Consider the following 68320-nt stretch of genomic DNA (forward strand, 5'->3'; position numbering starts at 1 on the left):
TAGTAGACGTATTCCTGATCCTCCATATATATGGCTCTAAGCTCTCTCCTTCTGCCTCCAGGAGGACATCTTGCTGTTGTCCGACCGAAAATGCAACACCAGGATTTTCCACAGGAACTGGGAAGTCAAAGAGTTGTCGGTAAGAAAAATCCCAGCCAAGGGGTAGAAGTTCCCATGGTAGCAGACGCCGCTTTCGTAATGTATCTCCTTTTCTGTCTGATACTGATCTCACTGAGCCCTCGTACTAATCTGACATGTGGCTCCCTGACCTCGGCCTTCCGGCAGGTCACTCGAAAGTCACTGATCTACCCAGGATCGTGTCAGAGCCGACTGTGGCTCTAACTAAGGGTCACCCCTCCTTTTCAATCCTGGTGTCTTTTCACTGGCTATGAACTGGTGTCAAGACAGAGGTGGGGAGATGAAGCCGTGTTCAGCCAGCAGTGATTTACTGACCAATCAAAGCCCTGAGTGGCTTTGGAAAATCACCTCTTTCAAACTGGTTTACCAATCTACGCCTGAGACTTTCTAGTCCGGGATCTGCCCAGCTGCTTAGCGTTCTCTCACGCACGTGGTCTTACCTACAAGTGTGTCTCCCCAGGTGCACGACAGGGTGATCCTGGTAGAGAAGGAGCTGGACTTCACCATTAACACGTTGGAGGATGTTGAGGACCCCAGTCTATCCAAGCTGCTGCCAAGGCCACTGGAAATCCTGTCGCAGATCAGAGAGGACTTGAGACGCTGCGTGAGTATTCGGTGCTAGATTTCTCTTTCCCTACCAGATTCGACTCCCTTCAAGGGGAACCCACGTGCAGCTGCTTGTTCTTGTCCCGTGTTGCTCTTGCTTTGGGCCCATCCTTACATAGGACACTGAAAGCAAGGGGAATGGGTATGAAATGCACAAGGGTGCCCTCTAGACTGTGTCAAGGCACGAATTGCTCTGTGCCTAGAGAGAAGGGGCTTTTGTTGATTGTCTGCTGAAATCTCTGTGCACCAACTCTGTATCAATTCTGTTTGCAGACCAGGCAAACGCCTTCTCATTCACACTCCAAGAGGCTGAACAGTTGGCTCCAAAATTTGCAGGCGAGCAAAGAGACGGTGAGTGGGCATTTGAGACAACGCGCAAAGCCAACTTCCACACCAATTAGAGACGGAACCAGCCTCCTGGGTCCCATCCCAGAGGCCACGGCGGCATTGCTGCTGCTTATTCTGCCCGTTATTACCTACCTTGGGATTTATTTTTAAATATTGCAATAAAAATGAGCCTGTAGGTCCCGTCAGGTCTGCTTCTCAATGACGTAACAGACGACGGCAACAGCTAACGTACGGTTTGAATGACGCTGCCGTTTGCATGTGCGTCTGCTTGGGTTACAAAGATCAGCATTCACCTTGCCCTCTTTCCAGTACCTCCCCTTTTTCCACCTCCTCTGAGCATCCTCATGGATACGCACTTGCCTCCTTATAATACAGCATCTTTGTGGTTGCTTTCATGTAGCCGCCTCCCCCCTTCCTGCTCTAAATATTCTCTCCTTTCCCAGGAATCACCTGCATGTCTGGAAGCTTCTGTGATCCTCAACCTCTTCCGCTTGCTGAACGAAGACTTGAGATGCGCCGCCTACACGGAGCTTTGCGTGTAGCCATCTGGTCTCTGTGATACCTTGTGTTCACACCTACTTAGCCACCGGAGCGTCCCTAGACGAGGAGCACTGAATATTCATCCCAAGAAGACATCTCTGAATCAGGAACCTTCATCATCTTATTCTTGCTTCCCACTATACATCCCTGAGCAAACTGATACCATCCTTTCATACCTAAAAAAGTCACACAACAGCTGGTCTCTGCTCCAGCTTGCTCCAGTTTCCAGTTGGTGCAGCATTCTCGACTCCTTGACAAATATTCATTGGAGGATGTTTTTTTTCATCACAGTTCAAATCTGGGAGTTCGGTAGGATTTGACCCACACAGGATATTATTTATTGAATGCCTTTTTATTGTCACTATGCAAATGGTTTTAGTCAAATGCATATCCAAAAATACTGGGAACATTTCATAAGCTTTCGTTTTGTTTTAAATGCACCCCGGTTCTGGGATTTACACACTGTGGTCACAGCTCTTAGCTCTCTCAGAAACAAGCTCAGGAAAATGAATTAATATTGAAGTTTGGCAGTTCTTAATATATTCATCCTCTACAGATGTATTTATACAGAGTATATTTTTATCTTACTGTTTCTTTATGTATTATGTATTCTTTAAGAAGAGTAATTGATTTGTATAACTTCCAGACATGAACCTAAATGTTATTTATTATGGATAATTTATTAGCTATTTATTTTGATGTATTTCACCATTGCTAAGTTTGTATTTTTTATATATATAATTATGAACAAATAAAATTGTTATCCAGAGGCTTGGCATTCCTGTAAACATTTTGTAAACCGAAAAGTGGAGACAATTCAGTCACGATATAGTTGTAGTGCTTTGCAGCAGTAGATCCCAATGTGATTGTGGCAGATGGGAAACTCGGGCATGAGAAGCAATATGACCTGTCCAGAATCATTCAGCAGGCCTGTAGCAGAGCCAAGAATCCTGAGAAGCAATCTTCCACTCTAACCACTAGGCCACGGTGCCTCCCTCTCGCATTGCAAAGCTCCTTGCATTTGGCTCACCCTTGCTCCATTTCCGAACGGTCAACAGAAAGGTCCAAGAGAGACGTGACACTTGCCTTTCTCTTTCCTTTCGGTGTTACCATTAGGCTAGACAAATGTTCCCTGGAGAGCCCAGACTATGGAAAACTCATGATAGAAATGTAGCCGTGTTAGTCTGGTGTAGCTGAAACAAAAAACAGGACTATGTAGCACTTTAAAGACTAACAAGATGGTTTAATAGGTGATGAGCTATTGTGGGCCAGATCCTTCTGTTCTGAAATTTGATTTGTCCTTTTCTTATGTGTTCACTTTTTTTAAAATTGTATCCTTTGGTATATATGGTTGCGACAATTTTCTTCCACTATTTGATCTGAGGAAGTGGGTCTGGCCCACGAAAACTCATCACCTAATAAACCATCTTGTTACTCTTTAAAGTGCTACACAGACCTATTTTTTATGGAAAACTCCTGTGACTGTTCGTTCTGTAGGAAGCTCGAACCTCAGCCCAGGAACATGACACGGTGTCAGGAGCAACCTAATGCAAGAGGGGGAATGGTCCCGCTATTGTGGGGAATTTTCCTGGCTTCTGTACTACCCCGGAGAAATGGACCGACGAAAGGATGAGAGTCCCCGCTCCCACTTCCTTTACCCAACGGCCTCCCTGAGCCTGAGGGCTCCCCTTCCAGCCTCCTGAGTAGCAGAGTCCTTGAAATCCCAGCAAGACTGGGCCCAGTTTTCCTGGGACTTAATCCCCGGCCTTGTAGTCACTTGGGGCAGGGGCTAGGGTGTCCCCACTCCGGGGTGCTCTCTGCACACTGCAGGCTTTCTTGACCCACTGATCATTTCATACAGTTCAAAGCAAATACAACGTACTAAACATCAACTGATTAAAGAGAAAAGAATAAGAAAAAAGGAGAAAGGTTAAATGAGAACACACAGCCCTGCTCTGTAGCACGGGGACATCACAAACAGCCGTCTGCAGAGTGTAAGGACAGTTCACAGTCTCTTCCTCATAGGTCCCAGAGCTCTCTCTCAATCCCTGGCTGTGCTGCAAGGGGGCTGCAATCTGGACACGCTTGCGCTGGGAGTGACCACACGGCCTCAGGCTCTCGGTGGCAGGACCCCTCTCCCAGTCTGGCCTGCTGGGCCTCCTGGCTTGTGGCGTCTCCCTGCCCAGAGCCTCTTCCCGCAATGTGCTGGTCCCAGCTGCTCACCACACCCAGCTGCAGGCTGCGCTGCTTTGCCAACCTCCAGCTCTTTGTGTTGCTTCTCTGTCCCCTTTGGCTCTCTGAGCACGGCCAGTCTGCTGCTCAACACAGGGCCTGCGCTCCCTGGGCTGTGTGCCTGGCTCTGTTGCTGCAGGACTGCCCCTCAGCACAGGATCTGGCCTCCCTGCAGGTCCATCTCCCCACACATCTTGCTCTTCTTGCTGCTTTCTCTCTGAGAGACCCAGAAAATCCCAGCTCACACGGAGGACAGGACCCGCCTCTTCAGTTCCTCACTGGCCTGTCCAACCTGTCATTCAGGCCGAGCTGGAGTGTTGGCTGCTTTCCATTGTCTCTGGGGTCTGTCCGTCTCAGGACCCTGATTTCTCATGGACCCTTCCCCTTTTGGTACTGGGAGCTGGCCAATCAAAAACTCCCACTGAGCCAACAGCCCCCTTACACTAAGAACAAATAGGGACGGCAACCAGTAAAAAAAGTTGCAGACAGGAGGACCAATGCAAGGAAGTTTGCAGGATCTCATCCGGATACCACTCTTGAATGCTCCAAAGAACATCAGCTTTGACAAACCTTCACAACCGACCGGCTGGAAACAATATTTTGCATTGCACAAAGAAACTGGAAATCTGCAGATAGCTTTTTTAAAATGAATGCTGTGAAGACGCAGGCAGAACATGTTTCTGGGGCTATGTCTGGATGCTCTCTTTCGAAAAAGCAGTTTGCATTCCGTAGCGCCTTTTTTCAAAAAAGCACTTCTGAAAACAGGCGTTATTTCTTGTGAAACGAGGTTTTCCGTTGTTTCTGGGATCTAGAGCGCGTGGGGAAGCAGAGCATGCCTGGAAAGTGAAACTGAGTATTCTTGGAAACACAACTGACTTTCAAATTAACTTAGGAACTGACATCGCGACCGTCTCACTGGCGTTGCAAAGCTCTGATGGGAAACTTTCCAACTGACGAGGCTTAGCGGGAGCAGTGCTGAGACACTAGGGGCTGGGAAGAGGCTGAGGCAAAGGCCCGCGACAGGGCCAGGCAGGAAGGGGTCCGGGGCCACAAGAAGCCACCCTGGGCCCTGAGCAAAGTGTGGGGGGCAGCGCCCACCCCAGAAGGGGCAGGGGCTCAGGAAGAAGGAGTGGGGGAGGGGCAGCCAGCCCTCAGCACCACCCGGACCGTGGGGCACTGTCCATCTCCCTCGGCGCTGCCCGGCCACCCCCGCTGCTACGCCAGGCCCCGGGGCAACTGCCTGCTTTGCCCCTCTGTCGGCAGGCCTGTCCCAGGATGCCCCACCAGAATGGCTGTCTGGGGGGGCCAAGAAAGGGGGGAGCTTGCTGAGCTGGCCTGCGCCCAGCCAGGAAGGGGTGCACTGTGCAGCCGGTCCCCCAGGCCTGGCGCAATGAAGCCCCTCCCAACAGGTGCTACTTCCTGCCTCTGCAATTGCAATCGCCCCCCATGCTGAAAATACAAGCGTATCCCTGCCCTGGAGGGCGACTCAGGCCTGCTCTAGTAATCCATCCCGTCTAAAGGGAAATTCAGCATTGGTTTGAGTGTCTTCCTGCTGGCTTCCTTGCAGAGCCTCTGTTGTAGGCTGTCTGCTCCAGACCCCTCTCCACACATGGTCCTTGTTTATGTCTATGAGGGAAATAGAGTCACAGGCACCTTCTGTAGAGCAGTACCACGTGTCGTGAGTACCTTGGACGGCTGCTGCCTCTGCGCCTCCACCCTCCAGTCTCTGCTGTTCCTCCCTGGCTGTATCAAAGGGCTGAGGACACATCTAATCTCCTTCCAGCCCAGGCCTGCTCCTCCTTCTGCACTCCCATTCAGCCTGTCTCAGACTTTGCACAGCCTGTGGCTTCCCCCTTAGACCACTGCCAAAAGTGCTCCCCTGGTTCTCCTTCCCCAAGGCCTTCGTTTCCCAGGTAAATCACGAATGTGGCTCGTTAACCTGGAGGCTGTCAAGCCTGCAAGGAAGGCCTATTTCTGGAAATAGCCCCGTCCCGCCCTGCGACCTCTGTCTTCCTCCCCTCCGCTGAGGGAGGGTGCATAAAAGCACAGGACTGGAAGCGCCGCTCAGTGGCTCGTTACCGCAAACCCGGACTCTAGGCCACACTAAGATTAGCAATCTAGGCAGGGAGTCCTTGCATCGCTTGGTCATGACGTCATGCAGCGTTTCCCTCACCTGGCTGGGAAGCCCTGGCACGCAGATGGCTGTGCGCGGGGTGAACCTGCCTTGCTTTTGGTTTCCAGTTCCCACGCAGCTGCACCGACCTGTGGAGTTTTCTCCTTTGAGTAAAGCAAAACAAGATTTCATTTCATTTTTGCCCTAAACAGTATAAAAGCAAGAGCAATGGAGAAGAGAGGCTGTATCCTTAGACCAGAGGGAGGCCAAGCAACCCTGACGGAGGAGAAGAAACTAAAGCGATTTCCCAGCAAACATGCTCCAAGGTAAGTGCTTCTAAGTCCGGGGCGTCTGCCTAGAATAGGGCTTAATAGACTGATCTGCTCTGATCTGCTCCATAGAGTAAGGAGCAAACATTAGCCTTTCCTCAAAGTTATATACCTTGACTTTAGCAAGGCTTTTGATACTGTCTCCCACAATATTCTTGCCAGCAAGTTAAGGGAATGTGGATTGGATAAATGGACGGTAAGATGGATAGAAAGATGGCTAGAAGGCCGGGCCCAATGGGTAGTGATCAACGGCTCGATGTCAGGATGGCGGTCGGTTTCTAGCGGAGTGCCCCAAGGTTCGGTTCTAGGACCGGTTTTGTTCAATATCTTTATTAATGACCTGGATGAGGGGATGGATTGCACCCTCAGCAAGTTTGCAGATGACACTAAGCTGGGGGGAGAGATAGATACGCTTAAGGGCAGAGATAGGGTCCAGAGCGACTTAGACAAATTGGAGGATTGGGCCACAAGAAATCTGATAAGGTTCAACAAGGACAAGTGCAGAGTCCTGCACTTGGAACGGAAGAATCCCAAGCATAGTTACAAGCTGGGGACCAACCAGTTAAGTAGTAGTTCTACAGAAAAGGACCTGGGGGTTACAGTGGATAATAACCTGGATATGAGTCAACAGTGTGCCCTTGTAGCCAAGAAGGCTAATGGCATATGAGGTTGCATTAAGAGGAGCATTGCCAGCAGATCCAGAGATGTCATCATTCCCCTTTATTCGGCTTTGGTGAGGCCACATCTGGAGTATTGTGTCCAGTTCTGGGCCCCCCACTACAAAAAGGATATGGATTCACTGGAGAGGGTCCAGCGGAGGGCAACCAAAATGATTAGGGGGCTGGCGCATATGACTTATGAGGAGAGGCTGAGGGACTGGGCTCTGTTTAGTCTGCAGAAGCGAAGAGTGAGGGGGGATTTGATGCAGCCTTCAGCTTCCTGAAGGGAGCTTCCAAAGAGGCTGGAGAGAGGCTGCTCTCAGTAGTGACAGATGGCAGAACAAGGAGCAATGGACTCAAGTTATGGTGGGAGAGGTCCAGGTTGGATATTAAGAAAAACTATTTCACTAGGAGGGTAGTGAAGCGCTGGAATGGGTTACCTAAGAAAGTAGTGGAGTCTCCATCCCTAGAGGTGTTTAAGTCTCGGCTTGACAAAGCCCTGGCCGGGTTGATTTAGTTGGGATTGGTCCTGCGTGGAGCAGGGGGCTGGACTTGATGACCTTCTGAGGTCACTTCCAGTTCTATGGTTCTATGATTCTATGAAAGTATCGTACCACTTTCTTTTATTACTAGTGCGTGGAGGGTTGTCATGTAAGAGGTCTGATCCGAAAACATTTGCGAATAGAAGAGTTGCGTTTGCTCGGCTGTGATCTCTGTGGTCAACCCCTCACCCTCAAAGCGATTGTTGCTCTGATCTTCCTGCATCCTTACTCGCCCCCTATGTCAGACTGTCAAAATGTCGTGTGTAGTCCATGTAACCTGGAAATGCGGTGACGTGTCATTTCCTTTTCTGACTCGATTAGGAAAAAGGATGCACAGAAGTTGCCCACTTCTCCTTGTCCTGATGGTATGGACAATGGCTACCGAGGTCTTTCCCCAAGATGCTCAGAAGTGCAACCTCTCAAAGTACGGGAACCTGCCACCCACGGACCTGAAGGCTTTCAAGGATTTCCGAGATCACTTTGTAAGTGCAAAGGAGACACATAAGTGGAATAAATAGCGAGGTGAATCCTCGGCTGTAGTCTCAGCAGCGGCCTTCTCTCTAGAGTATGATGGGCAGGTGAAATAAGGGTGGGTGGATGTTTGGGTTGTGGAATAAAATGGAGAGAAGTCTTGGCCTCTGCATCTTCTTCATTGGGGATCCCTCATTACGTCTTAGCTAACAAAGGAAAAACCTCAAAATATTCAGTTCTGGCAAGTATTCGGATAGTTTGGGAATGAGTATCCCGGAAAAGCTCTGCTGCGTACCAGGAACGCAGTCGAATGAAAAGGAGGCCAGCTGTCAGTTAAACTCTGCACGCTTGCTGTTCAGAGCCAGACAGCAGCAAAGCAATATGAGCAGCGTGTGTAATCGACACCTGTCCCATCTTTGGCACCTTCTTGGAAAGAGCCAGGACTCTTGTGCAGCAGCATTCTTAGGGGATCAAACTGTTGAGTACAACGCTGCCATGACGTTGCACCTTTGCTTGCCTTAATGGGGTTGTATGAGGTGACCGAGAGCAGAATTGGGTGACGTCTCACCTGTCTTGCTGGCTTTCTACATTTCCCTGTCTTCTCATTTTGTGCCTCCAGGAGACAAGCATGCCAGACCGAACCTGCAACACCACCGTTTTCCACCGCAAGTGGGAAGTCAAAGTTCTGTCGGTAAGAATGACCTCTACCAAGAGAGACGAAGCTATGAAATAAGAGTTGCCTCTTTCCAAAGGCTTGGGACTGTCTCTTCTCTAAGCTGGATTCTGATTTCAGCTGGTCGCTGTGTAGCTCCACAGGGACATCGTTACAGACAAGGAATTTATTCCCAAGTGACAAAGTCAGCTCAGATTGGGATCTGCACCTTTTTCTCTATAATTAGCATATTCTTAGGGCTGGAAAGCCTGACGAACATTGCAACTGTGGATCAGTTTAAAAAGTGCTGCATAATATGTAGGGCAGAACGCAAACGTGTGGAAAAGAATGGCAGGAGACCACACAATATACTGTCTGGCTTCAGATGTTATCAGATGATTGAATGAGGAAACAATTTACATCTCAACATTTCTAGCTTGGCCCTGAAAACACTGACCCCGGTTAATACAAGCCAAGACACTAACCTTATCCCTAGTGCTTGACAGCCCAGAGGCGTTATTACAGCTGACTCGTCTGCGCCTGTCTTTATCTTCTATTTCCAGACTGAGCTTTGTTAACTCCCCTCACATAGCCAGATTCAGGTGGTGTGGCAGGAAACCCTTTGTTTCCGTATTTTGGTTTTCCCTCGAGAGAATATTTCAGTTCTCTAAAACCATATCCATGTCTGTGCATGGCCGCTTTGAAGATCCAGAAACCGCTCCCCAAGTCACCAGGGAGGGGTTGGGGGAAATCTTGTGCTGCCGAAATACGTCTTCAGATTGTTGTAACATCGAAAAGATTTGAGCCTGATCTGGAGCACACAAGGGGGTGGATTCCAAGGAAGGACATGAACGTGAAGACAAACAGAAAAGAAAATCGTGGTGTAAGCAGCCGAGTCCGAAGGTACAAGACTCACAGGCTGTGTGTACAAAGTGGATTCACACCTCCCTGGCGTCTTAGGTCTCTTCCCATTGGCAGTGGTTTGGGAAAGGCTCCTTAAGCCTGCCACTGCTAACACAGACGTTCTTATCAACGTGCTGTATCTGCCACTCCCCTGGACAGCCTGTTTTACCTCCATGGTGTCTCCCCAGGTTAACGACAGAGTAATCCTGGTAGAGGAGGAGCTGAACTTCACTATCCACATCCTGGAGAATGTTGAGGATGCCACGCTGTCCGAGAACCTTATGAGGCCATTAGAAAACCTGAGGCACATCAGAGAGGACTTGGGGAATTGCGTGAGTATTGGCTTGCAAAGGTCTCTTGCCACCGTGAGACTGGGAGTTTCCTGCTGAACTCCCAACCATTTTAATTTCTTAAGTGGATCAGAGATCTAGTAATCCCTGTGCCAGGAATTGGGGTTTTAGGTTATAACAAGGGTCGTGTCTGGATCAAGTCGTTGCTATATGCCTTGCTCATAGACGTGACTGAATTAGCGAATTAACTTCATTAACTATTTAGGAAAATGATTCCCCAGCGCCCTGCTATCTGGTATCACTGCAGACATTAGTTTCCTGTAGCATAGCTACTGTTGTTTTCACGTACCCAGGACATCCCAGTTGGGATGGGGAGGAGCCCAGAGGAGTCAGACCCATGGGTGAAAGTGTGTCCTGCGCCCTTGCTCAGCTCTGGGGCAAATTCTCTTTCTTTGGGGCAGAGTTCCTCCCAGTCCTCTTGGTTGCACCAAGCACGCTTCCCCCTACCATATAACTGCTGGGCATTCCTAACAGAACATGGCGGGGGTGCGTAGCTTCCTCAAGTGTAAAGGCAGACAGCCTCCGACCAACCAAGATCTGCTGGGGGTTTGTACCGAGTGGAAGGAGACTCGGCCCTTGTTCCTGAAATCCTCTGATCATGTGCCAATCTGCTCCATGGCCTGATTTTGTTTTCAGATCAGGGATCATCTCCATTCCCATCAGCGCTCCGAGAGGCTGACCAGATGGCTCCAAAAATTCCACCAGGCCAAGAAGACAGTGAGTATATTTGCAAATACACAAGACAAACATTCATCACACGTGCATGGGAACAAATCCGCTCCGTTCCCTTCCCACAGGGCAAGGGCAGGATTGCGCCCGGTCTATTGTCCAGGGAATCTGGAGTCTAGGTGTCCTGAGACTGCATCAGACCGCTGTCCAGTCTCTCAGATCACGAAGGGTCATTACATTTCCTGTCAGACTACAACAGGCCGTGCACCGGAAACCTACCTTTGCCTCGTGGGCTAGTTTGGGTCCTGCCATGGACCCAAATAGTAGGGTTTCACGTCAACATGTGGTGTCTGATCCGCCGGGGCTTTGTGCCTCGCAAAATCATTTAGATTTGTGCAAAACGCTGAGGAATCTGAATTCCCACCTCCCTCGCGCTGTTGGCAGAGTTTTACACCAACTTGCTATTCCCTTTGAAGAGAGGTAGGTGCTGGGCTGGGCAAAGGGAAAAGAGGCCCAGAGAGAATTCATTCATACAGATCTGCCCATGCCCAGGCCGCCTTAGGAATCAGAGCCAGGCCAAAATAATGCACTTGAAATGTAGCACTAACCCTTTTGCTTCATACAAACTCACTGGATAATGTACCAGTCTACAGCACTCATTGTTATATATTTAGAATTACAGCACAGTGTAAATGAGTCGTTACTTAGGTTAGAGGGCTTGTCATGTCTCGTCTACACAGGGACAGCCAGGAAAATTAGTCTGATTTAGCTAACGGTGCGTGTTTGAAGCGGATTAGTGACACTGCATTAAATCCATGTATAGAGGCAATCATTCAAAGTTCAAATGATCTTTCAAAGGGAAGTAACCAAATTAAGAGCATTTTCCTTTGGAATAAGGGGTTCACACAGGGACTGAATGCCATTTAACTAACCCACTTCACATTCACACAGTCAATTCAGATTAGCTTTCCTGGACGTCCTCATGTAAACAGTCCTCTGTTTACTTGCTTTGTGCACGCTCTGTGTTCTCTATTTGCACCTCCCCTTTCATCAAGCCTGTGGTAGCTCTAACTGGCCAGCCATTTTCTGTTACAAATATGTTCCCTTCTTCTCCCCCATCTCAGAAAACTCCTGGGTGCCTGGAGGAATCTGTGATCTTCAATCTGTTCCGCCTGTTCAGCAGCTTAAAGTGCATGGCCAGTTCCTGCAACTAAACGCCGGGTCTTTACACCCTCCCACCTTGTGCCTTTCCCCAGACATTGGAGAGCCCAGCAAATGGGAACCCTAAATCCTTCCTACGTCTATTTGAACCTGGAGTGATGTTTTTCCACCTTGACGTCTTACCGCAAACACCTATCGCCTCTGAGCAAAAGATTCATAAGCAACTGAGCTTCAAGAAGATGCCTCTCTGATTTCAGCTGCCACTAGCTGACTGGGTGTAGGCCAATTTCTTACCTGCTGCTAATGTGTAAGGCCGTCTCCACTGATTTCAATACGAGATTGGCCATTGATCTCAGTAGGATTCAAATTTGGCCTGATAGGATAGTATTATTGATTGTATTCATGTATTGCTACACAAAGACATTTGCCAATAGTATGTTAAGTGTTGCCATTATATATTTGTATTTAAAAGACTGGTTTTTACACTGTTTCTTTGGTTTACGGACTAATGAGTATTTCATTAGTATCTATGGCTATGTCTACACTACCACCCTAGTTCAAACTAGGGTGGTAGTGTAGACATACCCTTAGAAAGATGCTGGAAATGCACCACGTCTGCTGCAGGGATGCTACTGCTGTATTACACAGATTCCTGGAATCTATTTTTGTTTTACTGGTTGACATAATGTTAAACCGTATTTAAACAAATCCAAGTTTTATTTAAGTTCTTTATTGTAAGTTATGGTTTATTTATATGCAAATTGAGCAACGGGACTGTTTTATACTATTTAACATAAAACTGGAAGCTGTCAAATAAAAATAGAAATGATACAAATGGATGATTGCCTGTCTGCTTGGTGTTCTCTTCTTATCACCTCAAAAAAGAAAAAATAGCAGAAGTGATGATGGAAACACTGCCAGGCGAGGAGAAATAGAAGACATTTAAATAGCTTAGATTAACCGGATGGTGAGAAGGGACATAACATGAAACAGTATAAAGTTCTAGGTATATTCCTATTAGAGGAAATTCCATGGAGAATTATAGGTGGCAGAACTAGGGGACCTTAGATTGCCCAAAAGACACCTGCAATAATAACTGTACTTACTACAGTATGTGTGGCACACAGCTCAAGAGTAGCATATTCCTGTTTTAACTGGAACTCGAATGTAACACGTGTTGTTGGTTACGTCCTTTGTATTGGTACGCATTGGAACCAGTGTCAAGACACAGTGCGTGTTCAACTGCTGTTGCAGAATAATAGTGGTGTGGAGGCAGGAAAAAGGAATAAGGGAATTTGTGTGCAGCCATCTTGGTCTTGTTAACAAGAGAGCAAGAGTCAGGCTAAGTCTGTGGCCTGACAACGCGAGATCTGTAATTAGACGCTGCCTTTGCCTCTCGCCTCCATATGGAGATAAGGATAGAACGCTGACTCTGGCAGAGACTTTGAGATAAGGAGCATCTGGCTGGAACTAAAATAACTGTTAGCCATTGGTGTTTGTAATGGGAAGGAGACTAATTGTTATTGTTATTATATGTAATGGACAGTATATAAACTGCTTCGTAATTGCTTGTATTGGAAGATCTGCCTCGGAGGGGGGGGGCTCCCCCCCTGTCCGAACCAGTTTTTCTCTTGCTGCAGCTCGTAATAAAACTGCCTCTGGCTACTTGTTGCTTAAACACAACGCAGAATGAGGACAATGTTTTCTTCCACAATTTGGTGCCGTGACTCGGATGGCAACGCCCGATTGAGGACAGCAACAGCGGCTGCAGACCGTCCCCCTTCACCCTCAGGGCGCCAAACGAGAGGTAAGAGACCTTTTGAAATCTCTACTGGGGTGTGGAGGAGGACTGCCTGTGGGGTCGTCTGCCTCGCTAGGCTCACGCATCCGAACTTCTTGAATCTGTAACAAGGTCAGACGCAAAGCGGTTCCGGGGAGGATGTATTCTTACCCCCGAGTAGGCCTAAGTTTATGCAGTGCTGGGAACTGCTGTGGTTTTGGTGGTGCCACCCCGGGAACGGGAAGAAAATTGTATTGGGTCCGGACATAAGGCACCTAGATTTATGCAGTGCTGGGAACTGCTGTGGTTCTGGGGGCAAACGTGTTGTTTGCCGCCCCTGGGGGGAACAGTGTTGTTTGAAAATTTCTGTGTGAAAAGCCTGCTGAGTGTGAATGTAATGAGTGGAGAGTGAATGCCTCTGCCCAGGTCTCTGAGAAGTAAGATGATTCCAGCCGCACCAGGGCTCTCCCACAAGGGAATTCTGAACGCAAGTGGGGGTCAGTCGAACCTCGAGACCCAGTGGATATGTGAGGGAGTGACGACTCCCCTTATTTCATGAGCTGATGAAAAGGTCTGACACTCTAGACCCAGCAGACCACAGTAACTGACCAACCAACACCTTGTGCTAAGGAAAAGCATTTTAGCCTCACACATTAAGCCTGATCTGTGGTACAAGAGGGAAACTGAGGCACGCCACTGTTGGGGAGGGCTAGCAACTCTGAGGTAATTCAAGGGAGTGGAAGGTCACGAGTACCGATGAAGTGCCCTTGTTCTCGGAAAGTTGCAGCTCACTCGCCCATGGAAGTGGTAAGGAACTAGCTGTAACCAGTTCCCCTAGCAGATCTTAGGCAGTATTTTAAGTTACAATGGGCCACCCCAACGGGGGTAGAAATGTTTTCTTGTCTTTCAGATCATCAGAAAGCGCTGGTACCAGCTGAAGAAAAACAACAAACAACAACAACAAAAAACCAGGGTTCTGTGTTAGGACGTAATAAGTTTGTGTTCTGTCCAAGTTTGTCTTGTGTGTCTTAATTGTAATATGTATTGCAAATATTGTTGTATGTAGGATATTTTTTTAATGAAAGGATAATTTGAGTAAAGAAGAAGCATTAATTTAAACCAACAAAATTAATAATTGGGCCCAATCAATTGGCATTCAATTGGCAACTCTAAACTTAATGAATTGGCAACTTTAAAATTTAGTGAAAGGATAATAGTTTGGTAATTGTTTAGGCTAGGAGAATGTTAACAGTGTCTCCACAGGTGAACAAAAAAAGGAACTGGAAAGAAGCAAGAAGTGCATCATGTGAACAGAAGGACTGGGAGTGGGGTAACAGCCCTCTCCCCCACCGGATTGATTTTGCTTTAATGGCTACACAAATGAAATATTTAGCTTCTGTAAATTTGCACACCAACCATAAAAGTGGTTTGGCCAGAGATAATAAGAAATCTATAAGAAACAACACGGGCAAGTGAGACATCAGCATATGTAAGTAAAGATGCCCACAATAAAGAGGAAACTAGTAACCTCACCATTGCAACAACAGCTACTTGCCCTGCTACTCATTGGTGCCTGATGCCTTAAAAGGCCTTAAGAATTATGGAATTGCATGGGTTATCAATTAAACATCTGTGAACCATGCTTGGTCCTATAAGAGAAACAGTGACTCTAGTCAACGTAACCTCCTTCAAGTCACATACATAGAATAAATACACGCTAATAGCAATGGGGAATACACGGCCTAAGGCCGCCCCTTATTCACACAGAATTATTTTGTTTTTTGTAACAACATGAACACTACGAGGACAAAGAATACACAGTCCTCTGAGTTAAAGTTTGTATGGAATATTGTGGGAAAGAAGCTAAACACTAACATCAGGCCACTGAAGTTGGACCTACTGACTCCCACTGGGGCTTACTACTTAAAGCCCTGACAAAGGTAACCCCTGAGGCATGGCTGTCATTTGTTAAACAATGGCCATTGCTAACTTGCCCTCATTTGGGTATTATTAACCAGGTCCTTAAGGACAAAATAGAGCCTCCCAATTGTGCATCATGCCCTGAACAGACCCCTGTCCCAGAACCAGGACAACTGTCACTGGTCCTTACCTTGGTGATGTTCCACACTGGTATAGACCAGCTGTGTGCTAGACTGGCTAATCAAATTGGCAAGCGCCTGATTAGGCAACGACGGGGCTTAGCAGATACCATCGCAGATTGGTTTGGGCCTGGAAACTCTGTCAGCAACACTTATGTCATAGCCCAGAAATTGTATAGAATCCAGGCTGGTAGATGCAGTAATATCCAGTGCCCGTAAAGGCCTAGACACCAGCCAAGCTAATCAATTGATCCTAAATAGTTTGAAGGATCTGTCCAGCTCTGTGTCCACTTCACTAGACCTAACCAGATATTTGGACCAGAGACTAATTGGATTGTTAATTAATGGAACTAAATTAAAGAAATTAGAAGGCCAGTATTGAAGAATAGGATAGCTTTGACCACCCACCCCTTATGGGGGTGAGTCCCCATCTCCCCCATCCCCACCCATGGGAGTGGGGAAGTAGAGAATCCATGAGGACCCAAAGGCCCACCTGCACAGGGCATAGTATAACCATTTGTTTTTGGCCCCTCTGGGGATTCCTCACTTAGATCAGATCAGAATGGTAACCTCCCTGCCTGTACCAAAGCAGGAGAATATAGAGAGAGTCGAGGGCATTGCTTATTCTGAAGAAGTGGGAGCCTCCCTATACCCAGGGATTGTTGCACCCACTTTGATAAGGAAATTTTATGTACCTGCCCATTTAACATCATGACGAATCTGCCTAGGTTTGATGTGGTTGTCTCAGAGAAACAAAACCATCGAGCTGGTCCAAATAAATGGTACCTACTGGTATTTGATTACCCAGACAGATCACTCCATCCTGCCCCTCTACATATCCGTCTGTGTGCATAACAGCCCCTTGCCGGATGATCCTGACCGTTGATGGAATGCGGCTCTATCACACTTCGGAGGTGAGAAAGGAACTATAGGAGTAAACTGAGGCAGTCCATGGTATCTTGCTGAGAACTGACAAACTCAAATCATTAGGTCAGCCTGAGAAGCATACGCTACAGCAGTTACTGTGACCCTGGTTCCCCTGGCAACCACATTCCAAAGGGCCTCACTTTGATAAGGCCGGTACCAAACAACCAAACAACTGCGCGGGATTGTTTTTACGGTTTGCTTTATTCCTAGGAAATAACCTTGGTTCCAAAGGAGCTAGATGGCTTTTAGCTCAGAGAATAGAGACTCTTATGTCCATCAGCGAAAGACCGCTCTAGAAAGACCTTTACCAAGTTTTGCTAGCCACCAGCACCGCTGTGATGTGCCAAGAACTGACTGTTGGCCAATGATTCTCACTGCAAAAAGACCCCTCCATCTCGAAATGATCCTACCCCGACTGCTGATAAGTCTCTCTTCTTCTGGTCCTGCTTTCCACCTGCTGGACACCAGAAGAACCAAAATATTACAGGGTGATGTGCTGGTAACCTGTCCCCTGCATGATGCTGAACCACGACTGTTTCAAGAAAAAAAGAGGAAAAGTCGCTCCTGTGACACCGCCAAAGCCCAATGATTTCTGACTACAAAAGGACATTAAGAACTGACCTTGGTGAAAGAAGCGAAGTATTGTATATTGCCAAGGAGAAACTTGTGGGAGAGGTTTGGGTTTCTCCCTTTGATCTGGACTCTGTGCTTATGGACATGTACCATCAGCATGTACCTGCCCTCCCTAATTTGGTTACTAATTATGATATGTTGTGTTATGTTACTAAAATTATAGAACAGCCCCATCATAGAATTATATTGGGGATATTAATGATTATATTGCTTTTGCTTATTAAAGGTTTCATATTTGTTGTTGTAAAAGATGTAGTAATGAAAATAGCTTTTATGTTTGTACTAATTATGTAATGTTTAATGAAAGTAAAGGTTTAGAAAGATAGTTGTGCTGTAAGCACAAAAGGGGGGAGTGTGGAGGCAGGAAAAGGGAATTTGTGTGCAGCCATCTTGGTCTTGTTAACAAGAGAGCAAGAGTCAGGCTAAGTCTGTGGCCTGACAACGCGAGATCTGTAATTAGACGCTGCCTTTGCCTCTCGCCTCTATACGGAGATAAGGATAGAACGCTGACTCTGGCAGGGACCTTGAAATAAGGAGCATCTGGGTGGAACTAAAATAACTGTTAACCATTGGTGTTTGTAATGGGGAGGAGACTAATTGTTATTGTTATTATATCTAATAGACAGTATATAAACTGCTTCATTATTGCTTGTATTCGAAGATCTGCCTCGGAGGGGGGGGCTCCCCCCCGTCCGAACCAGTTTTTCCCTTGCTGCAGCTCGTAATAAAACTGCCTCTGGATACTTGTTGCTTAAACACAACGCAGACTGAAGGCTTGTTTTCTTCCACAGTGGCTACAATTTGTTCTGGTTTTCTCCTATGGGATCGATATTGAGGATTGGCTCTCAGAAAACCTGGATTTTATTCCCATCTCTGCTACTGACCTACTGGAGTGATGGATGACCTTAGGCAAGTCACTTTGCAGCCCCGTGCCTCAGTTTCTTCATCTGTAAAATGGGACTAATGATACTGTCCTCCTTTGTAAAGTGCTTTGAGAGCTAATGGTAAAAAGCACCGGGTATTATTATTATTATTATTATTAGCTCTCTATAACAGACAATAGCCTCATTCTCTGCTGACCAAGTGGTGTCCGGGCACCTGACCTTAGCACAAACTGCAGGATTTTAGCCAGGGCTGGAACCCAGCTGGTGATGCTGTAAGAATCTCCAGAAATTTCAGCCTGGCTTCTGATTGGTTGTTTTTCCCACTTCGTCCGGTCTTGGGGAAAACCAACCAATCAGGGCTGCTGCAAGAAGCTGTCAGAGGTCTCCACCTTCCTTATATGCCAGCACCACTCTCATAGGAGGGGACAGGGGCTGTGGCTGAGGAACACACCACGTCCTCCTTCTCTGCACCCCACAACACCCGGCTTGGGGAAGGGAAAAAGGGGACCTCAAAGCAGCTGTTTTCCCATCCCTGGAAGAGGGAGCCGGGAGAGACACAGACATCCATTCAATTAGGATTGGCAGATGGTTTAGCCAAAAATACCGAAACACCTTTGCCCACCCCTAAAAAAACCACTACCGGGAAAAAATTCTGTTGAGGGGAAAAAAAAGAGGGAGACCAAACTTGTTGAGAAAAATAAATAATAATTACATTAATAAAAAAATAAAACAACACATCTTTTTTTAAAAAAACAAGAGCCTCTTAAGAAATGCTTTTGTGGCTTTTTGGCCCTAACAGGCTGCTGGCAGCCATCTGCCATCTTGTCTCCCTGCTCCGAGCCAGACAGCTCCCCTGCAGAACTAGAGAAGCACTCGGGATTTTCACCTCCTGGCTGGGAAAAAATCAGAAAATACCAAACATTTTAGGTGTCTGGTATATTCTGAATTTTTTTTACCAGACAGGAGGTGAAAATACTGGATTGTCCGGGTCTAGGGTTGCCAGATGTTTTAACCAAAAATACCAAACACTACCGGGGAAAAAAGAAAGAGGGGGACCAAAGTTGTTGAACAAGAAAGAAAAAAAGAAAGAAAGAAAGAAAACAGCATGGCCCCTTTAAAAAGAGACTTTTTTTTTTTTGCTGCCGGCCATCTTGTTTTTCTGCTCCACCCACAAGACAGCTCCTCTGTGCAACCAGGTAAGCGGGGCAGTGTGGGGACCTGGTAGAGGGTCCCGCGGGAAGTCCAGGCCTGCTCCTCCTTCTGTGCTCTCATTCAGCCTGTCTCAGACTTTGCACAGCCTGTGGCTTCCCCCTTAGACCACTGCCAAAAGTGCTCCCCTGGTTCTTCTTCCCCCAGGCCTTCATTTCCCATGTAAATCACGAACGTGGCTCATTAACCTGGAGGCCCCGTCCCGCCCTGCGACCTCTGTCTTCCTCCCCTCCGCTGAGGGAGGGTGCAAAAAAGCACAGGACTGGAAGCGCCGCTCAGTGGCTCGTTACCGCAAACCCGGACTCTAGGCCACGCTAAGATTAGCAATCTAGGCAGGGAGTCCTTGCATCGCTTGGTCATGACGTCATGGAGCGTTTCCCTCACCTGGCTGGGAAGCCCTGGCACACAGATGGCTGTGCGCGGGGTGAACCTGCCTTGCTTTTGGTTTCCAGTTCCCACGCAGCTGCACCAACCTGTGGAGTTTTCTCCTTTGAGTAAAGCAAAACAAGATTTCATTTCATTCTTGCCCTAAACAGTATAAAAGCAAGAGCAATGGAGAAGAGAGGCTGTATCCTTAGACCAGAGGGAGGCCAAGCAACCCTGACGGAGGAGAAGAAACTAAAGCGATTTCCCAGCAAACATGCTCCAAGGTAAGTGCTTCTAAGTCCGGGGCATCTGCCTAGAATAGGGCTTAATAGACTGACCGGTACCAGGAACGCAGTCGAATGAAAAGGAGGCCAGCTGTCAGTTAAACTCCTGCACACTTGCTGTTCAGAGCCAGACAGCAGCAAAGCAATATGAGCAGCGTGTGTAATCGACACCTGTCCCATCTTTGGCACTTTCTTGGAAAGAGCCAGGACTCTTGTGCAGCAGCATTCTTAGGGGATCAAGCTGTTGAGTAAAACACTGCCATGATGTTGCACCTTTGCTTGCCTAAATAGGGTTGTATGAGGTGACCAAGAGCAGAATTGGGTTACGTCTCACCTGCATATCCCTGTGGACACAGGGAAGAAGCTCAAAACGAGCTACCATGCAGGATTTTGATGGACATTTGACCCATGTCAGGCACCATGCAGGCAATCACCAGGAATCTTGTGCAGCTAGGAGGGGCAGTTTCTGTTGGACCTGGTCCTCTCCTTATTGGAGTAGGACAATTTCCACTTGGTCAGGCATATCCCTGTGCTCTCCCTCAGGGACAGCAGCACAAGGGAGGCAGCTGATTTCTGCATTTCCCCGCGTCACCGTTGGGATTGTGTGGATAGAACTGAGGGAAGAGCTAGTAGACGTATTCCTGATCCTCCATATATATGGCTCTAAGCTCTCTCCTCCTGCCTCCAGGAGGACATCTTGCTGTTGTCCGACCGAAAATGCAACACCAGGATTTTCCACCGGAACTGGGATGTCAAAGCATTGTCGGTAAGGAAAATCCCGGCCAAGGGGTAGAAAGTCCCAAACAAGTAGATGCCGCTTTCCTAACGTATCTCCTTTTCTGTCTGATTCAGATCTCACTGAGCCCTCGTGCTAATCTGACACTTGACTCCCTGACCTCGGCCTTCCGGCAGGTCACTCGAAAGTCACTGATCTACCCAGGATTGTGTCAGAGCCAATTGTGGCTCTAACTAAGGGTCACCCCTCCTTTTCAATCCTGGTGTCTTTGCATTGGCTATGAACTGGTGTCAAGACAGAGGTGGAGAGATGAAGCCGTGTTCAGCCAGCAGTGATTTATTGACCAATCAAAGCCCTGAGTGGCTTTGAAAAATCGCCTGTTTCAGACTAGTTTACCAACGCTAAACCTGAGACTTTCTAGTCCGGGATCTGCCCAGCTGCTTAGCGTTCTCACACGCACGTGGTCTTACCTACTAGTGTGTCTCCCCAGGTGCACGACAGGGTGACCCTGGTAGAGAAGGAGCTGGACTTCACCATTAACACGTTGGAGGATGTTGAGGACCCCAGTCTATCCAAGCTGCTGCCAAGGCCGCTGGAAATCCTGTCGCAGATCAGAGAGGACTTGAGACGCTGCATGAGTATTCGGCGCTAGATTTCTCTTTCCCTGCCAGATTCGACTCCCTTCAAGGGGAACCCACGTGCAGCTGCTTGTTCTTGTCCCGTGTTTCCCTTGCTTTGGGCCCGTCCTTACATAGGACACTGAAAGCAAGGGGAATGGGTATGAAATGCACAAGGGTGCCCTCTAGACTGTGTCAAGGCACGAATTGCTCTGTGCCTAGAGAGAAGGGGCTTTGATTGATTGTCTGCTGAAATCTCTATGCACCAACTCTGTATCAATTCTGTTTGCAGACCAGGCAAACGCCTTCTCATTCACACTCCAAGAGGCTGAACAGTTGGATCCAAAATTTGCAGGCGAGCAAAGAGACGGTGAGTGGGCATTTGAGACAATGCGCAAAGCCAACTTCCACACCAATTAGAGACGGAACCAGCCTCCTGGGTCCCATCCCAGAGGCCACGGCGGCATTGCTGCTGCTTATTCTGCCCGTTATTACCTACCTTGGGATTTATTTTTAAATATTGTAATAAAAATGAGCCTGTAGATCCCGTCAGGTCTGCTTCTCAATGACGTAACAGACGACGGCAACAGCTAATGTACGGTTTGAATGACGCTGCCGTTTGCATGTGCGTCTGCTTGGGTTACAAAGATCAGCATTCACCTTGCCCTCTCTCCAGTACCTCCCCCTTTTCCACCTCCTCTGAGTGCCCTTACGGATACGCACTTGCCTCTGAAAAATGCAACATACTTGTGGCCACTTTAATGTAGCCCTCTCCCCTCTTCCTGTTGTAAATATTCTCTGGTTTCCCAGGAAACACCTGCATGCCTGGAAGCTTCTGTGATCCTCAACCTCTTCCGACTGCTGAACGAAGACTTGAGATGCGCCACCTACACGGAGCTTTGCGTTTAGCCATCTGGTTTCTGTGGTACCTTGCGTCCATACCTTCTTAGCTACGGGAGAGTCCGTAGCCTGGGAACACCGAATACACATCATGAGAAGACGTGTCTGAATCAGGAACATTCATCTCATTCTGGCTTCCGACTGTACATCCCCAAGCAAACTGATTCCATCCTTTCATACCTAAAAACATCACACAACAGTTGGTCTCCACTCCAACTTGCTCCAATTTCCAGTTAGTGCAGCACTCTTGACTCCTTGACAAATATTCGTTGGAGGATGGTTTTTTTCATCACAGTTAAAATTTGGGACTTCGGTAGGATTTGATCCTCGCAGGATATTATTTAGTGAATGCATTATTATTGTCACTATCAAATGCATTTTAGTCAATGTAACATATCTAAACATATTGGGAACATTTCATAAGCTTTCATTTTGTTTTCAATGCACCCCAGTTATGGGATTTACACACTGTTCACAGCTCTTAACTCTCTCAGAAACAAGCTCAGGAAAACTAACTAATATTGAAATTTGGCAGTTCTTACTTTATATATCCTCCACAGATGTATTTATACAGAGTATATTTTTATCTTGTTGTTTCTTCATGTATTATTACCCGAGTAAGAAGAGTAATTGATTTTTATAACTTCCAGACATGATCCAAAGTGTTATTTATTCAGGATAATGTATCTATTTATTTTGATGTATTTAACTCTTGCTAAGTTATATATTGCTAAGTTATATTATATATACCTATTTATATATAATTATGAACAAATAAAATTGTTATCCTGAGGTTTGGCATTCCTGGAAGCATTTTGTAAACAGAAAATTGGAGACATCGCAATCATGATATAGTTGTAGTGCTTTGCAGCAGTAGATCCCAACGTGATTGTTGCAGATGAGAAACTTGGGCATAAGATGCAAAATGACCTGTCCAGAATCATTCAGCTGGCCTGTAGCAGAGCCAAGAATCCTGAGAATCAATGTTCCACTCTAGCCACTAGGCCGTGGTGCCTCCGTCTTGCATTGCAAAGCTCCTCGCATTTGCCTGACCCTTCCTGCAATTCCAAACCGTCAACTGAAAGGTCCAAGAGAGATGTGACACTTGTCTTTCTCCTTCCTTTCGGCATCACCATTAGAGCTAGACAAATGTTCCCTGGAGAGCCCAAACTGTGGAAAACTCCTATGGCTGTTGGTTCTGTCAGAAGCTCAAACCTCAGCCCAAGAATATGACATGGTGTCAGGAGTAACCTAAGAACAAACAGGGATGGAATCAGTAACAAAACCTGCAGACAGGAGGACCAATGCAAGAAAGGTTGCAGGATCTCATCAGCATACCACTCTTGAATGCTCCAAAGAACATCAGCTTTAACAAACCTTCACAACAGACCATCTGGAAACAATATTTTGCATGGCATAAACAAACTGAAAATGTGCAGCTAGCTTTTTAAAAATGTATGCTGTGAAGACGCACGCTCTAATATGTGTCTAAGGGTACATCTAGACTACAGGCTTCTGTCGACAATGACCATCTAGACTACATCCAGTTCCAAGCTGCTTTGTCGACATGAGAGTGTAGAGGCAACGGACAGTGTAGATGCAATAACACCTTCTGTCGACAGAACTCTGTCGACAAAAGGCGCTATTCCTCGTAGAATGAAGTTTACTGTTATCGACAAAACTGCCGTGTTCTGTCGACATTATGTCGACAGAACTCGGCGGTAGTGTAGGCACAGATATAGTCCACTTTTGTCGACAAAAACCTATAGACTAGACACACCCTAAATCCTTTAATTTGCACTGAAGACAGGCAAAGGGTATGTTTGATGCGTTCTTTATACATCAGAAACTTGTGGTTTAGGTCCACTGGAGAATTCAAGAGCCGGGGAAAATATCTGAATGTTTGTTTCCTCAGAATTCTGCATGCGATGGCTGAAAACTGATTATTGGAATGCAAAACATGAAAATACCAGACAGGCTAGTTACTGAGTTAACAGATTAAAACCCTGGCACGGAAGCTAGCTGGGAAAGATTTAAACTTAGCCACAGCTATTCAAATCACAAAACCATCGGAACTAGTGAGACAGCAAAATCAAAAGCAACTTTTCCAAACTGAAAAACAAAAACCTAGCTTAGGAGCTGTTAATGCATGCAGCAAGAAGACTAAACGTCAGTATCGGAGAGTGACACATTCAGCCTACATCCACAAAGCATGGAAAAAGTCATAGCCCAAGAGATGACGTATGTCCAGCTAGAGGCACAGGGTGTACCAAATCCACAAAATATGCACATTTTGTACCTGTTTGCTGCACCAAAGCCATCAGGGGGTTGAGTCCCTGGTACGCACAATTAAAAGCCGCTGTTTCTCGGGTCTATCGCTTATGTTCAGAAATTCGTGGCTTCAGTGTTCCTGGGCCCTCGGAGCAGAGGAACTCCAGTTCGTTCTTTATCTCAGCTGAAGTTATCGGAGCAGAAGGCCTCCTAGATTCTCTTTCACCCCTTTTACCTGCAGCCCGAATTTTGCAACAACGGTCCGTCTGTCTGTCTGCGTTCTTCGTCCGGATGCCCCCACAAGCTAATCAGCAGCCCAGAGCAAATACCATGCCAGACATGAAACCTGAGATAACCCCCAGGCACTGCCATGGGGCTTATGACACCCGACTACAGGGATAAGAAATGGTGCAAAGACGATTAGCTGCAAGAATCCATGGGAGCGCGACTCGCCCGGGGCAACAGTACAGCGCTCTGAACGGTTGCCATGCGAGAGACAGGTGCTACTTCCTGCGTCTGCAATTGCAATCGTCCCTCATGCTGCTTTCACTGTAGCCTCAGGGCCGTCCTGAGGCACAGGCTGAATATGCCACCGCAGATCTGGGGCACCTCATGAGCAGCAGGTGAGAGCGGGTTGGCTCCTACATGTTGCAGGAGTTTCCTTGCTCGTGTCCACTGTCCTGGGCGGCACCACAGTTCCAGCAACGTGAGTCTGCAAAGGGTGGGGTGACGACCTCGACTCCGGTCCCTCCTGGCTGCAGGTCCTAGCTCCCTGGAGGCTGGCGAGACTCTGACTCCTCCACAGAGCTGAGGGGCAGCCCCGGCAGCAGCCAGGCATTTAACCCCTTCCTGCTGGACAACCTTTTAACATGCCATGTGGACAGGACGGGGAGAGCGCGTGGGGCACACACTGGGAGTGAGAACAAGTCTCGTGGCAGGGCACGTGTGGGTGTGTGTGGGGTGTGTGAGTTGCGTAGGGTGTTCCAAAGACAGCCCTGCACGCTGGTGTGGTTATCTCAGTGCCTCCTCCCTTCCTGTTCCCTCAGCCCCCCTCCACAAGGGATGCAGCTGCCTCTTACGGGCCTCACAGGAAGGGACGTCCCTCTTCTGGTGTAAGGCACCGCTCTGCGGAGGCACCTGCACCCGCCACTTGCGGTACGGGCAGAACTGTCTCCACCAAACAATCCCGCAGGCCGGGACGTTGCACCACTCGATGTGCCGGCCGGTGAGCAGACGGGAGCTGTTTGGAAAACGATCTTTGTGAGAGGTGGTGTCGTTTGGAGAGAGGACTGGGTCATGCGTCAGTGAGAAAGGGAGCCAGAGACGGGGTCTTTGTGGCTGTATTCCTCCGCCAAGGCCACAGTCGCTGAGCCCAGCACAACAGATCCAGTCCAAAGGAGGAACCAAGGATACAATGAGTCAGAGGCCCGTGCGGCCAAGGGGTGGCAGGCAGGATGGGATGGGAGATGGGGGGTGACTACAAAGAGCTGCACCTCAGAAGGGAAGCTAGCAGAGCATTGCCCCCGTGGCTCCCCCTCGGCTGTGTGCGGCAACCCCTCGTGCCAAGGCCCCATTTCGCCTGTAAACGGACCTAAGAGGCAGCCATTGATTCATGCAGAGGATGCTTCTGTAACGAGGTCCTGATCCGGACTGGAGCCTCTGGGCACAAGTGGAATACGGGTTGGACCACTCTAGTCCAGCCCCCTGGATTTTGCTGGAGCAGAGGAAGTCATTTCTGGACCCGCGGCTACTGGCCACCCCAATTCTGGGCCAGCCACTGGTCTCCCAGCTGGCTCCCCACCCTGCCGCCAGTCCCGCTGCCTTGCTGGATAACCCCTTCATTGTTATGCTGGATAGCCCAGCTTACCCACAGCTGCCAGTGCGCTGGGCTCCTGCTTTGCTGTGATTCACCTGTGATCCCCAAACGCTGGTGAGGAGATTCCCACCCCGCTGACGATCACTTTACATTGTGTGCACGGAAAGGATTCTTGAAACAAAAGGGTCTCGGATTCTTCTGTGCATTGGGCCCCACAGGGCTCTGCAATCCAGCTACAGACATACCTGCTCCAGGCAGAGCCCTCTTGCATAACTCACTTGTGACATCACCCAGGGAATCTCTCAGCACTCTGTGCTCAGGTGCAACGTCTACCTGCCTTCCTTTTGCTTTCCTTTTCCCTTTCCAAACGCATTCCTTGCTCTCTGGTTGGTGACAGCAGAGCTGGGTTTTCTGCCACAGACTAAAGCAAAGTGACGTTGCGTGTTCTTTTTCTTAACTGGAAAATGCCTTTTGGTATAAAAGCAAGAGCAATGGAGAGGAAAAGACACATTCAGAGTCAAGAGAGAGGCAAAGCAGCCTTGAGACACGAGAGGCAGCTAAAGCGACAGCCCAGCAAATACACGGCAAGGTAAGGGCAGCTGGCTTGGAGCCAATCCTTACTATGATTTCTCTTTGCTCAGTGACTATATTGTGCTCTGTGGTAGACAGCAAGGAACGACTGTTACACCAGCAACGTGTGTTCTGCCTGAGCGTATTACTATTGGCTCTCTAGTGAAAACCAAAACCTCTCTGATTCATGAATGTTTTCCTGCAGAAAATCAGAGTGCAAGTTACTATGATTTCTAGGGTATTTTCTTTTTGTACCGGGAGAATAGTCAAGTGTTTGTGAAGTGTTTGTCAACCCCAAAGCCTTCCCAGATGATAATGGAACAGAAACAATGCCATGTGACTTAGGAAACCAGCCGCCACACGTGTAATGAATATCAAATTGCAGATAATTCCAGCCAATAGCCTTAAATTATTGGTCAGAACTTTTTGGCAAGTGGCAGAGATATATATTTGCATAATATTTAGAGTTAGTTCACAGTTTGCTTTAAAGAAGGTTAAATGTGTAACACAAGCCATATATTGGAAAACGTTCCCTGCTCCCAATACTAGCTACTTTATTAGCGGTGAGGAGTCCTGTGGCACCTTATAGACTAACTGAAGTGTTGGAGCATAAGCTTTTGTGGGCAATGACCCGCTTTGTCAGATGCACGCTTTTGCAGATTCAGACTAACTCGGCTACCTCTCTGATACTTAGCTACTTTATTGTTTGTCTCTCTTAGGAAGCATGATGTGCGTAGGCTACAGAGTTCTCCTTGTTCTGTCCCTCTGGGTGATGACTGCAGAGGCCTTTCCCAAAGGCGCCCTGAGGACAAAATGCCACCTCGCAAAATACAAGTCCCTGCCACCCCGGGAACTGGAGGCCTTCAAGAAAACCAAGGACAAATTTGTAAGTGTGAAAATGCATAAAGGATCTGCCGACGAACGGTACTGGGGTCGGCAGATCCCCGTCTAAACTGCCGCGCTGAGCTGACAATCAGCTGATCGGCACAGCACGGTGGCCATGTTGATGTAAATGAAGCCGCGATTATTTAAATCTTAGCTTTATTTCCCTTTACCATCCTGACTAATCTACATGGTTTCGTCGAAGGAGCCATGTAGTTTAAATACACTCATGATGTCTGCATCTCCCCGCCTCACCGCTGGGATTGTGTGGATAGAACTGAGGGAAGAACTAGAAGACGTATTCCTGATCCTCCATATATATGGCTCTAAGCTCTCTCCTTCTGCCTCCAGGAGGACATCTTGCTGTTGTCCGACCGAAAATGCAACACCAGGATTTTCCACAGGAACTGGGAAGTCAAAGAGTTGTCGGTAAGAAAAATCCCAGCCAAGGGGTAGAAGTTCCCATGGTAGCAGACGCCGCTTTCGTAATGTATCTCCTTTTCTGTCTGATTCTGATCTCACTGAGCCCTCGTACTAATCTGACATGTGGCTTCCGGCAGGTCACTCGAAAGTCACTGATCTACCCAGGATCGTGTCAGAGCCGATTGTGGCTCTAACTAAGGGTCACCCCTCCTTTTCAATCCTGGTGTCTTTTCACTGGCTATGAACTGGTGTCAAGACAGAGGTGGGGAGATGAAGCCGTGTTCAGCCAGCAGTGATTTACTGACCAATCAAAGCCCTGAGTGGCTTTGGAAAATCACCTCTTTCAAACTGGTTTACCAATCTACGCCTGAGACTTTCTAGTCCGGGATCTGCCCAGCTGCTTAGCGTTCTCTCACGCACGTGGTCTTACCTACAAGTGTGTCTCCCCAGGTGCACGACAGGGTGATCCTGGTAGAGAAGGAGCTGGACTTCACCATTAACACGTTGGAGGATGTTGAGGACCCCAGTCTATCCAAGCTGCTGCCAAGGCCACTGGAAATCCTGTCGCAGATCAGAGAGGACTTGAGACCCTGCGTGAGTATTCGGTGCTAGATTTCTCTTTCCCTACCAGATTCGACTCCCTTCAAGGGGAACCCACGTGCAGCTGCTTGTTCTTGTCCCGTGTTGCTCTTGCTTTGGGCCCGTCCTTACATAGGACACTGAAAGCAAGGGGAATGGGTATGAAATGCACAAGGGTGCCCCCTAGACTGTGTCAAGGCACGAATTGCTCTGTGCCTAGAGAGAAGGGGCTTTTGTTGATTGTCTGCTGAAATCTCTGTGCACCAACTCTGTATCAATTCTGTTTGCAGACCAGGCAAACGCCTTCTCATTCACACTCCAAGAGGCTGAACAGTTGGCTCCAAAATTTGCAGGCGAGCAAAGAGACGGTGAGTGGGCATTTGAGACAACGCGCAAAGCCAACTTCCACACCAATTAGAGACGGAACCAGCCTCCTCGGTCCCATCCCAGAGGCCACGGCGGCATTGCTGCTGCTTATTCTGCCCGTTATTACCTACCTTGGGATTTATTTTTAAATATTGCAATAAAAATGAACCTGTAGGTCCTGTCAGGTCTGCTTCTCAATGACGTAACAGACGACGGCAACAGCTAACGTACGGTTTGAATGACGCTGCCGTTTGCATGTGCGTCTGCTTGGGTTACAAAGATCAGCATTCACCTTGCCCTCTCTCCAGTACCTCCCCTTTTTCCACCTCCTCTGAGCATCCTCATGGATACGCACTTGCCTCCTTATAATACAGCATCTTTGTGGTTGCTTTCATGTAGCCGCCTCCCCCCTTCCTGCTCTAAATATTCTCTCCTTTCCCAGGAATCACCTGCATGTCTGGAAGCTTCTGTGATCCTCAACCTCTTCCGCTTGCTGAACGAAGACTTGAGATGCGCCGCCTACACGGAGCTTTGCGTGTAGCCGTCTGGTCTCTGTGATACCTTGTGTTCACACCTACTTAGCCACCGGAGCGTCCCTAGACGAGGAGCACTGAATATTCATCCCAAGAAGACATCTCTGAATCAGGAACCTTCATCATCTTATTCTTGCTTCCCACTATACATCCCCGAGCAAACTGATTCCATCCTTTCATACCTAAAAAAGTCACACAACAGCTGGTCTCTGCTCCAGCTTGCTCCAGTTTCCAGCTGGTGCAGCATTCTCGACTCCTTGACAAATATTCATTGGAGGATTTTTTTTTCATCACAGTTCAAATCTGGGAGTTCGGTAGGATTTGACCCACACAGGATATTATTTATTGAATGCCTTTTTATTGTCACTATGCAAATGGATTTTAGTCAAATGCATATCCAAAAATACTGGGAACATTTCATAAGCTTTCGTTTTGTTTTAAATGCACCCCAGTTCTGGGATTTACACATTGGTCACAGCTCTTAGCTCTCTCAGAAACAAGCTCAGGAAAATGAATTAATATTGAAGTTTGGCAGTTCTTAATATATTCATCCTCTACAGATGTATTTATACAGAGTATATTTTTATCTTGCTGTTTCTTTATGTATTATGTATTCTTTAAGAAGAGTAATTGATTTGTATAACTTCCAGACATGAACCTAAATGTTATTTATTATGGATAATTTATTAGCTATTTATTTTGATGTATTTCACCATTGCTAAGTTTGTATTTTTTATATATATAATTATGAACAAATAAAATTGTTATCCAGGGGCTTGGCATTCCTGTAAACATTTTGTAAACCGAAAAGTGGAGACAATTCAGTCACGATATAGTTGTAGTGCTTTGCAGCAGTAGATCCCAATGTGATTGTGGCAGATGGGAAACTCGGGCATGAGAAGCAAAATGACCTGTCCAGAATCATTCAGCAGGCCTGTAGCAGAGCCAAGAATCCTGAGAAGCAATCTTCCACTCTAACCACTAGGCCACGGTGCCTCCCTCTCGCATTGCAAAGCTCCTTGCATTTGGCTCACCCTTGCTCCATTTCCGAACGGTCAACAGAAAGGTCCAAGAGAGACGTGACACTTGCCTTTCTCTTTCCTTTCGGCATTACCATTAGGCTAGACAAATGTTCCCTGGAGAGCCCAGACTATGGAAAACTCATGATAGAAATGTAGCCGTGTTAGTCTGGTGTAGCTGAAACAAAAAACAGGACTATGTAGCACTTTAGAGACTAACAAGATGGTTTATTAGGTGATGAACTATTGTGGGCCAGACCCTTCTGTTCTGAAATTTGATTTGTCCTTTTCTTATGTGTTCACTTTTTTTAAAATTGTATCCTTTGGTATATATGGTTGTGACAATTTTCTTCCACTATTTGATCTGAGGAAGTGGGTCTGGCCCACGAAAGCTCATCACCTAATAAACCATCTTGTTAGTCTTTAAAGTGCTACACAGAGCTGTTTTTTATGGAAAGCTCCTGTGACTGTTCGTTCTGTAGGAAGCTCGAACCTCAGCCCAGGAACATGACATGGTGTCAGGAACAACCTAATGCAAGAGGGGGAATGGTCCCGCTATTGTGGGGAACTTTCCTGGCTTCTGTACTACCCCAGAGAAATGGACCGATGAAAGGATACGAGTCCCCGCTCCCACTTCCTTTACCCAACGGCCTCCCTGAGCCTGAGGGCTGCCCTTCCAGCCTCCTGAGTAGCAGAGTCCTTGAAATCCCAGCAAGACTGGGCCCAGTTTTCCTGGGACTTAATCCCCGGCCTTGTAGTCACTTGGGGCAGGGGCTAGGGTGTCCCCACTCCGGGGTGCTCTCTGCACACTGCAGGCTTTCTTGACCCACTGATCATTTCATTCAGTTCAAAGCAAATACAACTTACTAAACATCAACTGATTAAAGAGAAAAGAATAAGAAAAAATTGAAAGGTTAAATGAGAACACACAGCCCTGCTCTGTAGCACGGGGACATCACAAACAGCCGTCTGCAGAGTGTAAGGACAGTTCACAGTCTCTTCCTCATAGGTCCCAGAGCTCTCTCTCAATCCCTGGCTGTGCTGCAAGGGGGCTGCAATCTGGACACGCTTGCGCTGGGAGTGACCACACGGCCTCAGGCTCTCGGTGGCAGGACCCCTCTCCCAGTCTGGCCTGCTGGGCCTCCTGGCTGGTGGCGTCTCCCTGCCCAGAGCCTCTTCCCGCAATGTGCTGGTCCCAGCTGCTCACCACACCCAGCTGCAGGCTGCGCTGCTTTGCCAACCTCCAGCTCTTTGTGTTGCTTCTCTGTCCCCTTTGGCTCTCTGAGCATGGCCAGTCTGCTGCTCAACACAGGGCCTGCGCTCCTGGGGCTGTGTGCCTGGCTCTGTTGCTGCAGGACTGCCCCTCAGCACAGGATCTGGCCTCCCTGGGCTCTGGCACTGCAGGTCCATCTCTCCACACATCTTGCTCTTCTTCCTGCTTTCTCTCTGAGAGACCCAGAGAATCCCAGCTCACACGGAGGACAGGACCCGCCTCTTCAGTTCCTCACTGGCCTGTCCAACCTGTCATTCAGGCCGAGCCGGAGTGTTGGCTGCTTTCCATTGTCTCTGGGGTCTGTCCATCTCAGGGCCCTGATTTCTCATGGACTCTTCCCCTTTTGGTACTGGGAGCTGGCCAATCAAAAACTCCCACTGAGCCAACAGCCCCCTTACACTAAGAACAAACAGGGATGGAAACTAGTAAGAAAAGTTGCAGACAGGAGGACCAATGCAAGGAAGTTTGCAGGATCTCATCCGGATACCACTCTTGAATGCTCCAAAGAACATCAGCTTTGACAAACCTTCACAACCGACCGGCTGGAAACAATATTTTGCATTGCACAAAGAAACTGGAAATCTGCAGATAGCTTTTTTAAAATGAATGCTGTGAAGACGCAGGCAGAACATGTTTCTGGGGCTATGTCTGGATGCTCTCTTTTGAAAAAGCAGTTTGCATTCCGTAGCGCCTTTTTTCAAAAAAGCACTTCTGAAAACAGGCGTTATTTCTCGTGAAACGAGGTTTTCCGTTGTTTCTGGGATCTAGAGCGTGTGGGGAAGCAGAGCATGCCTGGAAAGTGAAACTGAGTATTCTTGGAAACACAACTGACTTTCAAATTAACTTAGGAACTGACATCGCGACCGTCTCACTGGCGTTGCAAAGCTCTGATGGGAAACTTTCCATCTGACGAGGCTTAGCGGGAGCAGTGCTGAGACACTAGGGGCTGGGAAGAGGCTGAGGCAAAGGCCCGCGACAGGGCCAGGCAGGAAGGGGTCCGGGGCCACAAGAAGCCACCCTGGGCCCTGAGCAAAGCGTGGGGGGCAGCGCCCACCCAAGAAGGGGCAGGGCCTCAGGAAGAAGGAGTGGGGGAGGGGCAGCCAGCCCTCAGCACCACCCGGACCTTGGGGCACTGTCCGTCTCCCTCAGCGCTGCCCGGCCACCCCCGCTGCTACGCCAGGCCCCAGGGCAACTGCCCGCTTTGCCCCTCTGTCGGCAGGCCTGTCCCAGGATGCCCCACCAGAATGGCTGTCCGGGGGGGCCAAGAAAGGGGGGAGCTTGGTGAGCTGGCCTGTGCCCAGCCAGGAAGGGGTGCACTGTGCAGCCGGTCCCCCAGGCCTGGCGCGATGAAGCAGCAGGGAGAGGCTGCGCCAACATGCCCAGCTGGAACTGTCAGCAGCAAGCCGGCCCTCAGCGCCACCTGGACCCCCGCAAGAGGCTCACCAGGCGGCCGAGCCGGTTTGAGTGAAAACAGCGTCACTCCTGATATTCCCCGGAACCTCCTGGCCTGACCCTCCCAACAGGTGCTACTTCCTGCCTCTGCAATTGCAATCGCCCCCCATGCTGAAAATACAAGCGTATCCCTGCCCTGGAGGGCGACTCAGGCCTGCTCTAGTAATCCATCCCGTCTAAAGGGAAATTCAGCATTGGTTTGAGTGTCTTCCTGCTGGCTTCCTTTCAGAGCCTCTGTTGTAGTCTGTCTGCTCCAGAACCCTCTCCGCACATGGTCCTTGTTTATGTCTATGAGGGAAATAGAGTCACAGGCACCTTCTGTAGATCAGTTCCAGGTGTCGTGAGTACCTTGGACGGCTGCTGCCTCTGCGCCTCCACCCTCCAGTCTCTGCTTTTCCTCCCTGGCTGTATCAAAGGGCTGAGGACACGTCTAATCTCCTTCCAGCCCAGGCCTGCTCCTCCTTCTGCGCTCCCATTCAGCCTGTCTCAGACTTTGCACAGCCTGTGGCTTCCCCCTTAGACCACTGCCAAAAGTGCTCCCCTGGTTCTCCTTCCCCAAGGCCTTCGTTTCCCAGGTAAATCACGAACGTGGCTCGTTAACCTGGAGGCTGTCAAGCCTGCAAGGAAGGCCTATTTCTGGAAATAGCCCCGTCCCGCCCTGCGACCTCTGTCTTCCTCCCCTCCGCTGAGGGAGGGTGCATAAAAGTACAGGACTGGAAGCACCGCTCAGTGGCTCGTTACCACAAACCCGGACTCTAGGCCACGCTAAGATTAGCAATCTAGGCAGGGAGTCCTTGCATCGCTTGGTCATGACGTCATGCAGCGTTTCCCTCACCTGGCTGGGAAGCCCTGGCACACAGATGGCTGTGCGCGGGGTGAACCTGCCTTGCTTTTGGTTTCCAGTTCCCACGCAGCTGCACCAACCTGTGGAGTTTTCTCCTTTGAGTAAAGCAAAACAAGATTTCATTTCATTTTTGCCCTAAACAGTATAAAAGCAAGAGCAATGGAGAAGAGAGGCTGTATCCTTAGACCAGAGGGAGGCCAAGCAACCCTGACGGAGGAGAAGAAACTAAAGCGATTTCCCAGCAAACATGCTCCAAGGTAAGTGCTTCTAAGTCTGGGGCGTCTGCCTAGAATAGGGCTTAATAGACTGATCTGCTCTGATCTGCTCCATAGAGTAAGGAGCAAACATTAGCCTTTCCTCAAAGTTATATACCTTGACTTTAGCAAAGCTTTTGATACTGTCTCCCACAATATTCTTGCCAGCAAGTTAAGGGAATGTGGATTGGATAAATGGAAGGTAAGATGGATAGAAAGATGGCTAGAAGACCGGGCCCAATGTGTATTGATCAACGGCTCGATGTCAGGATGGCGGTCGGTTTCTAGCGGAGTGCCCCAAGGTTCGGTTCTAGGACCGGTTTTGTTCAATATCTTTATTAATGACCTGGATGCGGGGATGGATTGCACCCTCAGCAAGTTTGCGGATGACAGGGGAGAGGTAGATACGCTGCGGGGAGAGGTAGATACGCTTAAGGGCAGAGATAGGGTCCAGAGCGACTTAGACAAATTGGAGGATTGGGCCACAAGAAATCTGATAAGGTTCAACAAGGACAAGTGCAGAGTCCTGCACTTGGGACGGAAGAATCCCAAGCATAGTTACAAGCTGGGGACCAACCAGTTAAGTAGTAGTTCTGCAGAAAAGGACCTGGGGGTTACAGTGGATAAGAACCTGGATATGAGTCAACAGTGTGCCCTTGTAGCCAAGAAGGCTAATGGCATATGAGGTTGCATTAAGAGGAGCATTGCCAGCAGATCCAGAGATTTCATCATTCCCCTTTATTCGGCTTTGGTGAGGCCACATCTGGAGTATTGTGTCCAGTTCTGGGCCCCCCGCTACAAAAAGGATATGGATTCACTGGAGAGGGTCCAGCGGAGGGCCACCAAAATGATTAGGGGGCTGGCGCATATGACTTATGAGGAGAGGCTGAGGGACTGGGCTCTGTTTAGTCTGCAGAAGCGAAGAGTGAGGGGGGATTTGATAGCAGCCTTCAGCTTCCTGAAGGGAGCTTCCAAAGAGGCTGGAGAGAGGCTGTTCTCAGTGGTGACAGATGGCAGAACAAGGAGCAATGGTCTCAAGTTGTGGTGGGAGAAGTCCAGGTTGGATATTAAGAAAAACTATTTCACTAGGAGGGTAGTGAAGCGCTGGAATGGGTTACCTAGGGAAGTAGTGGAGTCTCCATCCCTAGAGGTGTTTAAGTCTCGGCTTGACAAAGCGCTGGCCGGGTTGATTTAGTTGGGATTGGTCCTGCGTGGAGCAGGGGGCTGGACTTGATGACCTTCTGAGGTCACTTCCAGTTCTATGGTTCTATGATTCTATGAAAGTATCGTACCACTTTCTTTTATTACTAGTGCGTGGAGGGTTGTCATGTAAGAGGTCTGATCCGAAAACATTTGCGAATAGAAGAGTTGCGTTTGCTCGGCTGTGATCTCTGTGGTCAACCCCTCACCCTCAAAGCGATTGTTGCTCTGATCTTCCTGCATCCCTACTCGCCCCCTATGTCAGACTGTCAAAATGTCGTGTGTAGTCCATGTAACCTGGAAATGCGGTGACGTGTCGTTTCCTTTTCTGACTCGATTAGGAAAAAGGATGCACAGAAGTTGCCCACTTCTCCTTGTCCTGATGGTATGGACAATGGCTACCGAGGTCTTTCCCCAAGATGCTCAGAAGTGCAACCTCTCAAAGTACGGGAACCTGCCACCCACAGACCTGAAGGCTTTCAAGGATTTCCGAGATCACTTTGTAAGTGCAAAGGAGACACATAAGTGGAATAAATAGCGAGGTGAATCCTCGGCTGTAGTCTCAGCAGCAGCCTTCTCTCTAGAGAATGATGGGCAGGTGAAATAAGGGTGGGTGGATGTTTGGGTTGTGGAATAAAATGGAGAGAAGTCTTGGCCTCTGCATCTTCTTCATTGGGGATCCCTCATTACGTCTTAGCTAACAAAGGAAAAACCTCCAAATATTCAGTTCTGGCAAGTATTCGGATAGTTTGGGAATGAGTATCCCGGAAAAGCTCTGCTGCGTACCAGGAACGCAGTCGAATGAAAAGGAGGCCAGCTGTCAGTTAAACTCTGCACGCTTGCTGTTCAGAGCCAGACAGCAGCAAAGCAATATGAGCAGCGTGTGTAATCGACACCTGTCCCATCTTTGGCACCTTCTTGGAAAGAGCCAGGACTCTTGTGCAGCAGCATTCTTAGGGGATCAAGCTGTTGAGTAAAACGCTGCCATGACGTTGCACCTTTGCTTGCCTTAATGGGGTTGTATGAGGTGACCGAGAGCAGAATTGGGTAACGTCTCACCTGTCTTGCTGGCTTTCTACATTTCCCTGTCTTCTCATTTTGTGCCTCCAGGAGACAAGCATGCCAGACCGAACCTGCAACACCACCGTTTTCCACCGCAAGTGGGAAGTCAAAGTTCTGTCGGTAAGAATGACCTCTACCAAGAGAGACGAAGCTATGAAATAAGAGTTGCCTCTTTCCAAAGGCTTGGGACTGTCTCTTCTCTAAGCTGGATTCTGATTTCAGCTGGTCGCTGTGTAGCTCCACAGGGACATCGTTACAGACAAGGAATTTATTCCCAAGTGACAAAGTCAGCTCAGATTGGGATCTGCACCTTTTTCTCTATAATTAGCATATTCTTAGGGCTGGAAAGCCTGACGAACATTGCAACTGTGGATCAGTTTAAAAAGTGCTGCATAATATGTAGGGCAGAACGCAAACGTGTGGAAAAGAATGGCAGGAGACCACACAATATACTGTCTGGCTTCAGATGTTATCAGATGATTGAATGAGGAAACAATTTACATCTCAACATTTCTAGCTTGGCCCTGAAAACACTGACCCCGGTTAATACAAGCCAAGACACTAACCTTATCCCTAGTGCTTGACAGCCCAGAGGCGTTATTACAGCTGACTCGTCTGCGCCTGTCTTTATCTTCTATTTCCAGACTGAGCTTTGTTAACTCCCCTCACATAGCCAGATTCAGGTGGTGTGGCAGGAAACCCTTTGTTTCCGTATTTTGGTTTTACCTCGAGAGAATATTTCAGTTCTCTAAAACCATATCCATGTCTGTGCATGGCCGCTTTGAAGATCCAGAAACCGCTCCCCAAGTCACCAGGGAGGGGTTGGGGGAAATCTTGTGCTGCCGAAATACATCTTCAGATTGTTGTAACATCGAAAAGATTTGAGCCTGATCTGGAGCACACAAGGGGGTGGATTCCAAGGAAGGACATGAACGTGAAGACAAACAGAAAATAAATTCGTGGTGTAAGCAGCCGAGTCCGAAGGTACAAGACTCACAGGCTGTGTGTACAAAGTGGATTCACACCTCCCTGGCATCTTAGGTCTCTTCCCATTGGCAGTGGTTTGGGAAAGGCTCCTTAAGCCTGCCACTGCTAACACAGACATTCTTATCAACGTGCTGTATCTGCCACTCCCCTGGACAGCCTGTTTTACCTCCATGGTGTCTCCCCAGGTTAACGACAGAGTAATCCTGGTAGAGGAGGAGCTGAACTTCACTATCCACATCCTGGAGAATGTTGAGGATGCCACGCTGTCCGAGAACCTTATGAGGCCATTAGAAAACCTGAGGCACATCAGAGAGGACTTGGGGAATTGCGTGAGTATTGGCTTGCAAAGGTCTCTTGCCACCGTGAGATTGGGAGTTTCCTGCTGAACTCCCAACCATTTTAATTTCTTAAGTGGATCAGAGATCTAGTAATCCCTGTGCCAGGAATTGGGGTTTTAGGTTATAACAAGGGTCGTGTCTGGATCAAGTCGTTGCTATATGCCTTGCTCATAGACGTGACTGAATTAGCGAATTAACTTGATTAATTATTTAGGAAAATGATTCCCCAGCGCCCTGCTATCTGGTATCACTGCAGACATTAGTTTCCTGTAGCATAGCTACTGTTGTTTTCACGTACCCAGAACATCCCAGTTGGGATGGGGAGGAGCCCAGAGGAGTCAGACCCATGGGTGAAAGTGTGTCCTGCGCCCTTGCTCAGCTCTGGGGCAAATTCTCTTTCTTTGGGACAGAGTTCCTCCCAGTCCTCTTGGTTGCACCAAGCACGCTTCCCCCTACCATATAACTGCTGGGCATTCCTAACAGAACATGGCGGGGGTGCGTGGCTTCCTCAAGTGTAAAGGCAGACAGCCTCCGACCAACCAAGATCTGCTGGGGGTTTGTACCGAGTGGAAGGAGACTCGGCCCTTGTTCCTGAAATCCTCTGATCATGTGCCAGTCTGCTCCATGGCCTGATTTTTTTTTCAGATCAGGGATCATCTCCATTCCCATCAGCGCTCCGAGAGGCTGACCAGATGGCTCCAAAAATTCCACCAGGCCAAGAAGACAGTGAGTATATTTGCAAATACACAAGACAAACATTCATCACACGTGCATGGGAACAAATCCGCTCCGTTCCCTTCCCACAGGGCAAGGGCAGGATTGCGCCCGGTCTATTGTCCAGGGAATCTGGAGTCTAGGTGTCCTGAGACTGCATCAGACCGCTGTCCAGTCTCTCAGATCACGAAGGGTCATTACATTTCCTGTCAGACTACAACAGGCCGTGCACCGGAAACCTACCTTTGCCTCGTGGGCTAGTTTGGGTCCTGCCATCGACCCAAATAGTAGGGTTTCACGTCAACATGTGGTGTCTGATCCGCCGGGGCTTTGTGCCTCGCAAAATCATTTAGATTTGTGCAAAACGCTAAGGAATCTGAATTCCCACCTCCCTCGCGCTGTTGGCAGAGCTTTACACCAACTTGCTATTCCCTTTGAAGAGAGGTAGGTGCTGGGCTGGGCAAAGGGAAAAGAGGCCCAGAGAGAATTCATTCATACAGATCTGCCCATGCCCAGGCCGCCTTAGGAATCAGAGCCAGGCCAAAATAATGCACTTGAAATGTAGCACTAACCCTTTTGCTTCATACAAACTCACTGGATAATGTACCAGTCTACAGCACCCATTGTTATATACTTAGAATTACAGCACAGTGTAAATGAGTCATTACTTAGGTTAGAGGGCTTGTCATGTCTCGTCTACACAGGGACAGCCAGGAAAATTAGTCTGATTTAGCTAACGGTGCGTGTTTGAAGCGGATTAGTGACACTGCATTAAATCCATGTATGGAGGCAATCATTCAGAGTTCAAATGATCTTTCAAAGGGAAGTAACCAAATTAAGAGCATTTTCCTTTGGAATGAGGGGTTCACATAGGGACTGAATGCCATTTAACTAACCCACTTCACATTCACACAGTCAATTCAGATTAGCTTTCCTGGACGTCCTCATGTAAACAGTCCTCTGTTCACTTGCTTTGTGCACGCTCTGTGTTCTCTATTTGCACCTCCCCTTTCATCAAGCCTGTGGTAGCTCTAACTGGCCAGCCATTTTCTGTTACAAATGTGTTCCCTTCTTCTCCCCCATCTCAGAAAACTCCTGGGTGCCTGGAGGAATCTGTGATCTTCAATCTGTTCCGCCTGTTCAGCAGCTTAAAGTGCATGGCCAGTTCCTGCAACTAAACGCCGGGTCTTTACACCCTCCCACCTTGTGCCTTTCCCCAGACATTGGAGAGCCCAGCAAATGGGAACCCTAAATCCTTCCTACGTCTATTTGAACCAGGAGTGATGCTTTTCCACCTTGGCGTCTTACCGCAAACACCTATCGCCTCTGAGCAAAAGATTCACATGCAACTGAGCTTCAAGAAGACGCCTCTCTGATTTCAGCTGCCACTAGCTGACTGGGTGTAGGCCAATTTCTTACCTGCTGCTAATGTGTAAGGCCGTCTCCACTGATTTCAATAGGAGATTGGCCATTGATCACAGTAGGATGCAAATTTGGCCTGATAGGATAGTATTATTGATTGTATTCATGTATTGCTACACAAAGACATTTGCCAATAGTATGTTAAGTGTTGCCATTATATATTTGTATTTAAAAGACTGGTTTTTACACTGTTTCTTTGGTTTACGGACTAATGAGTATTTCATTAGTATCTATGGCTATGTCTACACTACCACCCTAGTTCAAACTAGGGTGGTAGTGTAGACATACCCTTAGAAAGATGCTGGAAATGCACCACGTCTGCTGCAGGGATGCTACTGCTGTATTACACAGATTCCTGGAATCTATTTTTGTTTTATTGGTTGACATAATGTTAAACCGTATTTAAACAAATCCAAGTTTTATTTAAGTTCTTTATTGTAAGTTATGGTTTATTTATATGCAAATTGAGCAACGGGACTGTTTTATACTATTTAACATAAAACTGGAAGCTGTCAAATAAAAATAGAAATGATACAAATGGATGATTGTCTGCTTAGTGTTCTCTTCTTATCACCTCAAAAAAGAAAAAATAGCAGAAGTGATGATGGAAATACTGCCAGGCGAGGAGAAATAGAAGACATTTAAATAGCTTAGATTAACCGGATGGTGAGAAGGGACATAACATGAAACAGTATAAAGTTCTAGGTATATTCCTATTAGAGGAAATTCCATGGAGAATTATAGGTGGCTGTGAACAGGTTCGTCACCGAGAGTCAACTACAAACTGGTCTATCACAGAGAGTCAACCATAAGTAGCCACCACCACGGCCAATGGCCCTTTTATTGCGCACGCTCGTGCTTCCACCCGAGCCGGATCCGTCGGTCAGCGGAGTAGGGGGGTTCGGGCCCGCCCCCTCTCCGAACCCCGGCCCAGGGCCCTAAAGGCAGGGACCCATGGTCCCTCCCTAGCGGATGGGGGAATGCCCCAAAACGCACCCGCTCATGGGATCCACGACCCCGCCCTGGGCCGCTTCCTACTCCACCAGGCCTCCTGGCCCGTCCCTCCTGTGATCTCCTGTCTCACCTCTCCCTCCTTCTTCCTTCCTCCTGCTCCGTCCACCTCCTCCCCTCGCACCGTGCCGACCCCGGGTTTAAATTCCCCGTTGGCTCCACTCCCCCTCTCCGTCACTTCCCCGGCGACGCTCCCCAGCCACCCTTCCCCCGTGACCTCATCAGCCCGCGCCTCGCCGGCCCCTCCCTCCGGGGCCCTGCCGGTCGGCGCCCTCTGCCTCCCGACGCTCCCCGCGCCGACTTCCAGTGCGTCCATGCCGCCCGACGTGGCGAGCCTGACCGGGCTCACCACCCCCCGGTGTGTCCGCCCGGCGTCCCCCTGCGTGCTCTGAGTGTGGGGCGGGAGTGCCCCGTCACAGTGGCAGAACTAGGGGACCTTAGATTGCCCAAAAGACACCTGCAATAATAACTGTACTTACTACAGTATGTGTGGCACACAGCTCAAGAATAGCATATTCCTGTTTTAACTGGAACTCGAATGTAACACGTGTTGTTGGTTACGTCCTTTGTATTGGTACGCATTGGAACCAGTGTCAAGACACAGCGCGTGTTCAACTGCTGTTGCAGAATAATAGTGGTGTGGAGGCAGGAAAAAGGAATAAGGGAATTTGTGTGCAGCCATCTTGGTCTTGTTAACAAGAGAGCAAGAGTCAGGCTAAGTCTCTGGCCTGACAACGCGAGATCTGTAATTAGACGCTGCCTTTGCCTCTCGCCTCCATACGGAGATAAGGATAGAATGCTGACTCTGGCAGAGACTTTGAGATAAGGAGCATCTGGCTGGAACTAAAATAACTGTTAACCATTGGTGTTTGTAATGGGAAGGAGACTAATTGTTATTATTATATGTAATGGACAGTATATAAACTGCTTCGTAATTGCTTGTATTGGAAGATCTGCCTCGGAGGGGGGGGGCTCCCCCCTGTCCGAACCAGTTTTTCTCTTGCTGCAGTTCGTAATAAAACTGCCTCTGGCTACTTGTTGCTTAAACACAACGCAGAGTGAGGACAATGTTTTTTCCACAATTTGGTGCCGTGACTCGGATGGCAACGCCCGATTGAGGACAGCAACAGCGGCTGCAGACCGTCCCCCTTCACCCTCAGGGTGCCAAACGAGAGGTAAGAGACCTTTTGAAATCTCTACTGGGGTGTGGAGGAGGACTGCCTGTGGGGTCGTCTGCATCGCTAGGCTCACGCCAGCCGAACTTCTTGAATCTGTAACAAGGTCAGACGCAAAGCGGTTCCGGGGAGGATGTATTCTTACCCCCGAGTAGGCCTAAGTTTATGCAGTGCTGGGAACTGCTGTGGTTTTGGTGGTGCCACCCCGGGAACGGGAAGAAAATTGTATTGGGTCCGGACATAAGGCACCTAGATTTATGCAGTGCTGGGAACTGCTGTGGTTCTGGGGGCAAACGTGTTGTTTGCCGCCCCTGGGGGGAACAGTGTTGTTTGAAAATTTCTGTGTGAAAAGCCTGCTGAGTGTGAATGTAATGAGTGGAGAGTGAATGCCTCTGCCCAGGTCTCTGAGAAGTAAGATGATTCCAGCCGCACCAGGGCTCTCCCACAAGGGAATTCTGAACGCAAGTGGGAGTCAGTCGAACCTTGAGACCCAGTGGATATGTGAGGGAGTGACGACTCCCCTTATTTCATGAGCTGATGAAAAGGTCTGACACTCTAGACCCAGCAGACCACAGTAACTGACCAACCAACACCTTGTGCTAAGGAAAAGCATTATAGCCTCACACATTAAGCCTGATCTGTGGTACAAGAGGGAAACTGAGGCATGCCACTGTTGGGGAGGGCTAGCAACTCTGAGGTAATTCAAGGGAGTGGAAGGTCACGAGTACCGATGAAGTGCCCTTGTTCTCGGAAAGTTGCAGCTCACTCGCCCATGGAAGTGGTATGGAACTAGCTGTAACCAGTTCCCCTAGCAGATCTTAGGCAGTATTTTAAGTTACAATGGGCCACCCCAACGGGGGTAGAAATGTTTTCTTGTCTTTCAGATCATCAGAAAGCGCTGGTACCAGCTGAAGAAAAACAACAAACAACAACAACAAAAAAACAGGGTTCTGTGTTAGGACGTAATAAGTTTGTGTTCTGTCCAAGTTTGTCTTGTGTGTCTTAATTGTAATATGTATTGCAAATATTGTTGTTTGTAGGATATTTTTTTAATGAAAGGATAATTTGAGTAAAGCAGAAGCATTAATTTAAACCAACGAAATTAATAATTGGGCCCAATCAATTGGCAATCAATTGGCAACTCTAAACTTAATGAATTGGCAACTTTAAAATTTAGTGAAAGGATAATAGTTTGGTAATTGTTTAGGCTAGGAGAATGTTAACAGTGTCTCCACAGGTGAACCAAAAAAAGGAACTGGAAAGAAGCAAGAAGTGCATCATGTGAACAGAAGGACTGGGAGTGGGGTAACAGCCCTCTCCCCCACCGGATTGATTTTGCTTTAATGGCTACACAAATGAAATATTTAGCTTCTGTAAATTTGCACACCAACCATAAAAGTGGTTTGGCCAGAGATAATAAGAAATCTATAAGAAACAACACGGGCAAGTGAGACATCAGCATATGTACATAAAGATGCCCACAATAAAGAGGAAACTAGTAACCTCACCATTGCAACAACAGCTACTTGCCCTGCTACTCATTGGTGCCTGATGCCTTAAAAGGCCTCAAGAATTACGGAATTGCATGGGTTATCAATTAAACATCTGTGAACCATGCTTGGTCCTATAAGGGAAACAGTGACTCTAGTCAACGTAACCTCCTTCAAGTCACATACATAGAATAAATACACGCTAATAGCAATGGGGAATACACGGCCTTGGGCCGCCCCTCATTCACACAGAATTATTTTGATTTTGTAACAACATGAACACTACGAGGACAAAGAATACACAGTCCTCTGAGTTAAAGTTTGTATGGAATATTGTGGGAAAGAAGCTAAACACTAACATCAGGCCACTGAAGTTGGTCCTACTGACTCCCACTGGGGCTTACCATTTAAAGCCCTGACAAAGGTAACCCCTGAGGCATGGCTGTCATTTGTTAAACAATGGCCATTGCTAACTTGCCCTCATTTGGGTATTATTAACCAGGTCCTTAAGGCCAAAATAGAGCCTCCCAATTGTGCATCATGCCCTGAACAGACCCATGTCCCAGAACCAGGACAACTGTCACTGGTCCTTACCTTGGTGATGTTCCACACTGGTATAGACCAGCTGTGTGCTAGACTGGCTAATCAAATGGGCAAGCACCTGATTAGGCAACAACGGGGCTTAGCAGATACCATCGCAGATTGGTTTGGGCCTGGAAACTCTGTCAGCAACACTTATGTCATAGCCTGGAAATTGTATAGAATCCAGGCTGGTAGATGCAGTAATATCCAGTGCCCGTAAAGGCCTAGACACCAGCCAAGCTAATCAATTGATCCTAAATAGTTTGAAGGATCTGTCCAGCTCTGTGTCCACTTCACTAGTCCTAACCAGATATTTGGACCAGAGACTAATTGGATTGTTAATTAATGGAACTAAATTAAAGAAATTAGAAGGCCAGTATTGAAGAATAGGATAGCTTTGACCACCCACCCCTTATGGTGGTGAGTCCCCATCTCCCCCGTGCCCACCCATGGGAGTGGGGAAGTAGAGAATCCATGAGGACCCAAAGGCCCACCTGGACAGGGCATAGTATAACCATTTGTTTTTGGCCCCTCTGGGGATTCCTCACTTAGATCAGATCAGAATGGTAACCTCCCTGCCTGTACCAAAGCAGGAGAATATAGAGAGAGTTGAGGGCATTGCTTATTCTGAAGGAGTGGGAGCCTCCCTATACCCAGGGATTGTTGCACCCACTTTGATAAGGAAATTTTATGTACCTGCCCATTTAACATCATGACGAATCTGCCTAGGTTTGATGTGGTTGTCTCAGAGAAACAAAACCATTGAGCTGGTCCAAATAAATGGTACCTACTGGTGTTTGATTACCCAGACAGATCACTCCATCCTGCCCCTCTACATATCCGTCTGTGTGCATAACAGCCCCTTGCCGGATGATCCTGACCGTTGATGGAATGCGGCTCTATCACACTTCGGAGGTGAGAAAGGAACTATAGGAGTAAACTGGTATCTTGGTATCTTGCTGAGAACTGACAAACTCAAATCATTAGGTCAGCCTGAGAAGCATACGCTACAGCAGTTACTGTGACCCTGGTTCCCCTGGCAACCACATTCCAAAGGGCCTCACTTTGATAAGGCCGGTACCAAACAACCAAACAACCACGCGGGATTGTTTTTACGGTTTGCTTTATTCCTAGGAAATAACCTTGGTTCCAAAGGAGCTAGCTGGCTTTTAGCTCAGAGAATAGAGACTCTTATGTCCATCAGCGAAAGACCGCTCTAGAAAGACCTTTACCAAGTTTTGCTAGCCACCAACACCGCTGTGATGTGCCAAGAACTGACTGTTGGCCAATGATTCTCACTGCAAAAAGACCCCTCCATCTCGAAATGATCCTACCCCGACTGCTGATAAGTCTCTCTCTTCTGGTCCTGCTTTCCACCTGCTGGACACCAGAAGAACCAAAATATTACAGGGTGATGTGCTGGTAACCTCTTCCCTACAAAAGGACATTAAGAACTGACCTTGGTGAAAGAAGCGAAGTATTGTATATTGCCAAGGAGAAACTTGTGGGAGTGGTTTGGGTTTCTCCCTTTGAACTGGACTCTGTGCTTATGGACATGTACCGTCAGCATGTACCTGCCCTCCCTAATTATGATATGTTGTGTTATGTTACTAAAATTATAGAACAGCCCCATCATAGAATTATATTGGGGATATTAAGGCCCATTTCGCCTGTAAACGGACCTAAGGGGCAACCATTGATTCATGCGGAGGATGCTTCTGTAACGACGTCCTGATCCTGACTGGAGCCTCTGGGCACAAGTGGAATACGGGTTGGACCACTCTAGTCCAGCCCCCTGGATTTTGCTGGAGCAGAGGAAGTCATTTCTGGACCCGCGGCTACTGGCCACCCCAATTCTGGGCCAGCCACTGGCCTCCCAGCTGGCTCCCCACCCTGCCGCCAGTCCCGCTGCCTTGCTGGATAACCCCTTCATTGTTATGCTGGATAGCCCAGCTTACCCACAGCTGCCAGTGCGCTGGGCTCCTGCTTTGCTGCGATTCACCTGTGATCCCCAAACGCTGGTGAGGAGATTCCCACCCCGCTGACGATCACTTTACATTGTGTGCACGGGAAAGGATTCTTGAAACAAAAGGGTCTCGGATTCTTCTGTGCATTGGGCCCCACAGGGCTCTGCAATCCAGCTACAGACATACCTGCTCCAGGCAGAGCCCTCTTGCATAACTCACTTGTGACATCACCCAGGGAATCTCTCAGCACTGTGCTCAGGTGCAACATCTACCTGCCTTCCTTTTGCTTTCCTTTTCCCTTTCCAAACGCATTCCTTGCTCTCTGGTTGGTGAGAGCAGAGCTGGGTTTTCTGCCACAGACTAAAGCAAAGTGACGTTGCGTGTTCTTTTTCTTAACTGGAAAATGCCTTTTGGTATAAAAGCAAGAGCAATGGAGAGGAAAAGACACATTCAGAGTCAAGAGAGAGGCAAAGCAGCCTTGAGACACGAGAGGCAGCTAAAGCGACAGCCCAGCAAATACACGGCAAGGTAAGGGCAGCTGGCTTGGAGCCAATCCTTACTATGATTTCTCTTTGCTCAGTGACTATATTGTGCTTTGTGGTAGACAGCAAGGAACGACTGTTACACCAGAAACGTGTGTTCCGCCTGAGCGTATTACTATTGGCTCTCTAGTGAAAACCAAAACCTCTCTGATTCATGAATGTTTTCCTGCAGAAAATCAGAGTGCAAGTTACTATGATTTCTAGGGTATTTTCTTTTTGTACCGGGAGAATAGTCAAGTGTTTGTGAAAAGTGTTTGGCAACCCCAAAGCCTTCCCAGATGATATTTCACAGAAACACAGTTTCAGAACAGAGCAGTCATCCAGCCAATAGCCTGAAATTATTGGTCAGAACTTTTTGGCAAGTGGCAGAGATATATATTTGCATAATATTTAGCGTTAGTTCACAGTTTGCTTTAAAGAAGGTTAAATGTGTAACACAAGCCATATATTGGAAAACGTTCCCTGCTCCCAATACTAGCTACTTTATTAGCGGCGAGGAGTCCTGTGGCACCTTATAGACTAACTGAAGTGTTGGAGCATAAGCTTTCGTGGGCAATGACCCGCTTCGTCAGATGCACGCTTTTGCAGATTCAGACTAACTCGGCTACCTCTCTGATACTTAGCTACTTTATTGTTTGTCTCTCTTAGGAAGTATGATGGGCGTAGGCTACAGAGTTCTCCTTGTTCTGTCCCTCTGGGTGATGACTGCAGAGGCCTTTCCCAAAGGCGCCCTGAGGACAAAATGCCACCTCGCAAAATACAAGTCCCTGCCACCCCGGGAACTGGAGGCCTTCAAGAAAACCAAGGACAAATTTGTAAGTGTGAAAATGCATAAAGGATCTGCCGACGAAGGGTACTGACAATCAGCTGATCGGCACAGCACGGTGGCCATGTTGATGTAAATGAAGCTGCGATTATTTAAATCGTAGCTTCATTTCCCTTTACCGTCCTGACTAATCTACATGGTTTCGTCGAAGGAGCCATGTAGTTTAGACACACTCATGATGTCTGCATCTCCCCGCCTCACCGCTGGGATTGTGTGGATAGAATTGAGGGACGAACTAGAAGACGTATTCCTGATCCTCCATATATATGGCTCTAAGCTCTCTCCTTTCGCCTCCAGGAGGACATCTTGCTATTGTCCGACCGAAAATGCAACACCAGGATTTTCCACAGGAACTGGGAAGTCAAAGAGTTGTCGGTAAGAAACATCCCAGCCAGGGGGTAGAAGTTCCCATGGTAGCAGACGCCGCTTTCGTAATGTATCTCCTTTTCTGTCTGATTCTGATCTCACTGAGCCCTCGTACTAATCTGACATGTGGCTCCATGACCTCTGCCTTCCGGCAGGTCACTCGAAAGTCACAGATCTACCCAGGATCGTGTCAAAGCCGATTGTGGCTCTAACTAACGGTCACCCCTCCTTTTCAATCCTGGTGTCTTTTCACTGGCTATGAACTGATGTCAAGACAGAGGTGGGGAGATGAAGCCGTGTTCAGCCAGCAGTGATTTATTGACCAATCAAAGCCCTGAGTGGCTTTGGAAAATCACCTCTTTCAAACTGGTTTACCAATCTACGCCTGAGACTTTCTAGTCCGGGATCTGCCCAGCTGCTTAGCGTTCTCACACGCACGTGGTCTTACCTACAAGTGTGTGTCCCCAGGTGCACGACAGGGTGATCCTGGTAGAGAAAGAGCTGGACTTCACCATTAACACGTTAGAGGATGTTGAGGACCCCAGTCTATCCAAGCTGCTGCCAAGGCCACTGGAAATCCTGTCGCAGATCAGAGAGGACTTGAGACCCTGCGTGAGTATTCGGTGCTAGATTTCTCTTTGCCTACCACATTCGACTCCCTTCAAGGGGAACCCGCGTGCAGCTGCTTGTTCTTGTCCCGTGTTGCTCTTGCTTTGGGCCCGTCCTTACATAGGACACTGAAAGCAAGGGGAATGGGTATGAAATGCACAAGGGTGCCCCCTAGACTGTGTCAAGGCACGAATTGCTCTGTGCCTAGAGAGAAGGGGCTTTTGTTGATTGTCTGCTGAAATCTCTGTGCACCAACTCTGTATCAATTCTGTTTGCAGACCAGGCAAACGCCTTCTCATTCACACTCCAAGAGGCTGAACAGTTGGCTCCAAAACTTGCAGGCGAGCAAAGAGACGGTGAGTGGGCATTTGAGACAATGCGCAAAGCCACCTTCCACACCAATTAGAGACGGAACCAGCCTCCTGGGTCCCATCCCAGAGGCCACGGCGGCATTGCTGCTGCTTATTCTGCCTGTTATTACCTACCTTGGGATTTATTTTTAAATATTGCAATAAAAATTAGCCTGTAGATCCCGTCAGGTCTGCTGCGCAGTGATGTAACCGACAACGGCAACAGCTAACGTACGGTTTGAATGACGCTGCCGTTTGCATGTGCGTCTGCTTGGGTTACAAAGATCAGCATTCACCTTGCCCTCTCTCCAGTACCTACCCTCTTTCCTCCTCCTCTGAGCGCCCTTATGGATAAGCACCTGCCTCCTTATAATACAGCATCCTTGTGGTTGCTTTCATGTAGCCGCCTCCCCCCTTCCTGCTCTAAATATTCTCTCCTTTCCCAGGAATCACCTGCATGTCTGGAAGCTTCTGTGATCCTCAACCTCTTCCGACTGCTGAACGAAGACTTGAGATGCGCCGCCTACACAGAACTTTGCGTGTAGCCGTCTGGTCTCTGTGATACCTTGTGTTCACACCTACTTAGCCACCGGAGCGTCCCTAGACGAGGAGCACTGAATATTCATCCCAAGAAGACATCTCTGAATCAGGAACCTTCATCATCTTATTCTTGCTTCCCACTATACATCCCCGAGCAAACTGATTCCATCCTTTCATACCTAAAAAAGTCACACAACAGCTGGTCTCTGCTCCAGCTTGCTCCCGTTTCCAGCTGGTGCAGCATTCTCGACTCCTTGACAAATATTCATTGGAGGATTTTTTTTTCATCACAGTTCAAATCTGAGAGTTCGGTAGGATTTGACCCACACAGGATATTATTTATTGAATGCCTTTTTATTGTCACTATGCAAATGGATTTTAGTCAAATGCATATCCAAAAATACTGGGAACATTTCATAAGCTTTCTTTTTTTTTTAAATGCACCCCAGTTCTGGGATTTACACATTGGTCACAGCTCTTAGCTCTCTCAGAAACAAGCTCAGGAAAATGAATTAATATTGAAGTTTGGCAGTTCTTAATATATTCATCCTCTACAGATGTATTTATACAGAGTATATTTTTATCTTGCTGTTTCTTTATGTATTATGTATTCTTTAAGAAGAGTAATTGATTTGTATAACTTCCAGATATGAACCTAAATGTTATTTATTATGGATAATTTATTAGCTATTTATTTTGATGTATTTCACCATTGCTAAGTTTGTATTTTATATATATATAATTATGAACAAATAAAATTGTTATCCAGGGGCTTGGCATTCCTGTAAACATTTTGTAAACCGAAAAGTGGAGACAATTCAGTCACGATATAGTTGTAGTGCTTTGCAGCAGTAGATCCCAATGTGATTGTGGCAGATGGGAAACTCGGGCATGAGAAGCAAAATGACCTGTCCAGAATCATTCAGCAGGCCTGTAGCAGAGTAAAAATCCTGAGAAGCAATCTTCCACTCTAACCACTAGGCCACGGTGCCTCCCTCTCGCATTGCAAAGCTCCTTGCATTTGGCTCACCCTTGCTCCATTTCCGAACGGTCAACAGAAAGGTCCAAGAGAGACGTGACACTTGCCTTTCTCTTTCCTTTCGGCGTTACCATTAGGCTAGACAAATGTTCCCTGGAGAGCCCAGACTATGGAAAACTCATGATAGAAATGTAGCCGTGTTAGTCTGGTGTAGCTGAAACAAAAAACAGGACTATGTAGCACTTTAAAGACTAACAAGATGGTTTATTAGGTGATGAGCTATTGTGGGCCAGACCCTTCTGTTCTGAAATTTGATTTGTCCTTTTCTTATGTGTTCACTTTTTTTTAAATTGTATCCTTTGGTATATATGGTTGTGACAATTTTCTTCCACTATTTGATCTGAGGAAGTGGGTCTGGCCCACGAAAGTTCATCACCTAATAAACCATCTTGTTAGTCTTTAAAGTGCTACACAGACCTGTATTTTATGGAAAACTCCTGTGACTGTTCGTTCTGTAGGAAGCTCGAACCTCAGCCCAGGAACATGACATGGTGTCAGGAGTAACCTAATGCAAGAGGGGGAATGGTCCCGCTATTGTGGGGAATTTTCCTGGCTTCTGTACTACCCCGGAGAAATGGACCGATGAAAGGATGAGAGTCCCCGCTCCCACTTCCTTTACCCAACGGCCTCCCTGAGCCTGAGGGCTCCCCTTCCAGCCTCCTGAGTAGCAGAGTCCTTGAAATCCCAGCAAAACTGGGCCCAGTTTTCCTGGGACTTAATCCCCGGCCTTGTAGTCACTTGGGGCAGGGGCTAGGGTGTCCCCACTCCGGGGTGCTCTCTGCACACTGCAGGCTTTCTTGACCCACTGATCATTTCATACAGTTCAAAGCAAATTCAACTTACTAAACATCAACTGATTAAAGAGAAAAGAATAAGAAAAAATTGAAAGGTTAAATGAGAACACACAGCCCTGCTCTGTAGCACGGGGACATCACAAACAGCCGTCTGCAGAGTGTAAGGACAGTTCACAGTCTCTTCCTCATAGGTCCCAGAGCTCTCTCAATCCCTGGCTGTGCTGCAAGGGGGCTGCAATCTGGACACGCTTGCGCTGGGAGTGACCACACGGCCTCAGGCTCTCGGTGGCAGGACCCCTCTCCCAGTCTGGCCTGCTGGGCCTCCTGGCTGGTGGCGTCTCCCTGCCCAGAGCCTCTTCCTGCAATGTGTTGGTCCCAGCTGCTCACCACACCCAGCTGCAGGCTGCGCTGCTTTGCCAACCTCCAGCTCTTTGTGTTGCTTCTCTGTCCCCTTTGGCTCTCTGAGCACGGCCAGTCTGCTGCTCAACACAGGGCCTGCGCTCCTGGGGCTGTGTGCCTGGCTCTGTTGCTGCAGGACTGCCCCTCAGCACAGGATCGGGCCTCCCTGGGCTCTGGCACTGCAGGTCCATCTCCCCACACATCTTGCTCTTCTTCCTGCTTTCTCTCTGAGAGACCCAGAGAATCCCAGCTCACACGGAGGACAGGACCCGCGTCTTCAGTTCCTCACTGGTCTGTCCAACCTGTCATTCAGGCCGAGCCGGAGTGTTGGCTGCTTTCCATTGTCTCTGGGGTCTGTCCGTCTCAGGGCCCTGATTTCTCATGGACTCTTCCCCTTTTGGTACTGGGAGCTGGCCAATCAAAAACTCCCACTGAGCCAACAGCCCCCTTACACTAAGAACAAACAGGGACGGCAACCAGTAAGAAAAGTTGCAGACAGGAGGACCAATGCAAGGAAGTTTGCAGGATCTCATCCGGATACCACTCTTGAATGCTCCAAAGAACATCAGCTTTGACAAACCTTCACAACCGACCGGCTGGAAACAATATTTTGCATTGCACAAAGAAACTGGAAATCTGCAGATAGCTTTTTTAAAATGAATGCTGTGAAGACGCAGGCAGAACATGTTTCTGGGGCTATGTCTGGATGCTCTCTTTCGAAAAAGCAGTTTGCATTCCGTAGCGCCTTTTTTCAAAAAAGCACTTCTGAAAACAGGCGTTATTTCTCGTGAAACGAGGTTTTCCGTTGTTTCTGGGATCTAGAGCGCGTGGGAAAGCAGAGCATGCCTGGAAAGTGAAACTGAGTATTCTTGGAAACACAACTGACTTTCAAATTAACTTAGGAACTGACATCGCGACCGTCTCACTGGCGTTGCAAAGCTCTGATGGGAAACTTTCCATCTGACGAGGCTTAGCGGGAGCAGTGCTGAGACACTAGGGGCTGGGAAGAGGCTGAGGCAAAGGCCCGCGACAGGGCCAGGCAGGAAGGGGTCCGGGGCCACAAGAAGCCACTCTGGGCCCTGAGCAAAGCGTGGGGGGCAGCGCCCACCCCAGAAGGGGCAGGGAGAAGGAGTGGGGGAGGGGCAGACAGCCCTCAGCACCACCCGGACCGTGGGGCACTGTCCGTCTCCCTCGGCGCTGCCCGGCCACCCCCGCTGATACGCCAGGCCCCGGGGCAACTGCCCGCTTTGCCCCCCTGTCAGCAGGCCTGTTCCAGGATGCCCCACCACAATGGCTGTCCGGGGGGGCCAAGGAAGGGGGGAGCTTGCTGAGCTGGCCTGCGCCCAGCCAGGAAGGGGTGCACTGTGCAGCCGGTCCCCCAGGCCTGGCGCGATGAAGCAGCAGGGAGAGGCTGCGCAAACAGGCCCAGCTGGAACTGTCAGCAGCAAGCCGGCCCTCAGCGCCACCTGGACCCCCGCAAGAGGCTCACCAGGCGGCCGAGCCGGTTCAAATGAAAACAGCGTCACTCCTGATATTCCCCGGAACCTCCTGGCCTGCCCCTCCCAACAGGTGCTACTTCCTGCCTCTGCAATTGCAATCGCCCCCCATGCTGAAAATACAAGCGTATCCCTGCCCTGGAGGGCGACTCAGGCCTGCCCTAGTAATCCGTCCCTTCTAGAGGGAAATTCAGCATTGGTTTGAGTGTCTTCCTGCTGGCTTCCTTTCGGAGCCTCTGTTGTAGGCTGTCTGCTCCAGACCCCTCTCCGCACACGGTCCTTGTTTATGTCTATGAGGGAAATAGAGTCACAGGCACCTTCTGTAGATCAGTACCAGGTGTCGTGAGTACCTTGGACGGCTGCTGCCTCTGCGCCTCCACCCTCCAGTCTCTGCTGTTCCTCCCTGGCTGTATCAAAGGGCTGAGGACACGTCTAATCTCCTTCCAGCCCAGGCCTGCTCCTCCTTCTGCGCTCCCATTCAGCCTGTCTCAGACTTTGCACAGCCTGTGGCTTCCCCCTTAGACCACTGCCAAAAGTGCTCCCCTGGTTCTCCTTCCCCAAGGCCTTCATTTCCCAGGTAAATCACGAACGTGGCTCGTTAACCTGGAGGCTGTCATGCCTGCAAGGAAGGCCTATTTCTGGAAATAGCCCCGTCCTGCCCTGCGACCTCTGTCTTCCTCCCCTCCGCTGAGGAAGGGTGCATAAAAGTACAGTACTGGAAGCGCCGCTCAGTGGCTCGTTACCGCAAACCCGGACTCTAGGCCACGCTAAGATTAGCAATCTAGGCAGGGAGTCCTTGCATCGCTTGGTCATGACGTCATGCAGCGTTTCCCTCACCTGGCTGGGAAGCCCTGGCACGCAGATGGCTGTGCGCGGGGTGAACCTGCCTTGCTTTTGGTTTCCAGTTCCCACGCAGCTGCACCAACCTGTGGAGTTTTCTCCTTTGAGTAAAGCAAAACAAGATTAGATTTCATTTTTGCCCTAAACAGTATAAAAGCAAGAGCAATGGAGAAGAGAGGCTGTATCCTTAGACCAGAGGGAGGCCAAGCAACCCTGACGGAGGAGAAGAAACTAAAGCGATTTCCCAGCAAACATGCTCCAAGGTAAGTGCTTCTAAGTCCGGGGCGTCTGCCTAGAATAGGGCTTAATAGACTGATCTGCTCTGATCTGCTCCATAGAGTAAGGAGCAAACATTAGCCTTTCCTCAAAGTTATATACCTTGACTTTAGCAAGGCTTTTGATCCGGTCTCCCATAATATTCTTGCCAGCAAGTTAAGGGAATGTGGATTGGATAAATGGATGGTAAGATGGATAGAAAGATGGCTAGAAGACCGGGCCCAATGGGTAGTGATCAACGGCTCGAAGTCAGGATGGCGGTCGGTTTCTAGCGGACTGCCCCAAAGTTCGGTTCTAGGACCGGTTTTGTTCAATATCTTTATTAATGACCTGGATGAGGGGATGGATTGCACCCTCAGCAAGTTTGCGGATGACACTAAGCTGGGGGGAGAGGTAGGTACGCTTAAGGGCAGAGATAGGGTCCAGAGCGACTTAGACAAATTGGAGGATTGGGCCACAAGAAATCTGATAAGGTTCAACAAGGACAAGTGCAGAGTCCTGCACTTGGAACGGAAGAATCCCAAGCATAGTTACAAGCTGGGGACCAACCAGTTAAGTAGTAGTTCTGCAGAAAAGGACCTGGGGGTTACAGTGGATAAGAACCTGGATATGAGTCAACAGTGTGCCCTTGTAGCCAAGAAGGTTAATGGCATATGAGGTTGCATTAAGAGGAGCATTGCCAGCAGATCCAGAGATTTCATCATTCCCCTTTATTCGGCTCTGGTGAGGCCACATCTGGAGTATTGTGTCCAGTTCTGGGCCCCCCACTACAAAAAGGATATGGATTCACTGGAGAGGGTCCAGCGGAGGGCAACCAAAATGATTAGGGGGCTGGCGCATATGACTTATGAGGAGAGGCTGAGGGACTGGGCTCTGTTTAGTCTGCAGAAGCGGAGAGTGAGGGGGGATTTGATAGCAGCCTTCAGCTTCCTGAAGGGAGCTTCCAAAGAGGCTGGAGAGAGGCTGCTCTCAGTAGTGACAGATGGCAGAACAAGGAGCAATGGTCTCAAGTTGTGGTGGGAGAGGTCCAGGTTGGATATTAAGAAAAACTATTTCACTAGGAGGGTAGTGAAGCACTGGAATGGGTTACCTAGGGAAGTAGTGGAGTCTCCATCCCTAGAGGTGTTTAAGTCTCGGTTTGACAAAGCCCTTGCCGGGTTGATTTAGTTGGGATTGGTCCTGCGTGGAGCAGGGGGCTGGACTTGATGACCTTCTGAGGTCACTTCCAGTTCTATGGTTCTATGATTCTATGAAAGTATCGTACCACTTTCTTTTATTACTAGTGCGTGGAGGGTTGTCATGTAAGAGGTCTGATCCGAAAACATTTGCGAATAGAAGAGTTGCGTTTGCTCGGCTGTGATCTCTGTGGTCAACCCCTCACCCTCAAAGCGATTGTTGCTCTGATCTTCCTGCATCCCTACTCGCCCCCTATGTCAGACTGTCAAAATGTCGTGTGTAGTCCATGTAACCTGGAAATGCGGTGACGTGTCGTTTCCTTTTCTGACTCGATTAGGAAAAAGGATGCACAGAAGTTGCCCACTTCTCCTTGTCCTGATGGTATGGACAATGGCTACCGAGGTCTTTCCCCAAGATGCTCAGAAGTGCAACCTCTCAAAGTACGGGAACCTGCCACCCACGGACCTGAAGGCTTTCAAGGATTTCCGAGATCACTTTGTAAGTGCAAAGGAGACACATAAGTGGAATAAATAGCGAGGTGAATCCTCGGCTGTAGTCTCAGCAGCGGCCTTCTCTCTAGAGTATGATGGGCAGGTGAAATAAGGGTGGCTGGATGTTTGGGTTGTGGAATAAAATGGAGAGAAGTCTTGGCCTCTGCATCTTCTTCATTGGGGATCCCTCATTACGTCTTAGCTAACAAAGGAAAAACCTCAAAATATTCAGTTCTGGCAAGTATTCGGATAGTTTGGGAATGAGTATCCCGGAAAAGCTCGGCTGCGTACCAGGAACGCAGTCGAATGAAAAGGAGGCCAGCTGTCAGTTAAACTCTGCACGCTTGCTGTTCAGAGCCAGACAGCAGCAAAGCAATATGAGCAGCGTGTGTAATCGACACCTGTCCCATCTTTGGCACCTTCTTGGAAAGAGCCAGGACTCTTGTGCAGCAGCATTCTTAGGGGATCAAGCTGTTGAGTAAAACGCTGCCTTGACGTTGCACCTTTGCTTGCCTTAATGGGGTTGTATGAGGTGACCGAGAGCAGAATTGGGTAACGTCTCACCTGTCTTGCTGGCTTTCTACATTTCCCTGTCTTCTCATTTTGTGCCTCCAGGAGACAAGCATGCCAGACCGAACCTGCAACACCACCGTTTTCCACCGCAAGTGGGAAGTCAAAGTTCTGTCGGTAAGAATGACCGCTACCAAGAGAGACGAAGCTATGAAATAAGAGTTGCCTCTTTCCAAAGGCTTGGGACTGTCTCTTCTCTAAGCTGGATTCTGATTTCAGCTGGTCGCTGTGTAGCTCCACAGGGACATCGTTACAGACAAGGAATTTATTCCCAAGTGACAAAGTCAGCTCAGATTGGGATCTGCACCTTTTTCTCTATAATTAGCATATTCTTAGGGCTGGAAAGCCTGACGAACATTGCAACTGTGGATCAGTTTAAAAAGTGCTGCATAATATGTAGGGCAGAACGCAAACGTGTGGAAAAGAATGGCAGGAGACCACACAATATACTGTCTGGCTTCAGATGTTATCAGATGATTGAATGAGGAAACAATTTACATCTCAACATTTCTAGCTTGGCCCTGAAAACACTGACCCCGGTTAATACAAGCCAAGACACTAACCTTATCCCTAGTGCTTGACAGCCCAGAGGCGTTATTACAGCTGACTCGTCTGCGCCTCTCTTTATCTTCTATTTCCAGACTGAGCTTTGTTAACTCCCCTCACATAGCCAGATTCAGGTGGTGTGGCAGGAAACCCTTTGTTTCCGTATTTTGGTTTTCCCTCGAGAGAATATTTCAGTTCTCTAAAACCATATCCATGTCTGTGCATGGCCGCTTTGAAGATCCAGAAACCGCTCCCCAAGTCACCAGGGAGGGGTTGGGGGAAATCTTGTGCTGCCGAAATACGTCTTCAGATTGTTGTAACATCGAAAAGATTTGAGCCTGATCTGGAGCACACAAGGGGTGGATTCCAAGGAAGGACATGAACGTGAAGACAAGCAGAAAATAAAATCGTGGTGTAAGCAGCCGAGTCCGAAGGTACAAGACTCACAGGCTGTGTGTACAAAGTGGATTCACACCTCCCTGGCATCTTAGGTCTCTTCCCATTGGCAGTGGTTTGGGAAAGGCTCCTTAAGCCTGCCACTGCTAACACAGACATTCTTATCAACGTGCTGTATCTGCCACTCCCCTGGACAGCCTGTTTTACCTCCATGGTGTCTCCCCAGGTTAACGACAGAGTAATCCTGGTAGAGGAGGAGCTGAACTTCACTATCCACATCCTGGAGAATGTTGAGGATGCCACGCTGTCCGAGAACCTTATGAGGCCATTAGAAAACCTGAGGCACATCAGAGAGGACTTGGGGAATTGCGTGAGTATTGGCTTGCAAAGGTCTCTTGCCACCGTGAGACTGGGAGTTTCCTGCTGAACTCCCAACCATTTTAATTTCTTAAGTGGATCAGAGATCTAGTAATCCCTGTGCCAGGAATTGGGGTTTTAGGTTATAACAAGGGTCGTGTCTGGATCAAGTCGTTGCTATATGCCTTGCTCATAGACGTGACTGAATGAGCGAATTAACTTGATTAATTATTTAGGAAAATGATTCCCCAGCGCCCTGCTATCTGGTATCACTGCAGACATTAGTTTCCTGTAGCATAGCTACTGTTGTTTTCACGTACCCAGGACATCCCAGTTGGGATGGGGAGGAGCCCAGAGGAGTCAGACCCATGGGTGAAAGTGTGTCCTGCGCCCTTGCTCAGCTCTGGGGCAAATTCTCTTTCTTTGGGACAGAGTTCCTCCCAGTCCTCTTGGTTGCACCAAGCACGCCTCCCCCTACCATATAACTGCTGGGCATTCCTAACAGAACATGGCGGGGGTGCGTGGCTTCCTCAAGTGTAAAGGCAGACAGCCTCCGACCAACCAAGATCTGCTGGGGGTTTGTACCGAGTGGAAGGAGACTCGGCCCTTGTTCCTGAAATCCTCTGATCATGTGCCAATCTGCTCCATGGCCTGATTTTGTTTTCAGATTAGGGATCATCTCCATTCCCATCAGCGCTCCGAGAGGCTGACCAGATGGCTCCAAAAATTCCACCAGGCCAAGAAGACAGTGAGTATATTTGCAAATACACAAGGCAAACATTCATCACACGTGCATGGGAACAAATCCGCTCCGTTCCCTTCCCACAGGGCAAGGGCAGGATTGCGCCCGGTCTATTGTCCAGGGAATCTGGAGTCTAGGTGTCCTGAGACTGCATCAGACCGCTGTCCAGTCTCTCAGATCACGAAGGGTCATTACATTTGCTGTCAGACTACAACAGGCCGTGCACCGGAAACCTACCTTTGCCTCGTGGGCTAGTTTGGGTCCTGCCATGGACCCAAATAGTAGGGTTTCACGTCAACATGTGGTGTCTGATCCGCCGGGGCTTTGTGCCTCGCAAAATCATTTAGATTTGTGCAAAATGCTGAGGAATCTGAATTCCCACCTCCCTCGCGCTGTTGGCAGAGCTTTACACCAACTTGCTATTCCCTTTGAAGAGAGGTAGGTGCTGGGCTGGGCAAAGGGAAAAGAGGCCCAGAGAGAATTCATTCATACAGATCTGCCCATGCCCAGGCCTTCTTAGGAATCAGAGCCAGGCCAAAATAATGCACTTGAAATGTAGCACTAACCCTTTTGCTTCATACAAACTTACTGGATAATGAACCAGTCTACAGCACCCATTGTTATATACTTAGAATTACACCACAGTGTAAATGAGTCGTTACTTAGGTTAGAGGGCTTGTCATGTCTCGTCTACACAGGGACAGCCAGGAAAATTAGTCTGATTTAGCTAACGGTGCGTGTTTGAAGCGGATTAGTGACACTGCATTAAATCCGTGTATGGAGGCAATCATTCAGAGTTCAAATGATCTTTCAAAGGGAAGTAACCAAATTAAGAGCATTTTCCTTTGGAATAAGGGGTTCACACAGGGACTGAATGCCATTTAACTAACCCACTTCACATTCACACAGTCAATTCAGATTAGCTTTCCTGGACGTCCTCATGTAAACAGTCCTCTGTTCACTTGCTTTGTGCACGCTCTGTGTTCTCTATTTGCACCTCCCCTTTCATCAAGCCTGTGGTATCTCTAACTGGCCAGCCATTTTCTGTTACAAATGTGTTCCCTTCTTCTCCCCCATCTCAGAAAACTCCTGGGTGCCTGGAGGAATCTGTGATCTTCAATCTGTTCCGCCTGTTCAGCAGCTTAAAGTGCATGGCCAGTTCCTGCAACTAAACGCCGGGTCTTTACACCCTCCCACCTTGTGCCTCTCCCCAGACATTGGAGAGCCCAGCAAATGGGAACCCTAAATCCTTCCTACGTCTATTTGAACCAGGAGTGATGCTTTTCCACCTTGGCGTCTTACAGCAAACACCTATCGCCTCTGAGCAAAAGATTCACATGCAACTGAGCTTCAAGAAGACGCCTCTCTGATTTCAGCTGCCACTAGCTGACTGGGTGTAGGCCAATTTCTTACCTGCTGCTAATGTGTAAGGCCGTCTCCACTGATTTCAATACGAGATTGGCCATTGATCTCAGTAGGATTCAAATTTGGCCTGATAGGATAGTATTATTGATTGTATTCATGTATTGCTACACAAAGACATTTGCCAATAGTATGTTAAGTGTTGCCATTATATATTTGTATTTAAAAGACTGGTTTTTACACTGTTTCTTTGGTTTACGGACTAATGAGTATTTCATTAGTATCTATGGCTATGTCTACACTACCACCCTAGTTCAAACTAGGGTGGTAGTGTAGACATACCCTTAGAAAGATGCTGGAAATGCACCACGTCTGCTGCAGGGATGCTACTGCTGTATTACACAGATTCCTGGAATCTATTTTTGTTTTATTGGTTGACATAATGTTAAACCGTATTTAAACAAATCCAAGTTTTATTTAAGTTCTTTATTGTAAGTTATGGTTTATTTATATGCAAATTGAGCAACGGGACTGTTTTATACTATTTAACATAAAACTGGAAGCTGTCAAATAAAAATAGAAATGATACAAATGGATGATTGCCTGTCTGCTTGGTGTTCTCTTCTTATCACCTCAAAAAAGAAAAAATAGCAGAAGTGATGATGGAAATACTGCCAGGCGAGGAGAAATAGAAGACATTTAAATAGTTTAGATTAACCGGATGGTGAGAAGGGACATAACATGAAACAGTATAAAGTTCTAGGTATATTCCTATTAGAGGAAATTCCATGGAGAATTATAGGTGGCTGTGAACAGGTTCGTCACCGAGAGTCAACTACAAACTGGTCTATCACAGAGAGTCAACCATAAATAGCCACCACCACGGCCGATGGCCCTTTTATTGCGCACACTCGTGCTTCCACCCGAGCCGGATCCGTCAGTCAGCGGAGTAGGGGGGTTCGGGCCCGCCCCCTCTCCGAACCCCGGCCCAGGGCCCTAAAGGCAGGGACCCACGGTCCCTCCCTAGCGGATGGGGGAATGCCCCAAAACGCACCCGCTCATGGGATCCACGACCCCGCCCTGGGCCGCTTCCTACTCCACCAGGCCTCCTGGCCCGTCCCTCCTGTGATCTCCTGTCTCACCTCTCCCTCCTTCTTCCTTCCTCCTGCTCCGTCCACCTCCTCCCCTCGCACCGTGCCGACCCCGGGTTTAAATTCCCCGCTGGCTCCGCTCCCCCTCTCCGTCACTTCCCCGGCGACGCTCCCCAGCCACCCTTCCCCCGTGACCTCATCAGCCCGCGCCTCGCGGGCCCCTCCCTCCGGGGCCCTGCCGGTCGGCGCCCTCTGCCTCCCGACGCTCCCCGCGCCGACTTCCAGTGCGTCCATGCCGCCCGACGTGGCGAGCCTGACCGGGCTCACCACCCCCCGGTGTGTCCGCCCGGCGTCCCCCTGCGCGCTCTGAGTGTGGGGCGGGAGTGCCCCGTCACAGTGGCAGAACTAGAGGACCTTAGATTGCCCAAAAGACACCTGCAATAATAACTGTACTTACTACAGTATGTGTGGCACACAGCTCAAGAGTAGCATATTCCTGTTTTAACTGGAACTCGAATGTAACACGTGTTGTTGGTTACGTCCTTTGTATTGGTACGCATTGGAACCAGTGTCAAGACACAGCGCGTGTTCAACTGCTGTTGCAGAATAATAGTGGTGTGGAGGCAGGAAAAAGGAATAAGGGAATTTGTGTGCAGCCATCTCGGTCTTGTTAACAAGAGAGCAAGAGTCAGGCTAAGTCTGTGGCCTGACAACGCGAGATCTGTAATTAGACGCTGCCTTTGCCTCTCGCCTCCATACGGAGATAAGGATAGAATGCTGACTCTGGCAGAGACTTTGAGATAAGGAGCATCTGGCTGGAACTAAAATAACTGTTAACCATTGGTGTTTGTAATGGGAAGGAGACTAACTGTTATTGTTATTATATGTAATGGACAGTATATAAACTGCTTCGTAATTGCTTGTATTCGAAGATCTGCCTCGGAGGGGGGGGCTCCCCCCATGTCCGAACCAGTTTTTCTCTTGCTGCAGCTCGTAATAAAACTGCCTCTGGCTACTTGTTGCTTAAACACAACGCAGAATGAGGACAATGTTTTCTTCCACAATATGGTGCCATGACTCGGATGGCAACGCCCGATTGAGGACAGCGACAGCGGCTGCAGACCGTCCCCCTTCACCCTCAGGGCGCCAAACGAGAGGTAAGAGACCTTTTGAAATCTCTACTGGGGTGTGGAGGAGAACTGCCTGTGGGGTCGTCTGCCTCGCTAGGCTCACGCCATCCGAACTTCTTGAATCTGTAACAAGGTCAGACACAAAGCGGTTCCGGGGAGGATGTATTCTTACCCCCGAGTAGGCCTAAGTTTATGCAGTGCTGGGAACTGCTGTGGTTTTGGTGGTGCCACCCCGGGAACGGGAAGAAAATTGTATTGGGTCCGGACATAAGGCACCTAGATTTATGCAGTGCTGGGAACTGCTGTGGTTCTGGGGGGAAACGTGTTGTTTGCTGCCCCTGGGGGGAACAGTGTTGTTTGAAAATTTCTGTGTGAAAAGCCTGCTGAGTGTGAATGTAATGAGTGGAGAGTGAATGCCTCTGCCCAGGTCTCTGAGAAGTAAGATGATTCCAGCCGCACCAGGGCTCTCCCACAAGGGAGTTCTGAACGCAAGTGGGGGTCAGTCGAACCTCGAGACCCAGTGGATATGTGAGGGAGTGACGACTCCCCTTATTTCATGAGCTGATGATAAGGTCTGACACTCTAGACCCAGCAGACCACAGTAACTGACCAACCAACACCTTGTGCTAAGGAAAAGCATTTTAGCCTCACACATTAAGCCTGATCTGTGGTACAAGAGGGAAACTGAGGCACGCCACTGTTGGGGAGGGCTAGCAACTCTGAGGTAATTCAAGGGAGTGGAAGGTCACGAGTACCGATGAAGTGCCCTTGTTCTCGGAAAGTTGCAGCTCACTCGCCCATGGAAGTGGTAAGGAACTAGCTGTAACCAGTTCCCCTAGCAGATCTTAGGCAGTATTTTAAGTTGCAATGGGCCACCCCAACGGGGGTAGAAATGTTTTCTTGTCTTTCAGATCATCAGAAAGCGCTGGTACCAGCTGAAGAAAAACAACAAACAACAACAACAAAAAACCAGGGTTCTGTGTTACGACGTAATAAGTTTGTGTTCTGTCCAAGTTTGTCTTGTGTGTCTTAATTGTAATATGTATTGCAAATATTGTTGTATGTAGGATATTTTTTTAATGAAAGGATAATTTGAGTAAAGAAGAAGCATTAATTTAAACCAACAAAATTAATAATTTAGTGAAAGGATAATAGTTTGGTAATTGTTTAGGCTAGAAGAATGTTAACAGTGTCTCCACAGGTGAACAAAAAAAGGAACTGGAAAGAAGCAAGAAGTGCATCATGTGAACAGAAGGACTGGGAGTGGGGTAACAGCCCTCTCCCCCACCGGATTGATTTTGCTTTAATGGCTACACAAATGAAATATTTAGCTTCTGTAAATTTGCACACCAACCATAAAAGTGGTTTGGCCAGAGATAATAAGAAATCTATAAGAAACAACACGGGCAAGTGAGACATCAGCATATGTACATAAAGATGCCCACAATAAAGAGGAAACTAGTAACCTCACCATTGCAACAACAGCTACTTGCCCTGCTACTCATTGGTGCCTGATGCCTTAAAAGGCCTTAAGAATTATGGAATTGCATGGGTTATCAATTAAACATCTGTGAACCATGCTTGGTCCTATAAGAGAAACAGTGACTCTAGTCAACGTAACCTCCTTCAAGTCACATACATAGAATAAATACACGCTAATAGCAATGGGGAATACACGGCCTAAGGCCGCCCCTTATTCACACAGAATTATTTTGTTTTTTGTAACAACATGAACACTACGAGGACAAAGAATACACAGTCCTCTGAGTTAAAGTTTGTATGGAATATTGTGGGAAAGAAGCTAAACACTAACATCAGGCCACTGAAGTTGGACCTACTGACTCCCACTGGGGCTTACCACTTAAAGCCCTGACAAAGGTAACCCCTGAGGCATGGCTGTCATTTGTTAAACAATGGCCATTGCTAACTTGCCCTCATTTGGGTATTATTAACCAGGTCCTTAAGGACAAAATAGAGCCTCCCAATTGTGCATCATGCCCTGAACAGACCCCTGTCCCAGAACCAGGACAACTGTCACTGGTCCTTACCTTGGTGATGTTCCACACTGGTATAGACCAGCTGTGTGCTAGACTGGCTAATCAAATTGGCAAGCGCCTGATTAGGCAACGACGGGGCTTAGCAGATACCATCGCAGATTGGTTTGGGCCTGGAAACTCTGTCAGCAACACTTATGTCATAGCCCAGAAATTGTATAGAATCCAGGCTGGTAGATGCAGTAATATCCAGTGCCCGTAAAGGCCTAGACACCAGCCAAGCTAATCAATTGATCCTAAATAGTTTGAAGGATCTGTCCAGCTCTGTGTCCACTTCACTAGACCTAACCAGATATTTGGACCAGAGACTAATTGGATTGTTAATTAATGGAACTAAATTAAAGAAATTAGAAGGCCAGTATTGAAGAATAGGATAGCTTTGACCACCCACCCCTTATGGGGGTGAGTCCCCATCTCCCCCGTGCCCACCCATGGGAGTGGGGAAGTAGAGAATCCATGAGGACCCAAAGGCCCACCTGGACAGGGCATAGTATAACCATTTGTTTTTGGCCCCTCTGGGGATTCCTCACTTAGATCAGATCAGAATGGTAACCTCCCTGCCTGTACCAAAGCAGGAGAATATAGAGAGAGTCGAGGGCATTGCTTATTCTGAAGAAGTGGGAGCCTCCCTATACCCAGGGATTGTTGCACCCACTTTGATAAGGAAATTTTATGTACCTGCCCATTTAACATCATGACGAATCTGCCTAGGTTTGATGTGGTTGTCTCAGAGAAACAAAACCATCGACCTGGTCCAAATAAATGGTACCTACTGGTGTTTGATTACCCAGACAGATCACTCCATCCTGCCCCTCTACATATCCGTCTGTGTGCATAACAGCCCCTTGCCGGATGATCCTCACCGTTGATGGAATGCGGCTCTATCACACTTCGGAGGTGAGAAAGGAACTATAGGAGTAAACTGAGGCAGTCCATGGTATCTTGCTGAGAACTGACAAACTCAAATCATTAGGTCAGCCTGAGAAGCATACGCTACAGCAGTTACTGTGACCCTGGTTCCCCTGGCAACCACATTCCAAAGGGCCTCACTTTGATAAGGCCGGTACCAAACAACCAAACAACTGCGCGGGATTGTTTTTACGGTTTGCTTTATTCCTAGGAAATAACCTTGGTTCCAAAGGAGCTAGCTGGCTTTTAGCTCAGAGAATAGAGACTCTTATGTCCATCAGCGAAAGACCGCTCTAGAAAGACCTTTACCAAGTTTTGCTAGCCACCAACACCGCTGTGATGTGCCAAGAACTGACTGTTGGCCAATGATTCTCACTGCAAAAAGACCCCTCCATTTCAAAATGATCCTACCCCGACTGCTGATAAGTCTCTCTTCTTCTGGTCCTGCTTTCCACCTGCTGGACACCAGAAGAACCAAAATATTACAGGGTGATGTGCTGGTAACCTGTCCCCTGCATGATGCTGAACCACGACTGTTTCAAGAAAAAAAGAGGAAAAGTCCGCTGTGATGTGCCAAGAACTGACTGTTGGCCAATGATTCTCACTGCAAAAAGACCCCTCCAACTCGAAATGATCCTACCCCGACTGCTGATAAGTCTCTCTCTTCTGGTCCTGCTTTCCACCTGCTGGACACCAAAAGAACCAAAATATTACAGGGTGATGTGCTGGTAACCTGTCCCCTGCATGATGCTGAACCACGACTGTTTCAAGAAAAAAAGAGGAAAAGTCCGCTCCTGTGACACCGCCAAAGCCCACAGATTTCTGACTACAAAAGGACATTAAGAACTGACCTTGGTGAAAGAAGCGAAGTATTGTATATTGCCAAGGAGAAACTTGTGGGAGTGGTTTGGGTTTCTCCCTTTGATCTGGACTCTGTGCTTATGGACATGTACCGTCAGCATGTACCTGCCCTCCCTAATTTGGTTACTAATTATGATATGTTGTGTTATGTTACTAAAATTATAGAACAGCCCCATCATAGAATTATATTGGGGATATTAATGATTATATTGCTTTTGCTTATTAAAGGTTTCAAATTTGTTGTTGTAAAAGATGTAGTAATGAAAATAGCTTTTATGTTTGTACTAATTATGTAATGTTTAATGAAAATAAAGGTTTAGAAAGGTAGTTGTGCTGTAAGCACAAAAGGGGGGAGTGTGGAGGCAGGAAAAGGGAATTTGTGTTCAGCCATCTTGGTCATGTTAACAAGAGAGCAAGAGTCAGGCTAAGTCTCTGGCCTGACACCACGAGATCTGTAATTAGACGCTGCCTTTGCCTCTCGCCTCCATGCGGAGATAAGGATAGAACGCTGACTCTGGTAGGGACTTTGAAATAAGGAGCATCTGGGTGGAACTAAAATAACTGTTAACCATTGGTGTTTGTAATAGGAAGGAGACTAATTGTTATTGTTATATCTAATAGACAGTATACAAACTGCTTCATTATTGCTTGTATTCAAAGATCTGCCTCGGAGGGGGGGGGGGGCTCTCCCCCTGTCTGAACCAGTTTTTCCCTTGCTGCAGCTCGTAATAAAACTGTCTCTGGATACTTGTTGCTTAAACACAACGCAGAGTGAAGGCTTGTTTTCTTCCACAGTGGCTACAATTTGTTCTGGTTTTGTCCTATGGGATCGATATTGAGGATTGGCTCTCAGAAAACCTGGATTTTATTCCCATCTCTGCTACTGACCTACTGGAGTGATGGATGACCTTAGGCAAGTCACTTTGCAGCCCCGTGCCTCAGTTTCTTCATCTGTAAAATGGGACTAATGATACTGTCCTCCTTTGTAAAGTGCTTTGAGAGCTAATGGTAAAAAGCACCGGGTATTATTATTATTAATTATTATTATTATTATTATTAGCTCTCTATAATAGACAATAGCCTCATTCTCTGCTGACCAAGTGGTGTCCGGGCACCTGACCTTAGCAGAAACTGCAGGATTTTAGCCAGGGCTGGAACCCAGCTGGTGATGCTGTAAGAATCTCCAGAAATTTCAGTCTGGCTTCTGATTGGTTGTTTTTCCCACTTCGTCCGGTCTTGAGGAAAACCAACCAATCAGGGCTGCTGCAAGAAGCTGTCAGAGGTCTCCACCTTCCTCATATGCCGACACCACTCTCATAGGAGGAGACAGGGGCTGCGGCTGAGGAACACACCACGTCCTCCTTCTCTGCACCCCACAACACCCGGCTTGGGGAAGGGAAAAAGGGGACCTCAAAGCAGCTGTTTTCCCATCCCTGGAAGAGGGAGCCGGGAGAGACACAGACATCCATTCAATTAGGATTGGCAGATGGTTTAGCCTAAAATACTGAAACACCTTTGCCCCCCCCTAAAAAAAACACTACCGGGGAAAAATTCTGTTCAGGGGAAAAAAAGAGGGAGACCAAACTTGTTGAGAAAAATAAATAATAATTACATTAATAAAAAAATAAAACAACACATCTTTTTTTAAAAAAACAAGAGCCTCTTAAGAAATGCTTTTGTGGCTTTTTGGCCCTAACAGGCTGCTGGCAGCCATCTGCCATCTTGTCTCCCTGCTCCGAGCCAGACAGCTCCCCTGCAGAACTAGAGAAGCACTCGGGATTTTCACCTCCTGGCTGGGAAAAAATCAGAAAATACCAAACATTTTAGGTGTCTGGTATATTCTAAATTTTTTTTACCAGACAGGAGGTGAAAATACTGGATTGTCCGGGTCTAGGGTTGCCAGATGTTTTAATCAAAAATACCAAACTCCATCCCTCCAAAAGCAAAACACTACCGGGGAAAACATTCTGTTGAGAAAAAAGAAAGAGGGGGACCAAAGTTGTTGAACAAGAAAGAAAAAAAGGAAGAAAGAAAGAAAACAGCATGGCCCCTTTAAAAAGAGGCTTTTTTTTTTTTTTTTTTTTTTTTTTTTTTGTTGTTGTTGTTGTTGTTGCTGGCCATCTTGTTTTTCTGCTCCAGCCACAAGACAGCTCCTCTGTGCAACCAGGTAAGCGGGGTGA

The 68320-nt window shown here is 48.0% G+C and overlaps 6 protein-coding genes and 1 long non-coding RNA gene across 9 annotated transcripts in view; all 7 read left to right on the forward strand.

The window, feature by feature from the left end:
• The window catches only part of LOC102463654 (interferon lambda-3-like), a 2845-nt gene extending 486 nt beyond the window's left edge, over positions 1-2359 (forward strand). The window contains exons 2-5 of the mRNA XM_075934422.2: positions 62-139; positions 599-742; positions 1018-1095; positions 1536-2359. Of these exons, the coding sequence (XP_075790537.2) occupies positions 62-139; positions 599-742; positions 1018-1095; positions 1536-1634 (399 nt within the window). The 3' untranslated portion in view covers positions 1635-2359. The remainder of the gene's footprint in view (positions 1-61; positions 140-598; positions 743-1017; positions 1096-1535) is intronic.
• Positions 2360-7881: 5522 nt separating this feature from the next.
• Positions 7882-11766, forward strand: LOC102443415 (interferon lambda-3-like). Its single transcript, XM_089779554.1, has 5 exons — positions 7882-7989; positions 8598-8669; positions 9722-9865; positions 10520-10600; positions 11677-11766. Exons 1-5 carry the CDS (start codon positions 7882-7884, stop codon positions 11764-11766), a joined length of 495 nt encoding a protein of 164 aa, XP_089635680.1.
• An 8009-nt stretch (positions 11767-19775) lies between these two features.
• LOC149524082 (uncharacterized) lies at positions 19776-23277 on the forward strand. 2 transcript variants are annotated; one of them, XR_016350093.1, is made up of 4 exons: positions 19776-19895; positions 20584-20661; positions 21122-21618; positions 22059-23277. It is a non-coding gene; the product is annotated as an uncharacterized LOC149524082 (long non-coding RNA). The 2 variants fall into 2 exon arrangements; XR_016350092.1 differs by having other exon boundaries at positions 20584-21618.
• Positions 23278-27523: 4246 nt separating this feature from the next.
• On the forward strand, positions 27524-30403 carry LOC142830234 (interferon lambda-3-like). Its single transcript, XM_075933963.2, has 5 exons — positions 27524-27691; positions 28039-28116; positions 28561-28704; positions 28980-29057; positions 29498-30403. The coding sequence occupies exons 1-5, from the start codon at positions 27530-27532 to the stop codon at positions 29594-29596; spliced, it is 561 nt and encodes a 186-aa protein (XP_075790078.2). The 5' UTR covers positions 27524-27529; the 3' UTR covers positions 29597-30403.
• Positions 30404-36012: 5609 nt separating this feature from the next.
• LOC142830267 (interferon lambda-3-like) lies at positions 36013-39909 on the forward strand. Its single transcript, XM_089779556.1, has 5 exons — positions 36013-36132; positions 36741-36812; positions 37865-38008; positions 38663-38743; positions 39820-39909. Exons 1-5 carry the CDS (start codon positions 36013-36015, stop codon positions 39907-39909), a joined length of 507 nt encoding a protein of 168 aa, XP_089635682.1.
• A 6086-nt stretch (positions 39910-45995) lies between these two features.
• Positions 45996-50335, forward strand: LOC112546471 (interferon lambda-3-like). Of its 2 annotated transcripts, XM_075933964.2 has the most exons (6): positions 45996-46906; positions 47569-47735; positions 48044-48121; positions 48581-48724; positions 49000-49077; positions 49518-50335. In XM_075933964.2, the coding sequence occupies exons 2-6, from the start codon at positions 47574-47576 to the stop codon at positions 49614-49616; spliced, it is 561 nt and encodes a 186-aa protein (XP_075790079.1). In that variant the 5' UTR covers positions 45996-46906; positions 47569-47573; the 3' UTR covers positions 49617-50335. The 2 variants fall into 2 exon arrangements, with proteins under 2 accessions (XP_075790079.1, XP_075790082.1); XM_075933967.2 differs by lacking the exon at positions 45996-46906 and having other exon boundaries at positions 46924-47735.
• Positions 50336-56009: 5674 nt separating this feature from the next.
• Positions 56010-59905, forward strand: LOC142830268 (interferon lambda-3-like). The gene is made up of 4 exons (XM_075934401.2): positions 56010-56129; positions 56738-56809; positions 57861-58037; positions 59816-59905. The coding sequence occupies exons 1-4, from the start codon at positions 56010-56012 to the stop codon at positions 59903-59905; spliced, it is 459 nt and encodes a 152-aa protein (XP_075790516.2).
• The last annotated feature ends 8415 nt before the right edge of the window (positions 59906-68320 follow it).

Source organism: Pelodiscus sinensis, chromosome 7 (genome assembly GCF_052426305.1).
Source record: "Pelodiscus sinensis isolate ZL-2025 chromosome 7, ASM5242630v1, whole genome shotgun sequence".
Classification (NCBI taxonomy): Eukaryota; Metazoa; Chordata; order Testudines; family Trionychidae; genus Pelodiscus; species Pelodiscus sinensis.

What these genes read in the sequence shown, in the direction of transcription:
- LOC102443415 (XM_089779554.1), top strand. Translation starts at nt 7,882, where the DNA reads ATGGCTACCGAGGTCTTTCCCCAAGATGCTCAGAAGTGCAACCTCTCA. An exon ending in AGGATTTCCGAGATCACTTT is followed by an intron (nt 7,990 to 8,597) that starts GTAAGTGCAAAG and finishes TTGTGCCTCCAG; the next exon opens with GAGACAAGCATGCCAGACCG. An exon ending in TCCACCAGGCCAAGAAGACA is followed by an intron (nt 10,601 to 11,676) that starts GTGAGTATATTT and finishes CCCCCATCTCAG; the next exon opens with AAAACTCCTGGGTGCCTGGA.
- LOC142830234 (XM_075933963.2), top strand. Translation starts at nt 27,530, where the DNA reads ATGATGTGCGTAGGCTACAGAGTTCTCCTTGTTCTGTCCCTCTGGGTG. An exon ending in GAGAGGACTTGAGACCCTGC is followed by an intron (nt 28,705 to 28,979) that starts GTGAGTATTCGG and finishes TTCTGTTTGCAG; the next exon opens with ACCAGGCAAACGCCTTCTCA. An exon ending in TGCAGGCGAGCAAAGAGACG is followed by an intron (nt 29,058 to 29,497) that starts GTGAGTGGGCAT and finishes CTCCTTTCCCAG; the next exon opens with GAATCACCTGCATGTCTGGA.
- LOC142830267 (XM_089779556.1), top strand. Translation starts at nt 36,013, where the DNA reads ATGGTATGGACAATGGCTACCGAGGTCTTTCCCCAAGATGCTCAGAAG. An exon ending in GGGAAGTCAAAGTTCTGTCG is followed by an intron (nt 36,813 to 37,864) that starts GTAAGAATGACC and finishes GTGTCTCCCCAG; the next exon opens with GTTAACGACAGAGTAATCCT. An exon ending in TCCACCAGGCCAAGAAGACA is followed by an intron (nt 38,744 to 39,819) that starts GTGAGTATATTT and finishes CCCCCATCTCAG; the next exon opens with AAAACTCCTGGGTGCCTGGA.
- LOC112546471 (XM_075933964.2), top strand. Translation starts at nt 47,574, where the DNA reads ATGATGGGCGTAGGCTACAGAGTTCTCCTTGTTCTGTCCCTCTGGGTG. An exon ending in GAGAGGACTTGAGACCCTGC is followed by an intron (nt 48,725 to 48,999) that starts GTGAGTATTCGG and finishes TTCTGTTTGCAG; the next exon opens with ACCAGGCAAACGCCTTCTCA. An exon ending in TGCAGGCGAGCAAAGAGACG is followed by an intron (nt 49,078 to 49,517) that starts GTGAGTGGGCAT and finishes CTCCTTTCCCAG; the next exon opens with GAATCACCTGCATGTCTGGA.
- LOC142830268 (XM_075934401.2), top strand. Translation starts at nt 56,010, where the DNA reads ATGGTATGGACAATGGCTACCGAGGTCTTTCCCCAAGATGCTCAGAAG. An exon ending in GGGAAGTCAAAGTTCTGTCG is followed by an intron (nt 56,810 to 57,860) that starts GTAAGAATGACC and finishes GTGTCTCCCCAG; the next exon opens with GTTAACGACAGAGTAATCCT. An exon ending in TGCAAAGGTCTCTTGCCACC is followed by an intron (nt 58,038 to 59,815) that starts GTGAGACTGGGA and finishes CCCCCATCTCAG; the next exon opens with AAAACTCCTGGGTGCCTGGA.